The sequence below is a fragment of the Bubalus kerabau genome, unplaced genomic scaffold (genome assembly GCF_029407905.1).
Source record: "Bubalus kerabau isolate K-KA32 ecotype Philippines breed swamp buffalo unplaced genomic scaffold, PCC_UOA_SB_1v2 scaffold_26, whole genome shotgun sequence".
NCBI lineage: Eukaryota > Metazoa > Chordata > Mammalia > Artiodactyla > Bovidae > Bubalus > Bubalus kerabau.
The window spans coordinates 10138266-10209609 of NW_026577880.1; the positions used below are offsets into that span (position 1 = coordinate 10138266).

General features: G+C 52.7%; 1 long non-coding RNA gene across 1 annotated transcript; it reads right to left on the reverse strand.

Moving 5' to 3' along the window:
• Positions 1 to 15445: 15445 nt before the first annotated feature.
• Positions 15446 to 32906, reverse strand: LOC129640700 (uncharacterized). The gene is made up of 3 exons (XR_008708913.1): positions 32715 to 32906; positions 20364 to 20447; positions 15446 to 15900 (listed from the first exon to the last, which is right to left on the reverse strand). It is a non-coding gene; the product is annotated as an uncharacterized LOC129640700 (long non-coding RNA).
• Positions 32907 to 71344: the final 38438 nt, after the last annotated feature.

Consider the following 71344-nt stretch of genomic DNA (forward strand, 5'->3'; position numbering starts at 1 on the left):
CTTCCCTGGGCCAACACAAGAGGAAACCTGTATTCCCCGTCGTAACTCAAGAATCCGGCCGCAACTCGAGAAAAAACACGTGGGTCCCCCGTCAGCGCTAGATGAGTCCCTTGCCCACTACTGTGTCTCAAGAGAAGTCCCAGGTTCCGTCTTGAAGTGCGAAACGGTACTTGGCACCCTTGATGCAACCCGAAAAGTTACCCGACTTACCAGTTTCACTCAAGGGGAGCACCGAGGTTCCCGGCACTACTTCATCTGAGCCCTTTCTCTCCTCCTGATCCCGAAAGGAGGGTCGATTCCCCTGCTTTGTCTGGAAAGGGTTCCCAGACTTTCCTGCGCACCTCAGGATGAGGCCGATCTCACGAGGAAATTCGAGACGTAGCCTCGTGGGTGGTGCAACATGCTGAAAGACCCCGATTTCCCGGTCCGCACTTGAGGAGAACCCGATGCCCAGACACCTCTTCGAAGGCAACCCTGTGGATGAAGGCACAACAGGAAGGAGCACTGACGCCCCCGTGCATCTCCGAAAAACCCGCAGGTTCCACACACATCACGAAAAGTGGTGTCATCCTTGAACAACTTGAGATGTAAGCGGAGTTCCATTCCTCTGCAGAACACGAGACCTGACTCCTGAGCAAACTCAGCAGGGACCCTGCTATCTGAGTCAGATCCGGCTCCAGGAAGTCAGGAGCAGAACCCTGAGGTTCCTGCCTCAACTCGAGATGAGGCCCTCTTCCATTGCACCAAACCCAGAGGAGTCCCGAGAGGCCTCTCCCAAATCCACAGTATCCCTGACTTCTCAGAGGCACCCTGAGAAGCTCCCTGAGGTCACCTGCACAAGTCAAGGGAACCCAGGGTTTCCTGCCGCAACCCTAGAAAGACATCGAGAGTCCTTTTTCAACCCGTCATGAGGCCCGATTCCCCTACCCTGACTGGAGAGCAATGACGCCCTCCCCCTTGCCCCGCCCATGGAGACCTGACTTCCCTGGCGCCACACGAGAGGCTAACTGAACTCCCCGTCATACCTCGTGAGAAATCCCACACTGGCTCCCCAGCTCGAAAAAACCCACGATACGCCTCCGTCATCGCGAGATGAAGGCCTTCTTTTCCTGCATGGCCTGGAGAGCAATCCTGAGTCCTCTCTCCAAACTCCACAGGGGGCTTGACTCCCTTTAGGCCACTCAGTGGGCTCCAAGAGACACCTGTGGCGACTCAACAGGAGAGCGGGGTCCTTTGCTTCCCCTCGAGTCGAGCTCTGACTCCCAGGATGCGTCTGGAATGCAACCCCGAGATCGCTGTCGGCCCTGGAGAGGAATATTAGGTCCTGGACACAAGCCTAGATGAGGTCTCTTTTGCCCTGCAGTGACTCAAGAGCAAACCCCAGCTCTCCCTCGAAACTCGAATGGAAGATTGGACTTCCCTGGGCCAACACAAGAGGAAGCCTGAATTCCCCGTCGTAACTCGAGAATCCCTCCGCACCTTGAGAAAAACCACGTGATTCCCCCGTCATCCCAAGATGAGGCCCTTGCCCTCTACAGCATGTCAAGTGAAGCCCCAAGTCCGTATTGAAGTGCAAAACGGTACTTGGCACCCTTGAAGTGACCCCAAAAGTTTCCCGACACACCGGTCCCACTCGAGGGGAACACCGAGGTTCCCGGCACAACTTCAACTGAGCCCTTTCACTCCTTCTGGTCGCGACAAGATGGTCGATTCCCCTGCTTTGTCTGGAAGGGGTTCCCGATCTTCATGGCGCACCTTAGGAAGACACCAGTCTAACGAAGAAATTCGAGACGTAGCCTCATGGATGGTGTCACGTTCTGAAAGACCCCGATTTCCTGCTCTGCTATTGATAAGAACCCAATATCCGGACACCTCTTTGAAGGCAACCCTGTGGATGAAGGCACAACACGAAGGGGCACTGACCCCCTCATGCATCTTACGGAAAAAACCGAAGGTTCCACTCACAGCTCGACAAATGGTCTGTTATCCTGTGAACAACTCGAGAGGCAAGCGGAGTTCAATTCCTCCACACAAGACGAGGCCTGACTCTCCTGTCCCAACTCTTCAGGGACCCTGTGGTCGGAGTTTGAAATGGAGAGGAACCCTTAGGTTCCTGCCTCAACTCGAGATGAGAACCTTTGCCATTGCACCAAACCCAGTGGAGTTCCGAGAGCCCCTCCCAAGTCCACAGTATGCCTGACTTCTCAGAGGCACCCTGAGAAGCTCCCTGAGGTCACCGGTTCAAGTCGAGGGAACCCAGGGTTTCCTGCCGCAACCTGAGAAAGACCTCGAGACTCCTTCTTCAACGCGTCTTGAGTCCCGATTTCCCTACCATGACTCGAGAGCATTTATGGGCTCCCCCTCATCACACGCATAGACACCTGACTTTCCTGGCGCCACACGAGAGGCTCCCTGAGCTCCCCGTCGTACCTCGTGAGAAAACTCATACTTGCGCCCCAACTCGAGAAAACCCACAAGACGCCCCCGTCATTGCGAGCTGAGGGCCTTCTCTTCCTGTATGGCCTGGAGAGCAATCCCGAGTCCTCTCTCCAACTCCACAGGAGGCTTGACTCCCTGGAGGCCACTCAGTGGGCTCCAAGAGATACCTATCGCGACCCAGGAGGATATCAGAATCCTTTGCTTCCCCTCGAGCCGAGGCCTGACTCACTGGGTGAGTCTGGAATGCGTCCCCGTGATCCCTATCGCCCCTGGAGAGGAACATTAGGTCCTGGACACAAGCCTAGATGAGGTCTATTTTGACCTGCCGTGACTCGAGAGCAATTCCCACCCAGCTCTCCCTGGCAACTCGAATGGAAGAATGGACTTCCCTGGGCCAACACAAGAGGAAGCCTGAATTCCCCGTCGTAAGTCAACAATCCCATCGCAACTCGAAAAAAACCACGTGGTTTCCCCTTCATCACAAGACGAGGCCCTTGCCCGCCACAGAGTCTCAAGAGAAGTCCCACGTTTCGTCTTGAAGTTTGAAACAGTATTTGGCAAGCTTCATGTGACCCCAAAAGTTCCCTGACATACTGGTCTCACTCGAGGGGAACACCGAGGTTCCCGGCACCACTTCATCTGAGCCCCTTCTCCCCTCCTGATCACGACAGGAGGGTCGATTAACCTGCTTTGTCTGGAAGGCTTTCCCCACCTTCCAGGGGCACCTCAGCATGAGGCCCGTCTCACGAGGAAATTCGAGACGTAGCCTCGTGTGTGGTGCCGCATTCCAAAAGACCCCGATTTCCCGGTCCGCTCTTGATAAGAACCCGATGCCCGCACACCACTTCGAAGACAACCCTGTGGATGAAAGCACATCACGTAGGGGCACTGACACCCCCATGCATTGTCTGGAAAAAACCGCAGGTTCCACACACAGCTCGCCAAGTGGCCTGTCACTCCTTGAACAACTCGAGAGGCAAGCGGAGTTCCATTCCTCCACACAAGACGAGGCCTGACTCTCCTGTCCCAACTCTGCAGGGACCCTGCGATCTGAGTCAGAAATGGAGAGGAACCCTGAGGTTCCTTCCTGATCTCGAGATTAGGCCCTCTTCCATTGCAGCAAACCCAGTGGAGTCCCGAGAGGCCTCTCCCAGCTCCATAGTATCCCTGACTTCTCAGAGGCACCCTGAGAAGCTACCTGAGGTCACAGGCACAAGCCGAGGGAACCCAGGGTTTCCTGCTGCAACCCGAGAAAGACCTCGAGCGTCCTTTTTCATTGTGTTGAGCCCTGATTCCACTACCATGACTCGAGAGCAATGACGTGCGCCCCCTCGCCACTTGTATGGAGACTTGACTTCCCTGACACCACACGAGAGGCTCCCTGAGCTCCCGGTCGTACCTTGTGAGAAACCCCACACTGGCACCGCAGCTCCAGAAAAACCACGAGACTCCCCCGACATCGCGAGATGAGGGCCTTCTTTTCCTGCATGGCCTGGAGAGCAATCCCGCGTGCTCTCTCCAAACTCCACAAGAGAGGAGCCAAGATTGCTGAGGAGTAGGACGGGGAGAACTCTTTCCCCCCCAAACAATTTCATCAAAAGAGCATTTAAACGTCGAGTATATTCCACAATACAACTTATGAATGCTGCCAGAGGACATCAGGCACCCAGAAAAGCAACCCAACTCTTGGAAAGTAGGTAGGAAAAAGTATAAAAGACAAAAAAAAGAGACAAAAGAGGGAGGGAGGGATTTCCGTCCCGGGAAGATAGTCTTAAAAAGAGAAAAGTTTCCAAACACCAGGAAAGCTTTTCACTGCCAAATCTTTGCCAAGCTTTGGAAGCACAAAGGGCAACATAAGGGGGATAAAAATAAATAAACAATTAAAACTAGCAGATTGCAAGCCATATGGTAACTCCCCCAGCCGCGAAGCAGTGCAGACGCCTGCTCACACCATTAGCAAGCAGGGGCTGGGCAGGGAGGCGCGGCGCGGGCTGCATCGCTTAGAGTAAGAATCTGGCCTGAATACCCTGAGCGCTATCTGAACGAAATAACTTGGGCTAGCAAACCAGACTCTGGGATATCTACCACGCAAAAAGCCAGCCCTAACCTAAGACACCGCCAGGCCTGCGCACGGAACAAAGGACTGAACAGAGATAGCCGGCTGCGGACCTTCCCCCTCCAGTGACAGGCAGCCAGAGCCGGAAGGGGGCAATCGCAGCCCCAGAGAGACATTATCTATAAAACTGTAAGCAGGCTTCTTTGCTAACTAAAACTTCTTGGGGATCTGGACGGTCAACATCTGCCTGAGAAGGTGCGCCTGTTTTACACCCAGATAACCGAGTGGCAGGGAGGCGATAAGTCACAACATTGGCGCTCGCCAAACATCTCATCACCTGAGCTGCTCGGACCTGGGAAGAGCACAAAACGCAAGCCGAACCGAGTCTGTGCCTCTGAGGACTACCCGAGTGCCTGAACCTGAGCGGCTTGGACCTGGGAGGTGCATGCAGCCCAGGGCCAGCCTCGGATTGTTCCCGGTGGAACAACCTAGAGCCCGAGCAGTGTGGGCAGGGAGGCTACACGCGCCGTGAGCGGGGGCAGACCCAGTGTGGCTGAGGCACTGCGAGCGCACGCCAGTGTTATTTGTTTGCAGCATCCCTCCCTCCCTCCCCACAGCGCAATTGAACAAGTGAGCCTAAAAAAAAAAAGTGTCCTCCACCGTCCCCTTTGTGTCAGGGCGTAAACCAGACACTGAAGAGACCAGCAAACAAAAGAAGCTATAACAGAGGGAATCGCCTTGGAAGCTACAGGCAATAGATTAAAACCCTGTGGTTACTAGGACTACATAGGAAGGCGCCTATAGATCTTGAGAAATATAAGTCGGACCAAGGAACTAGCCAAAAATGAACTGAACCCACGATACTCACAACAAAACCAGAGAAAGTCCTAGATACATTTTTATGATCATTCATTCTTTTTTTTAATTTTTTTTAATTTTAAGTCCTCTATTGTTCCTTTAATTTTCACTTTTATAACCTATTACTTTTCAAAAAAAAGACCCTATTTTTTTCTTCTTCAGCAAACTTCATATATATATATATAAAATAATTTTTTGACCTTGTTTTTTTGTTTTGTTTTTTTTTTCTTCTTTTCTTTATCATTGTATTTTTGAAATTCCAAACTGTACTCTAGATTTTTAATTTATGCTTTTTGGTATTTGATATCAATTTTGTACCTGTAGTTTCTTTATAATTTTTGCGACACTGCTTGTTTTTGTTTGTTTGTTTTCTCTTTAGTTTTCTTCTTCCGTTTTTTTAACATTGTATTTTTGAAATTCCAAACTCTACTCTAGATTTTTAATTTTTGCTTTTTGGTATTAGTTATCAATTTTGTACCTGTATTTTCTTGATAATTTTTGCGACCTTGTTTGTTTTTCTTTGTTCGTTTTTTCTCTCTTTCTTTTCCTTCTTCTTTTCTTTAACATCGTATTTTTGAAAGTCCAAACTCTACTCTAGATTTTTAATTTTTGCTTTTATGTATTTGTTACCAATTTTGTACCTTTAAGAACCCAATCTTCAGTACCCATTTTTCACTAGGGAGCGAGATTACTGGCTTGACTGCTCTCTCTCCCTTTGGACTCTCCTTTTTCTCCACCAGGTCGCCTGTGTCTCATCCCTAACCCCTCTCTACTCTACCCAACTCTGTGAATTTCTGTGTATTCCAGACGGTGGAGAACACTTAGGGAACTGATTACTGGCTGGATCTGTCTCCCTCCTTTTCATTCCCCCCTTTTATCCTTCTGGCCACCTCTGTCTCCTTCCTCCTTCTTCTCGTCTCTGTATAACTCTGTGAACATCTCTGAGCGGTCCAGTTGTGGAGTGCACATAAGGAAGTGACTACTGGCCAGCCCACTCTCTCCACTATTGATTCCACCTCATCTCATTTGGGTCACCTCTAACTCCCTCCTCCCTCTTCTCTTCTCCATGTAACGCTGTGAACCTTTCTGAGTGACCCTCACAGTAGAGAAACTTTTCTTCTTTAACGTAGATGTTTTATCAATGGTGCTGTATAGAAGGAGAAGTTTTGAAACTACTGTAAAAGTAAGACAGATAACTGGAAGCAGGAGGCTTAAGTCCAAACCCTGACTCCAGGGAACTCCTGACTCCAAGGAACATTAATTGACAGGAGCTCATCAAATGCCTCCATACCGACACTGAAATCAAGCACCACACAAGGGCCAAGAAGTTCCAGGGCAAGACATACCCAGCAAATTCTCCAGCAACAAAGGAACGCAGCCCTGAGCTTCAAGATACAGGCTGCCCAAAGTCACCCCAAAACCACAGACATCTCATAACTCATTACTGGACACTTCATTGCACTCCAGAGAGAAGAAATACAGCTCCACCCACCAGAACACGGACACAAGCTTCCCTAACCAGGAAACCTTGACAAGACACCTGTACAAACCCACACACAGCGAGGAAATGCCACAGTAAAGAACTCCACAAACTGCCAGAATACAGAAAGGACACCCCAAACTCAGCAATTTAAACAAGATGAGACAGAGGAATACCCAGCAGATAAAGGAACAGGATAAATGCCCACCAAACCAAACAAAAGAGGAAGAGATAGGGAATCTACCTGATAAAGAATTCCGAATAAGGAGAGTGAAATGGATCTAAAATCTTGAAATTAAAATGGAATCACAGATAAATAGCCTGGAGAAAAGGATTGAGAAGATGCAAGAAAGGTTTAACAAGGACCTAGAAGAAATAAAAAAAGAGTCAATATATAATGAATAATGCAATAAATGAAATTAAAAACACTCTGGAGGCAACAAATAGTAGAATAACAGAGGCAGAAGATAGGATTAGTGAATTCGAAGATAGAATGGTAGAAATAAATGAATCAGAGAGGATAAATGAAAAAAGAATTAAAAGAAATGAGCACAATCTCAGAGACCTCCAGGACAATATTAAACGCTACAACATTCGAATCATAGGGGTCCCAGAAGAAGAAGACAAAAAGAAAGACCGTGAGAAAATACTTGAGGAGATAATAGTTGAAAACTTCCCTAAAATGGGGAAGGAAATACTCACTCAAGTCCAAGAAACCCAGAGAGTCCCAAACAGGATAAAGCCAAGGCGAAACCCCCCAAGACACATATTAATCACATTAACAAAAATCAAACACAAAGAACAAATATGAAAAGCAGCAAGGGAAAAACAACAAATAACACACAAGGGAATTGCCATAAGGATAACAGCTGATCTTTCAATAGAAACTCTTCAAGCAAGGAGGGAATGGCAAGACATACTTAAAATGATGAAAGAAAATAACCTACAGCCCAGATTATTGTACCCAGCAAGGATCTCATTCAAGTATGAATGAGAAATCAAAAGCTTTTCAGACAAGCAAAAGCTGAGAGAATTCTGCACCACCAAACCAGCTCTCCAACAAATACTAAACAGGAAACACAAAAACGGTGTATAAATTCGAACCCCAAACAATAAAGTAAATGGCAATGGGATCATACTTATCAGTAATTACCTTAAACGTAAATGGGTTGAATGCTCCAACCAAAAGACAAAGACTGGCTGAATGGATACAAAAACAAGACCCCTACATATGTTGTCTACAAGAGACCCACCTCAAAACAGGGGATACATACAGACTGAAAGTGAAGGGCTGGAAAAAGATTTTCCATGCAAATAGGGACCAAAAGAAAGCAGGAGTAGCGATACTCATATCAGATAAAATAGACTTTAAAACAAAGGCTGTGAAAAGAGACAAAGAAGGTCACTACATAATCATCAAAGGATCAATCCAAGAAGAAGATATAACAATTATAAATATATATGCACCCAACGCGGGAGCACCACAGTATGTAAGACAAATGCTAACAAGTATGAAAGGAGAAATTAACACTAACACAATAATAGTTGGAGATTTTAATACCTCACTCACACCTATGGATAGATCAACTAAACAGAAATTTAACAAGGAAACACAAACTTTAAATGATACAATAGACCAGTTAGACCTAATTGATATCTATAGGACATTTCATCCCAAAACAATGAATTTCACCTTTTTCTAAAGTGCACATGGAACCTTCTCCAGGATAGATCACATCCTGGGCCATAAAGCTAGCCTTGGTAAATTCAAAAAAATAGAAATCATTCCAAGCATCTTTTCTGACCACAATGCAGTAAGATTAGATCTCAATTACAGGAGAAAAACTATTAAAAATTCCAACATATGGAGGCTAAACAACACGCTGCTGAATAACCAACAAATCACAGAAGAAATCAAAAAAGAAATCAAAATTTGCATAGAAACGGATGAAAATGAAAACACAACAACCCAAAACCTGTGGACACGGTAAAAGCAGTCCTAAGGGGAAAGTTCATAGCAATACAGGCACACCTCAAGAAACAAGAAAAAAGTCAAATAAGTAACCTAACTCTACACCTAAAGCAACTAGAAAAGGAAGAAATGAAGAACCCCAGGGTTAGTAGAAGGAAAGAAATCTTAAAAATTAGAGCAGAAATAAATGCAAAAGAAACAAAAGAGACCATAGCAAAAATCAACAAAACCAAAAGCTGGTTCTTTGAAACAATAAATAAAATTGACAAACCATTAGCCAGACTCATCAAGAAACAAAGGGAGAAAAATCAAATCAATACAATTAGAAATGAAAATGGAGAGATCACAACAGAAAACACAGAAATACAAAGGATCATAAGAGACTACTATCAACAGCTATATGCCAATAAAATGGACAACGTGGAAGAAATGGACAAATTCTTAGAAAAGTACAACTTTCCAAAACTGGACCAGGGAAGAAATAGAAAATCTTAACAGACCCATCACAAGCACGGAAATTGAAACTGTAATCAAAAATCTTCCAGCCAACAAAAGCCCAGGTCCAGACGGCTTCACAGCTGAATTCTACGAAAAATTTAGAGAAGAGCTAACACCTATCCTGCTCAAACTCTTCCAGAAAATTGCAGAGGAAGGTAAACTTCCAAACTCATTCTATGAGGCCACCATCAGCCTAATACCAAAACCTGACAAAGATCCCACAAAAAAAGAAAACTACAGGCCAATATCACTGATGAACATAGATGCAAAAATCCTTAACAAAATTCTAGCAATCAGAATCCAACAACACATTAAAAAGATCATACACCATGACCAAGTGGGCTTTATCCCAGGGATGCAAGGATTCTTCAATATCCACAAATCAATCAATGTAATACACCACCTTAACAAATTGAAAAATAAAAACCATATGATTTTCTCAATAGATCAAGAGAAAGCCTTTGACAAAATTCAACATCCATTTATGATAAAAACTCTCCAGAAAGCAGGAATAGAAGGAACATACCTCAACATAATAAAAGCTATATATGACAAACCCACAGCAAACATTATCCTCAATGGTGAAAAATTGGAAGCATTTCCTCTAAAGTCAGGAACAAGACAAGGGTGCCCACTTTCACCATTACTATTCAACATAGCTTTGGAAGTTTTGGCCACAGCAATCAGAGCAGAAAAAGAAACAAAAGGAATCCAAATTGGAAAAGAAGAAGTAAAACTCTCACTGTTTGCAGATGACATGATCCTCTACATAGAAAACCCTAAAGACTCCACCAGAAAATTACTAGAACTAGTCAATGACTATAGTAAAGTTGCAGGATATAAAATCAACACACAGAAATCCCTTGAATTCCTATACACTAATAATGAGAAAACAGAAAGTGAAATTAAGGAAACAATTTCATTCACCATTGAAATGGAAAGAATAAAATACTTAGGAATATACCTACCTAAAGAAACTAAAGACCTATACATAGAAAACTATAAAACACTGGTGAAAGAAATCAAAGAGGACACTAATAGATGGAGAAATATACCATGTTCATGGATTGGAAGAATCAATATAGTGAAAATGAGTATACGACCCAAGGCAATTTATAGATTCAATGCAATCCCTATCAAGCTACCAACAGTATTCTTCACAGAGCTAGAACAAATAATTTCACAATTTGTATGGAAATACAAAAAACCTCGAATAGCCAAAGCAAACTTGAGAAAGAAGAATGGAACTGGAGGAATCAACCTACCTGATTTCAGGCTCCACTACAAAGCCACAGTTATCAAGACAGTATGGTACTGGCACAAAGACAGAAATATAGATTAGTGGAACAAAATAGAAAGCCCAGAGATAAATCCACACACATATGGACACCTTATCTTTGACAAAGGAGGCAAAAATATACAATGGATTAAAGACAATCTCTTTAACAAGTGGTGCTGGGAAATCTGGTCAACCACTTGTAAAAGAATGAAACTAGAACACTTTCTAACACAATACACAAAAATAAACTCAAAATGGATTAAAGATCTAAACGTAAGACCAGAAACTATAAAACTCCTAGAGGAGAAGATAGGCAAAACACTCTCTGAAATACATCACAGCAGGATCCTCTATGACCCACCTCCCAGAATATTGGAAATAAAAACAAAAATAAACAAATGGGACCTAATTAACCTTAAAAGCTTCTGCACATCAAAGCAAACTATTAGCAAGGTGAAAAGACAGCCTTCAGAATGAGAGAAAATAATAGGAAATGAAGCAACTGACAAACAACTAATCTCAAAAATATACAAGCAACACCTACAGCTCAACTCCAGAAAAATAAATGACCCAATCAAAAAATGGGCCAAAGAACTAAATAGACGTTTCTCCAAAGAAGACATACAGATGGCTAACAAACACATGAAAAGATGCTCAAAATCACTCATTATCATAGAAATGCAAATCAAAACCACTATGAGGTACCATTTCACGCCAGTCAGAATGGCTGCAATCCAAAAGTCTACAAATAATAAATGCTGGAGAGGGTGTGGAGAAAAGGGAACCCTCTTACACTGTTGGTGGGAATGCAAACTAGTACAGCCACTATGGAGAACAGTGTGGAGATTCCTTAAAAAACTGGAAATAGAACTGCCTTATGATCCAGCAATCCCACTGCTGGGCATACACACTGAGGAAACCAGAAGGGAAAGAGACACGTGTACCCCAATGTTCATCGCAGCACTGTTTCTAATAGCCAGGACATGGAAGCAACCTAGATGTCCATCAGCAGATGAATGGATAAGAAAGCTGTGGTACATATACACAATGGAGTATTACTCCGCCATTAAAAAGAATAGAATGAATCAGTTCTAATGAGGTGGATGAAACTGGAGCCTATTATACAGAGTGAAGTAAGCCAGAAAGAAAAACACCAATACAGTATACTAACGCATATATATGGAACTTTGAAAGACGGTAACAATAACCCTGAGTACGAGACAGCAAAAGAGACACTGATGTATAGAAGAGTCTTATGGACTCTGTGGGAGAGGGAGAAGGTGGGAAGATGTGGGAGAATGGCATTGAAACATGTAAAATATCATGTATGAAAAGAGTTGCCAGTCCAGGTTTGATGCATGATACTGGATGCTTGGGGCTAGTGCACTGGGACGACCCAGAGGGATGCTGTGGGGGGGAGGAGGGAGGAGGGTTCAGGATGGGGAGCACATGTATACCTGAGGCGGATTCATTTTGATATTTGGAAAAACTAATACAATTATGTAAAGTTTAAAAATAAAATAAAATTAAAAAAAAATCCACAGGAGGCTTGACTCCCTTTAGGCCACTCAGTGGTCTCCAAGAAATACCCGTCGGGACTCGAGAGCAGAGCAGAGTCCTTTCCTTCCTCTCGAGATGAGGCCTGACTCCTCAGGTGCGTCTAAAATGCAACCCCGAGATTTCTGTCGCCCCTGGAGAGGAACATTAGGTCCTGGACACAAGCTTAGATGAGGTCTCTTTTGCCCTGAAGTGACTCGAGAGCAATCCCTAGCTCTCTCTCGCAACTCCAATGGAAGATTGGACTTCCCTGGGCCAACACAAGAGGAAGCCTGAATTCCCCATCGTAACTCGAGAATCCCGCCGAAACTCGAGAAAAACCACATGGTTACCCTGTCATCGCAAGATGAGGCCCTTGCCCGCTACAGCGTCTAAAGAGAAGTCCCACGTTTCTTCTTGAAGTGTTTTCACACTTCAAGTGTGAAAACTCGGCACCCTTGATGCGATTCCAAAAGTTCCCCGACACCCTGGTCTCTCTCGAGGGGAACACCGAGGTTCCCGGTATGACTTCATCTGAGTCACTTCTCCCCTCCTGATTGCGACTGGAGGGTCGACTCCCGTGCTTTGTCTGGAAGGGGTTCCCAACCTTCCCGGCGCACCTCAGGATGAGGCCGGTCTAACGAGAATATTTGAGACGTAGCTTCATGGGTGGTAACACATGCTGAAAGACCCCGATTCCCCGGTCCGCTCTTGATAAGAACCCGATGCCCGGACACCTCTTCAAAGGCAACCCTGTGGAAGAAGGCACAACATGAAGGGGCACTGACACCCTCGTGCATCGTCCGGAAAAACCCGCAGATTCCAAACACAGTTCGACAAGTTGCCTGTCACCGCGTGAATAACTCGAGAGGCAAGCGTAGTTCCATTCCTCCTTACAAGACGAGGCATGACTCTCCTGTCCCAACTCTGCAGGGACCCTGCGATCAGAGTCAGAAATGGAGACGAATCCTGAGGTTCCTGCCTCCACTCGAGATGAGGCCCTCTTCTATTGCACCAAACCCAGTGGAGTCCCGAGAGGGCCCTCCCAACTCCAGGGTATCCCTGACTTCTCAGAGGCACACTGAGAAGCTCCCTGAGGCCACCGGCACTAGTCGAGGGAACCCAGGGTTTACTGCCGTGACCCAAGAAACACCTTGAAAGTCCTTCTTTAACGGTTCTTGAGGCCCGATACACCTACCATGACTCTAGAGCAATGACGCGCTCCCCCTCACAATGCGCATGGAGACCTGACTTCCCAAGCGCCACATGAGAGGCTCCTTGAGCTCCCCGTAGTACCTCATGAGAAACCCCACACTGGCACTGCAGCTCGAGAAAACCCACGAGATGCCCCCTTCATCGCGAGATGATGGCCTTCTTTTCCTGCATGGCCTGGAGAGCAATCCCGAGTCCTCTCTCCAAACTCCACAGGAGGCTTGACTCCCTTTAGGCCACTCAGTGGGCTCCAAGAGATACCTGTCGCAACTCGAGAGGAGAGCCGAGTCCTTTGCTTCCCCTCGAGACAAGGACTGACTCCCCGGGTGCATCAGGAAAGCAACCCCGAGATCCCTGTCCCCCCTGGAGACGAACATTATGTCCTGGACACAAGCCTGGATAAGGTCTCTTTTGCCCTGCAGTGACTCAAGCGCAATCCCTAGCTCTCCCTCGCAACTCGAATGGAAGACTGGACTTCCCTGGGCCAACACAAGAGGAAGCCTGAATTTCCTGACCTAACTCGAGAATCCCGCCACAACTCGAGAAAAACGACGTGGTTAACCCGTCACCACAAGATGAGGCCCTTGCCAGCTACAGCGTCTCAAGAGAAGTCTCACGTTCCGTCTTGAAGTTTGAAACGGTACTTAGAACCTTTGATGTGACTCCAAAAGTTCCCCGACATCCCAGTTTTACTCGAGGGGAACATCGAGGTTCCCGGCACCACTTCATCTGAGCCCCTTCTCCCCTCCTGATTGGGACAAGAGGGTCGATTCACTTGCTTTGTCTGAAAGGGTTACCGACCTTCCTGGTGCACCTCAGGTTGAGGTCCGTCTCAAGAAGAAATTCGAGACGTAGGCTTGTGGGTGGTGCCACATGCCGAAAGACCCTGATTTCCTGGTCTGCTCTTGATAAGAACCTGAAGGCTGGATACCTCTTCGAAGGCAACCCTGTGTATGAAGGCAAAAAACAAAGGGGAACTGACACCCCCATGCATCGTCCGGATAAAACCGCAGGTTCCACACACAGCTCGACAAGTGGCCTGTTATCTGGTGAACAACTCGAGAGTCCAGTGGAGTTCCATTCCTCCACACAAGACGAGGCCTGACTCTCCTGTCCTAACTCTGTAGGGACTCTGTGTTCAGAGTCAGAAATGGAGAGCAACCCTGAGGTTCCTGCTTCAAATCGAGATGAGGCCCTCTTCTGACAAGGTCCAGCCTCGGCTGGTCCAGGGTTTTCGAAGGGGAGACAGAGTAGGCGACCTATTGATTTATTTATCAAAGATATAAAGAGTAATAGAATGAGGATAGCTCAGTAGGAAAATTTAGTGGAGAAAAGAAGCTGAGTAGCTTGGTTTATGCGGAAAATCAGTATAACCCGTGACACCAGGTTAGCTCTTACCACGGAGGCCGCAGTCTCCCTCTTGAATAGCGAAAAGTGCCCCACCTTAGACACCTTCTCAAGTGGTCTTCGAAGCCCAGGCAAATAAATGGTCGCAGAGGATATCCGCGCTCCAGATGGACACTCATCTGAAAATTGAGGGGAAGAATGACATTAGGAGACTAAGCGTTGGCAATCAAGGCCCGTAGCTTTAGTTTCAACAGGGGTTTTTATACCCTAAGTTACACATAGAGGATAATGGGGATGCAAAGTCAGCAGCCTTTGATCCTTATCAAAAACCAGGGTTTCTTTCCTGCAAATGTATCATATACAAATGGTTTAGGTGATTTACATCATCTTCTAGCCAGAAGACCTATTAACATTTTATGACTCTTGACAAAGACTTATCAACCGTAAGACTTATTTTCTCTAAGAGTAATTATTTTAAGGTTTGGCCCCATCTTTCGAAGATAAAATTGCATTCCTATAGGGCAGATATGTAATGGGTTTACAACAAAGGAAAGAATTTATTACCTTAAGGGTCTAAAGTTAGTAACACCAAGGCCACTACTTATTTCTTCTACATACCAACTATATTAATTAATACACATTCAATTATACAATTCAGGGGATGTGGAAACTTGGCAACAAGCATTGGTTCATCAATGAAATCTTTTACTAGTTTTATTCTGACAGTTTCTAACTCTCTGAGAGGCTCTAAGCTATTTGAATATCTTAAACTTCCCGTGCCTCTCGAGGCTTGGAGACTGTAAACAATTGTATGCATTGCTGTAGGAGTCCGGGTAAACTTGTCAGGCGAGTTAGAGAGCCATCTGACGTGTTTGGATTTAAACACTCCTAATTGCCCAGGAACTTTATTAATTGGAGCTGTAAGTTAGCTCTTTGACAGAAAGAATGAGATGGTGGTGGGGGACAGCCCCCAGTAAAGTCAGAGGTGAGAGCACAAAGCAATAAAATAGGCAGACACTGGTTTTGGGGGGTAGATGCTCAAGAATATCCGGGAGGACTCCCGAGGCTCGATCCCGCCTTTGTGTATGCCCAGCCTCCTTCCTCATGACCTTTGTCACGAGTGGAATGTCTCTCGCTGGCTCCCGGCATCTCCCCGTTTTGTATTTCTTAAAACAGCCAGATGTAGCTCAGTCGCGAGCCTCTGAATACTCTGCCGAAGAATCCTGACAATACAAGGAAGAATGATTATGAGAAGCACAATTAAAGCAGCCACCGCAGCATAGCTAAAGACATTAGACAGAATATTCTTTCCTGAGATGTAGTTAGGGAAAGTATGGAAGAAATCATTTGCTGTTCCAGCAGCAGTAAAATCTAATCGGGAGTGCTCCATGGTTGCTATTTGATAGTGAAGTTTCCCTACGTCTCAACCAATGTCAGAACTGTTCCAGATACCTGAAATATGGTTTTTAATCTTTTCCCATTCAAAATCTGTCTCATTTACTTTCAGGGGTGTTCCACATATCCACCGATAGTCAGCATGACAAGACAATGCCATTTTCACCTTTAAAGCCTGCAATTCAGTCCCAATATGTATTACTGCTTCCTCTAGGGCGTCTACCCTCATTTCTAATTTTCTCTCTATAGCTTCCTGTGTTGCCAATGTTAAAGAAACATTTTTGGACATAGAATCAACATATTGAGCAGTATGTACTTGTTGAGTCAATGATATTTCTGCCACAGTAACAGAAGTGATTGCACTTATCAAAGCTGCTGTTCCCAAGATAAGTAAGCCCACAAACCGTCGTGTTTGCATTAAATCCTGTAGTTGTTGTAATACAGCAAGACCATAATTCAATAAGTGGTTACATCATAAGATAAGGTGGATGTTGTAGTATTACAAAGGAGCAAACATTATATTGAGGGTTTAAACAAGATGAACCAGGGAGCAGCTGTAGGTGTCAGCCCGGGGGAGCAGTGTCCCCAGCATCAGGAGGCAGAACGTGAGCGGCAGGCTGTGGGCCAAGGCGCCTATGGTGGGCGGAGGGGCAGGGTTCGTGGTTTAGGGCTAGCCGCCACCGCTTGGGCTCAGGGCGGTCCCCTCTCGCCGGTGGGGCCACGCTGGTCTGGACAGCACTCCGCGGGTGCGCTTTCCTCTCTGGCCCTCACTCGCTGCACAGACTTCTTTGCTCTAGGTCACGGGGTGCAGCGAGGTGGGTGCGAGGCACTGCTGGTGGCACGGAGGCGAGAGCTGGCTGGGGGAGGGGGAGCGAGCGAGTGCGCGCGCCGCGAACCTGGTCTTTGGGGAATGTGACATGACGAATTTGTCTGAGATCCAAACCGGAGAATCTGCATTCTGTAGAAATATACAAGCATACCCTCTCCCACAAGTTAGCAACACATCTGGCCTTTTTCACTCTCCCATAAGGAGGCCTTTTTACTTGACCAGGGGCCGAGTCGTAGCCTGTAATTCAGGCATCTAGTGTCTCATCATTGTAGTCTGCCCCTGTGTGTTTACGTTTAAGTGATTAATTACAATTGGAACATAACTTCACTATTTGTCTAGCTGTTTCCCTATGGATATGTTAATTTAGGTCTAATGTTTAGTTTAGGTCTCTGTATAAATTTAAGTAATAAATGTATAACCTCCTTATCTCATTTTGGTATACAGGTATACAGATATACCTAAATGCAAAATGCATTTATATATGTATTTATATATGGCAACAAGTATAAAGTTATTGACATATAATATATATAAATCAATATACTTGAATTAATCTTTATAATTAATATATTAATTAATATATATTACAACAATACAACACATACACAGCTAATACCTACCAACACAAACCAATATACTGTAATAATACATGTCACACATTTATAATTATACAGTATATAGAACATTTATCATCACAGCACATCAATCCATACCAATTAATATCAGCCACACACACATTATATTCTGCCATATATATTTAATTATACAGTATATATATATGTGTGTGTATATAGTATACATATTAATTTATATACAAATTAATTAAGTATAGATCTATAAATAGAATTAGGTATACCTTTATTATATTTTATTTATACCCATACCTAATTAGGCAAACTGTAATTAGGCAAATACATTTATATTATGTATTTATAACAATATATAAAGTATTGTTAAATGTACCACCTGTACAGCATCTCCACCCCACATACCACTTTCTCTAATCCCACCAACTCATTTTCAGTATTATGTGTTGGCCAGGAGCTGGGCCAGTCTTTCCCAGCAATGTTAAGAGACGTCTGTTCCTGTGTCTAATAGCCCTGGCGTTTTATTCTCTTGAATTAAAAGATCTTTTAAAGGCCTTGGAACTGTAATTTCCTGCACCCAAAAGGCTAGATCACTAGATCCAAATGTTTTGTGGCTCTTAGCTTGAGAAGTCAAGTTTTTCCTTGTCTGATAGTAAGGTAAAAGTAAAAGCTGTGTTACTCTTTGACCTTTATTAATTTGTACAGTTTTGATAGGCAGTGAGATCAAGACTTTAATTTCTCAATATCATCAGAATCTACTACACCATGCACCAGCGAAATTTCTTTTCTTTCTTTTTTTTTTTTTAACTTTTTTTTTAAAAGAAAGCGAGCTACGCCCCAGGACAAATCTTACAATGTCCTCAGATAGGGGGCCAGCCACTCCGGTTGGAATTGGAGTAAGCGGCACATCAGGGGTTAATATTGTTATTAAATCTCCTTGCCTTTTCGCTTTTCTCCTAGCCTGGGTGAGACCCCCCTGAGGGAGTTTTCTCCAAGGAGCACGCTCTGAATATTGTGTACTAAAAGCTCCTTTGTTTAAAAAACTTTTTATCTTCCTCAGTCTTAGGCAACACTTTGGGAGGCTTTGGGGGCAAAGTGGGGAACTCCTGGGTCCTGGGAGGCACAATCGAAGGCGGTGGTGGTCTCCTTAAATCAGAAAGTGGTGGATAAGTTTTTTAAAGGTTTGTGCAGAGGGGGAGGGAGCTCGCCAGGGCTCTCGGCCGCAGCGTCCTGTAAGCCCTCTCCTTCCTCGGGAGGTAGACCACTTTCTCCCTCCTTTTTTTTTTTCAATGGCAGAAAATATGATCTGTGCAGTAAATGGAGACTCACCACCATCCACCTCTATAGCCTCCCCCATAGGCTATTTAACAGCCTCGTGACGGAGGTCCAGGACATTTCTAATCATATTCCACAGTCAATAAATATTTGTCTATTCTTAGATGCAGAGAAATCCATTTTTAATTTTTTTTTAATTTTAGAGAATATTTTTATTTATTTTGTAACCTCTTTACCCTGGCTAAACTGCAGAGGGGACTAGAAAAGAAGCCTCAAGGTGAGGATCGAGTTCATCCTTGGGACTAGAGAAAATCCTTCTCCGGGAAACTCCTAGCGGTGGCCCTTTACCCCGACATGGAGGAGGAGGCATAGGGGGATGGGAGCGTCCCGAAGTTTTCCTCTTCTGTTCCGGAGATCCTTTAACTGTTTGGTAACTAAATCTTACGAACTGTCTGATCGGGGATGTTTCCCTCAACCTCCTAGGAGCGGATGGTCTGATTAGGGATGTTTTCTTAAACTTTTAGGAGCATCTTTAGCTAAAAAAAAAAAAAAAAACAATCCTCATCAGAATGGCATCGAGCTGCTGTTTCCTCTAAACCTTTTTCAAATTGAGGGGAGAGCTGATCTTTCTTTTCATCCCTATCTTTTACATGCTCATTGGCAGTCATAGCGGCTAGCCATTCATTTAGCTGTCGATAGCTAGGTATAGCCTCTTCATTTTCACTTTTCTTTATAACAGGTACCTTTTCAGATTTGCTTTTTTGTTTAACAGGTACTTTTCCAACTTTACTTTCCACTTTAACAGGTACCTTTTCAAATTCATGAGCTGGATCTAAAACATCTCTAGTCATATTCCACAGAGGTAAGGTGTAAGTAGGGATTTTTTCCAAACCTTGCTGAGCACAATAAGCTCTTAGCTGTTTTCCTAGTTTTTTCAAGATATCTAGGTTAACAGTGCCTTGTTGTAGAAACCAAGGGCAGTGGTCTTGTACAAATGTAAAAAATGATTGAATGGAAGATGTTTTAACCTTGATTCTTCTTTTACTTAATAACTGTAAAATTACTCCTATAAAGAGCTGTCTTTCATTTGATTCAGTGTTGCCCATGTCAGAAAATTAAGGATAGTAAAAGATTTTGCTTTTAGCTATCTAAAGATTAGGCCCTTTTTGTCAGCCTTTTTAGAAACCGTTTTTTCTCTCTAACTCTTCAACACTTCCCACTCCTCTCGCCCTGTCTATTCTACAGGGGGATCTGCAGCCCCCTAAGTGGGATCCTATCTGTCCCCAAAACTGAACACTGGGGGAATGGGGTTGGGGATTTACCTTCGAAATGCCTGTCTCGGGCGCCACCTGCAGAGGTCCAGCCCCAGCTGATCCAGGGTATTCGAAGGGAAGATGGAGTAGGCGACCTATTTATATATTTATTTATTCATCAAAGATATACAGAGTAATAGAATGAGGATAGCTCAGTAGGAAAATTCAGTGGAGAAAAGCAGCTGAGTAGCTTGGTTTATGCGGAAAATCAATATAACCCCTGACACCAGGTTAGCTCTGACCACGGAGGCTGCAAGTGCCCTCTAGAATAGAGGAAGTTGCCCCACCTTAGACACCTTATCGAGTAGGTCTTCGAAGCCCAGGCAAATAAATGGTCGCAGAGGATATCCGCGCTCCAGATGGACACTCATCTGAAAATTGAGGGGAATAATGACATGGGGAGACCAAGCGTTGGTGAGCAAGGCCCGTAACTTTATTTTCAACACAGGTTTTAATACCCTAAGTTACACATAGAGGATAATAGGGGATGCAAAGTCAGCAGTCTTTAATCCTTATCAAAAATCAGGGTTTCTTTTCTGCAGATTTATCGTATTAAAATGGTTTAGATGATTTACATCATCTTCTGGCCAGAAGACCTATTAACATTTTATGACTCTTGACAAAGACTTATCAACCATAAGTGTTATTTTCTCTAAGAGTAATTGTTTAAGGTTTGGCGCAATCTTTCGAAGATAAAATTGCATTCCTATAGGGAGGATGTGTAATGGGTTTACAACAAAGAAAATAATTTATTACCTTAAGGGTCTAAAGTTACTAACATCAAGGCCAGTACTTATTTTTTCTACATACCAACTATATTAATTAACACACATTCAAGGATACAATTCAGGGGATGTGGAAACTTGGCAAAAAGGATTGGTTCATCAATGAAATCTTTTACTAGTTTTATTCTGACAGTTTCTAACTCTCTGAGAGGCTCTAAGCTATTTGAATATCTTAAACTTCCCGTGCGTCTCGAGGCTGGGAGACTGTACACAATCGTATGCATAGCTGTAGGAGACCGGGTAAACTTGTCAGGCGAGTTAGAAAACCATCTGAGGGGTTTGGATTTAAACACTACTAATTGCCCAGGAACATTATTAGTTGGAGCTGTAAGTTAGCTCTTTGACAGAGAGAGTGAGATGGTGGTAGGGGACATCCCCAGTAATGTCAGAGGTGAGAGAACAAAGTCATAAAAAAGGCAGACTTTGGTTTTTGGGGGTAGATGCTCAAGAATATACGGGGGAACTCCCGGAGGCTCGATCCCACCTTTGCGTATGCCGAGACTCTTTCCTCATGACATTTGTCACGAGTGGAATGTCTCTCGCTGGCTCCCGGCAATCTTCCATTGCACCAAACGCAGTGGAGTCCCGAGAGGCCCCTCCCAACACCACAGTATCAGTGTCTTCTCAGAGGCACCCTGAGCAACTCCCTGAGGTCACCGGCACAAGTCGAGGGAACACAGGGTCTCCTGCCGCAACCCGAGAAAGACCTCAAGAGTCCGTCTTCAACGCGTCTTGAGGCCGGATTCCCCTACCATGACTCGAGAGCAATGACACGCTCCCCCTCGCCATGCACATGGACACCTGACTTCACTGGCGCCACATGAGAGGCTCCCTGAGCTCCCCGTCATACCTCGTGAGAAACCCCACACTGGCGCCGCAGCTCGGGAAAACCCACGAGACGCCACCGTCATCGCGAGATTGGAGACTTCTTTTCCTGCCTGACCTGGAGAGCAATCCCTGGTCCTTTCTCCAAACTTCACAGGAGGCTTTACTCCCTTTAGGCCACTCAATGGGCTCCAAGAGATACCTGTCGCGACTTGAGAGGAGAGCAGAGTACTTTGTTTCCCCTCGAGATGAGGCCTTACCTCGGGTGAGTCTGGAATGCAACCCCGAGATCCCTGTTGCCCCTGGAGAGGAACATTATGTCCTGGACAAAAGCCTAGATGAGGTCTATTTTGCCCTACAGTGACTCGAGAGCAACACCCATCTCTCCCTCGCAATTCGAATGGAAGATTGGTCTTCACTGGGCCAACACAAGAGGAAGTCTGAATTTCCCGTTGTAACTCGAGAATCCCGCCGCAACTCTTAAAAACCACGTGGTTCCCCATTCATCGCAATATGAGGCCTTTGCCCGCTACAGAGTCTCAAGAGAAGTCCCATGTTTCGTCATAAAGTTCGAAATGCTACTTGGCACCCTTGATGCGACCCCAAAAGTTCCCCAATATACCGGTCTCACTCCAAGGGAACACCGAAGTTCCTGGCACCACTTCATTTGAGCCCCTTCTCCGCTCCTGATCACGGCAGGAAGGTCGATCCCCCTGCTTTGTCTAGAAGGGGTTCCCGACCTTCATGGCGCACCTCAGGATGAGGCCAGTCTCACGAAGAAATTCGAGACGTAGCCTCGTGTTGGTGCCACGTGCCAAAAGACCCCGATTTCTCGGTCTTGCTCTTGATAAGAACCCGATGCCCGGACACCTCTTCTAAGGCAACCCTGTGGATGAAGGCACTACACGAGGGGGCACTGGCAACCCTGTTCATCGTCCGGAAAACCCCGCAGGATCCACATACAGCTCCACAACTGGCCTGTCACCCCTTAAACAATGAGAGAGGAAAGCGGAGTCCCCTTCCTCAGACAAGACGAGGCCTGAGTATCCAATCCCAACTCTGCAGGCACGCTTCGATCTGAGTCAGAAATGGAGAGGAAACCTGAGGTTCCTGCCTCAACCCGAGATGAGGCCCTCTTCCATTAAAACAAACCCAGTGGAGTCCCAAGAGGCCACTCCCATCTCCACAGTATCCCTGACTTCTCAAGGGATTCTGATAAGCTCCTTGAGGCCACCGGCAAACGTCGAGGGAAATAAGGGTTTCCTGCCACAATCGAAGAAAGAACTCGAGAGTCCTTCTTCAATGCGTCTTGAGGTCAGATTCCCCTACCATGGCTCGAGAGCAATAACGCGCTCCCCCTCGCCACGCACATGGAGACCTGACTTCCCTGGCGCCACATGAGAGGCTCCCTGAGCTCCCTGACGTACCTCGTGTGAAACCCCACACTGGCGCCGCAGCTCGAGAAAACCCACAAGACCCCTCCATCATCGCGAGATGAGGGCCATCTTTTCCTGCATGGCCTGGAGAGCAGTCCCAAGTCCTCTCTCCAAACTTCACAGGAGGCTTGACTCCCTTTAGGCCACAAAGTGGGCTCCAAGAGGTGCCCGTCGCGACTCGAAAGGAGAGCGGAGTCCTTTGCTTCCCTTCGACACGAGGCCTGACTCCCTGGGTGAGTCTGGAATGCAAACCTGAGATCCCTGTGGCCCTTGGAGAGGAACATTAGGTCCTGGACACAAGCCTAGATGAGGTCTCCTTTGCCCTGCAGTGACTCGAGCGCAACCCCCAGCTCTCCATCGCAACTCGAATGGATGATTGGACTTCCCTGGCCCAACACAAGAGGAAGCCTGAAATCCCCGTCGTAACTCGAGAATCCCACCGCAACTCGAGAAAAACCACGTGGCTCCCCCGTCATCGCAAGATGAGGCCCTTGGCCGCTACAGCGTATCAAGAGAAGTCCCACGTTCCATCCTGAAGTACAAAACGGTACTTGACACCCTTGATGCGACCCCCAAAGTTCCCTGACATACCGGTCTCACTCGAGGGAAACACCAAAGTTCACGGCACCACTTCCTGTGAGCCCCTTCACCCCTCCTGATCGCAACAGGAGGGTCGACTCCCATGCTTTGTCTGCAAGGGGTTCCCGACGTTCCCCGCGAACCTCTGGATGAGGCCGGTCTCATGAGGAAATTCGAAAAGTAGCCTCATGGTTGGTGCCACATGCTGAAAGATCCCGAATTCCCGGTCCACTCTAGATAAGAACCTGACACCCGGACATCTCTTCGAAGGCAACCCTGTGGATGAAGGCACAACACGAAGGGACACTGACATCCCCATGCATCGTCTGGAAAAACCCGCCGATTCCACTCACAGCTCCAAATGTGGACTGTCACCCCGTGAACAACTCGAGAGGCAAGCGAAGTTGCATTCCTTCACACAAGACGAGGCCTTACCCTCCTGTCCCAACTCTTCAGGGACCCTGCGATCGGAGTCAGAAATGGAGAGGAACCCTGAGGTTCCTGCCTCAACTAGAGAAGAGGCCCTCTTCCATTGAACCAAACTCAGTGGTGTCCCGAGAGGCCCCTCCCAACACCACAGTATCCCTGAATTCTCAGAGGCTCCCTGAGAAGCTACCTGAGGTCACTGGCACAAGTCGAGGGAACCCAGAGTTTCCTGAAGTAACCCGAGAAAGACTTGGAGTGTCCTTTTTCAACGTCTCTTGATGCCCGATTCCCCTACCATGACTCCAGAGCAAGGACGCGCTCCCCTTGCCACAAGCAGGAAAACTGACTTCCCTAGTACCACACAAGAGGCTCCCTGAGTACCCCATCGTACCTCGTGAGAAAACCCACACTGGCGCCGCAGTTCGAGAAAAACCACAAGATGCCCCCGTCAAGGAGAGATGGGGGCCTTCTTTTCCTGCCTGACCTGGAGAGCAATCCCTGGTCCTCTCTCCAAACTTCACAGGAGGATTGACTCCCTTTAGGCCACTCAGTTGGGTCCAAGAAATACCCGGTGCGACTCGAGAGGAGAGCGGAGTCCTTTGCTTCCCTCGAGACGAGGCCTGACTCCCCGGGTGAGTTTGGAATGCAACCCCGAGATCCCTGTCGCCCCTGGAGTGGAACATTATGTCCTAGACACAAGCCTAGATGAGGTCTATTTTGCCCTACAGTGACTCGAGAGCAACCTCCATCTCTCCCTCACAATTTGAATGGAAGATTGGTCTTCCCACGGTCAACACAAGAGGAAGTCTGAATTTCCCATCGTAATTCGAGAATTCAGCCTCAAGTCTTAAAAACCATGTGGTTCCCCCTTCATTGCAATATGAGGACCTTGCCAGCTAGAGTCTCAAGAGAAGTCCCACGTTCCATCTTAAAGTTCGAAATGCTACTTGGCACCCTTGATGCGACCCCAAAGTTCCCCAACATACCGGTCTCACTCCAGGGGAAGACCGAAATTCCCGGCGTCTCCAGGGAAGTCCCATGTTCCGTCCTTAAGTGTGAAACGGTACTTGACACCCTTGATGAGACCGCAAAAGTTCGCCGACACGCTGGGTGCCTCGAGGGGAACACCGAGGGTCCCGGCACCACTTCATCTGAGCCCCTTCTCCCCTCCTGATCGCGACAGGAGAGTCGATTCCCCTGCTTTCTCTGGAAGGGGTTCCCGGCCTTCCTGGTGCACCTCAGGATGAGGCCGGTCTCAGGAGGAAATTCGAGACTAGCCATGTGTGAGGTGCCACGTGCCGAACGACCCCGATTATCCGGTCCGCTCTTGATAAGAACCCGATGCCCGGACACCTCTTCGAAGGCAACCCTGTGAGTGAAGGCACAACACGAAGGGGCACTGACACCCCCGTGCATCATCCGGAAAAACCCGCAGGGTCTACACACAGCTCGACAAGGGGCCTGAGACTCCCGGAACAACTCGAGAGGCAACCAGAATTCCATTCCTCAGACAAGACGAGGCATGACTCTCCTGTCCCAACACTGCAGGGACTGTGCAGTCGGAGTCAGAATCGGAGAGGAAGCCTGAGGTTCCTGCCTCCCCTCGAGATGAGGCCCTCTTCCATTGCGCCGAACCCAGCAGAGTCCCGAGAGGCCCTGCCAACTCCACAGCATCCCTCACCTCTCAGAGTCACCATGGGAAGTTCCCTATAGTCCCCTGCAGAAGTCGAGGGAAACGAGGGTTTCCCGCCGCCACCCGAGAAAGACCTCGAGAGTCCTTCTTCAACGCGTCTTGAGGCCCTAGTCACTTCCCATGACTCGAGAGTGATGACCAGCTCCCCCTCGCCATGCGCATGGAGACATGAGTTCCCTGGCACCGCACGAGAGGCTCCCTGAGGTCCTCGTCGTGCCTCGTGAGAAAACCCCCATGGGCGCCGCAGCCTGAGGAAACACATGAGACGCCCCCGTCATCGCTAGATGAGGGCCTTCTTTTCCTGCCTGGCCTGGAGAGCAATCCCGAGTCCTCTCTCCAAACTGAAGAGGAGGCTCGACACCCTTGAGTCCACTCAGTGGGCTCCAAGAGATTCGTGTCGCAACTTGAGAGGAAAGCGGAGTCCTCTGCTTCCCCTCGAGGCGAGGCCTGACTCCCTGGGGGAGTCTGGAATGGAAACCCGAGATCCCTGTCTTCCCTTGAGAGGAATATTAGGTCCTGGACACACGCCTCGATGAGGTCTCTTTGGCCCTGTAGTGACTCGAGCAGAACCCCCAGCTTTCCCTCGCAACTCCAGGGTAAGATTGGGCTTCCCAGGGCCAACCCAAGAGGAAGCCTGAAATCCCCGTCGTTTTCGAGAATCCAGACTCAACTCGAGAAAAACGACGTGGTTCCAACGTCTTCACAGAATGAGGCCCTTGCCCGCTACAGCGTCCCCAGGGAAGTCACATGTTCCGTCCTGAAGTGGGAAACAGTACTTGGCTCCCTTGTTGCGACCCCTAAAGTTCCCTGAAATGCCGGGTTCCCTCGAGTGGAACACCTAGAATCCCGGCCCCACTTCATCTGAGCCCCATCTCCCCACCTGATCACGACAGGAGAGTCGATTCCCCTTCTTTGTGTGGAAGGTGTTCCCAGCCTTCCCGGCGCACCTCAGGATGATGCTGGTCTCACGAGGAAATTCGAGATGAGCCACGTGGGTGCTGCCACATGCCGAACGACCCCGATTTCCTGGTCCGCTCTTGAAATGAACCCGATGCCCGGACACCTCTTTGAAGGCAACCCTGTGGGGGAAGGCACAAAATGAAGGGGCAATGACACCCCTGTGCATCTTCTGGAAACACCCGCAGGTTCCACACACAGCTCGACAAGGGGCCTGAAACCCACTGAACGAGTCAAGAGGCAAGCAGAGTTCCATTACTCAGACAAGACGAGGCCTGACTCTCCTGTCCCAACCCTGCAGGGACCCGGCGGTCGGAGTCAGAAATGGAGAGGAAGCCTGAGGTTCCTGCCTCCAATCGAGATGAGGCCCTCTTTCATTTCGTCAAACCTAGTCGAGTCCCGAGAGGCCCCTCTAACTCCTCAGTATCCCTCACCTCTCAGAGGCACCTGGGAAGTTCCCTAAGGTCCCCGGTAGAGGTCGAGGGAAATAAGTGTTTCCCGCCCCTACCCAAGAAAGACCTCGAGAGTCCTTCTTAAATGCGTCTTGAGGCCCTAGTCCCTCCCATGACTCCAGAGCAATGACGCGATCTGCCTGGCCACACGCATGGAGGACTGACTTCTCTGGCGCCACACGAGAGGCTCCCTGAGCTCCCCATCATATCTCGTGAGAAACCCCACACTGATGCCGCAGCTCGAGAAAACCCATGAGATGCTCCCGTCATCAAGAGAGGAGGGCCATCTTTAACTGAATGGTATGCAGATCAAGCGTGAACCTTCTGTCCAAGCTACACAGGACGCTTGACTCCCGTTAGGCCACTCATTGGGCTCCAAGAGTTACACGTCGTGACTCGAGAGGATAGTGGAGTCCTTTGCTTCCACTCGAGACGAGGCGTGACCCACCAGGTGAGACTGGAATGCGACCCCGATATCCCTGTTGCCCCTGGAGAGGAACACTACGTCCTGGACCCAAGCCTAGATGAGGACTCTTTGCCCTGAAGTGACTCGAGAGCAACCCACAGCTCTCTCTGACAAGTTGAATGGAAGATTGGACTTCCTGGGCCAACACAAGAGGAAGCCTGAATTCCCCGTCGTAACTCGAGAATCCCGCCGCATGTCGAGAAAAACCACGTGTTTCCCTCGTCATCGCAATATGAGGCCCTTGCCCGCTAGAGCATCTCCAGAGAATTCCCACGTTCCGTCTTGAAGTGCGAAACTGTACTTGGCACCCTTGATGCGACCTCAAAAGTGCCGTGACATACCGGTCTCACTCGAGGGGACCACCGAGGTTCCCGGCACCACTTCATCTGAGCCCCTTCTCCCCTTCTGATCGTGACCGGTGGATCGATTCCCCTGCTTTGTCTGCAAGGGGTTCCCTACATTCCCGGCGAACCTCAGGATGAGGCCGGTCTCCCGAGGAAATTCGAGACGTAGCCTCGTGGGTGGTACCACATGCTGAAAGACCCCAATTTTCTGGTACGCTCTTGAAAAGAACCCGATGCCCGGACACCTCTTTGAAGGCAACCCTTTGGATGAAGGCACAACACGAAGGGGCACTGACACCCCTGTGCATCGTCTGGAAAAACCCGCAGGTTCCACACACAGCGCAACAAGTGGCCTGTCACTCCGTGAACAACTCGAAAGGCAAGCGGAGATCCATTCCTCCACAGAAGACGAGGCGTGACTCTCTTGTCCATACTCAGCAGATACTCTGCGACCCGAGTCAGAAATGGAGAGGACCCCTGAGGTTCTTGCCTCCATTCGAGATGAGGCCCTCTTCGATTGCACCAAACCCAGTTGAGTAACGAAAGGCCCCTCCCAAATCCACAGTGTCCCTGACTTCTCAGAGGCACCCTGAGAAGTTGCCTGAGGTCACCGACACAAGTCGAGGGAACCCAGGGTTCCCTGCCGCAACCCGAGAAAGACCTCGAGAGTCCTTCTTCAATGCGTCTTGAGGCCCAATCGCCTACTATGACTCGAGAGCAATCACGCACTCCCCTTCACCACATGCACGGAGACCTGACGTCCCTAGCACCACACGAGAGGCTCTCTGAGTTCCCCGTCGTACCTCGTGAGAAATCTGATACTGGCGCCGCAGCTGGAGAAAACCCACGAGACGCCCCCGTCATCGCGAGATGAGGGCCTTTTTTCCTGCATGGCCAGGAAAACAATCCTGAGTCATCTCTCCAAACTCCATAGGAGGCTTCACTCCCTTTACGCCACGCAGTGGGCTCCAAGAGATACCCGTCGCGAATCGACAGGAGAGTGGAGTCCTTTTTTTCCCCTCAAGACAAGGCCTGACTCTCCGGGTGAGTCGAGAATGCAACCCTGAGATCCCTGTCGGCGCAGTAGTGGAACACTAGGTCCTGGACACAAGCGTAGATGATGTCTATTTTGCCCTGCAGTGACTGGAGAGCAATCCCCAGTTCTAACTCGCAACTCGAAAGGAATACTGGATTTTCCTGGCGCCACACAAGAGGCTCCCTGAGATCCCCGTGGTACTTCATGAGACACCCCACACTGGCGCCGCAGCTCAAGAAAACCCACGAGACACCACCGTCATCTCGAGATGAGGGCCTCCTTTTCCTGCATGGCCTGGAGTCCAATCCCGAGTCCTCTCTCCAAACTCCACAGGAGGCTTGACTCCCTTTAGGGCACACAGTGGGCTCCAAGAGATACCCATCGCGACTCAAAAGGACAGCGGAGTTCTTTGCTTCCCCTCGAGACGAGGCCTGATTCCCCGGGTGAGTTTGGTATGCAACCCCCAGATCCCTGTCGCCCCTAGGGACGAACATTAAGTCCTGGACACAAGCCTAGATGAGGTCTATTTTGCCCTGCAGTGACTCGTGGACAATCCCCAGCTCTCCCTTGAAACTCGAATGGAAGATAGGACTTCCCTGGGCCAACACATGAGGAAGACTGTATTCCCCGTCGAAACTCGAGAATCCCGCCACAACTCGAGAAACGCCACGTGGTTCCCCCGTCATCCCAAGATGAGGCCCTTGCCCCCTACAGCGTCTCAAGAGAAGTCCCACGTTCCGTCTTGAAGTGCGAAACGGTATTGGCACCCTTGATGCGACCTCAAAAGTTCCTCGACACACCGGTCTGACTCGAGGAGAACACCGAGGTTCCCGGCACCACTACATCTGGGCCCCTTCTCCCCTCCGGATCGTGACAGGAGGGTTGATTCCCCTGTTTTGTCTTGAAGGGGTTCCCGCCTTTCCCGGTGCATCTCAGGATGAGGCCGGTCTCACGAGGATATTCGAGACATAGCCTCGTGGATGGTGACACATGCCGAAAGACCCCGATTTCCCGGTTCACTCTTGATAAGATCCCAATGCCCGGACATCTCTTTGAAGATAACCCTTTTGATGAAGGCACAACACGAAGGGGCAATGACACCCCCAGGTATCATCCGGAGAAACCCGCAGGTACCACACACAGCTCGAGAAGTGACCTGTCACCCCGTGAACAACTGGAGAGGCAAGCAGAGTTCCATTCCTCCACACAAGACGAGGCCTGACTCTCCTGTTCGAACTCTGCAGCGAAACTGCGATCCGAGTCAGATCTGGCCCAGGGGAAGTCAGGAGAGGAAACATGAGTTTCCTGCCTCCACTTGAGATGAGGCCCTCTTCCATTGCACCGAACCCAGTGGAGTCCCGAGAGGCCCCTCCCAACTGCACAGTATCCCTGACTTCTCAGAGGCACCCTTAGACCTTCCTGAGATCACCGGCACAAGTCGAGGGAACCAAGGGTTTCCTGCCCCAACCCGTAAAAGACCTCGAGAGTCCTTCTTCAACGCGTCTTGAGGTGCCATTCCCCTACCATGACTCGAGAGCAATGACGCGCTCCCCCTAGCCACGCGCGTAGAAACCTGACTTCCCTGGCGCCACAGGAGAGGCTCCCTGAGCTCCCCATTATACCTCGTGAGCAACAGCACACTGGAGCCGCAGCTCGAGAATACCCACGAGACGCCCCAGTCCTCACGAGATGAGGGCCTTCTTTTGCTGTATGGCCTGGAGAGCAATCCTGAGTCCTCTCTCCAAACTCCACAGGAGGCTTGACTCATTTTAGGCCACACAGTGAGCTCCAAGTTATACCCGTCGCGACTCGAGAGGAGAGCGGTGTCCTTGGCTTCCCCTCGAGACGAGGCCTGATTCCCAGGGTGAGTCGAGAATGCAATGCCGAGATCGCTGTCGCCCCAGCAGAGGAACATTAGGTCCTGGACACAAGCCTAGATGAGGTCTATTTGGCCCTGCAGTGTCTCGAGAGCAATCCCCAGTTCTAACTCGCAATTCGAATGAAAACTGGACTTCCCTGGGCCAGTTGAAGAGGAAGCCTGAATTCCCCGTCGTAACTCCAGAAACCCGCCACAACTCAAGAAAAACCACGTGGTTCCCCCGTCATCGAAAGATGAGGCCCTTGCCCGCTACAGCGTCTCAAGAGAAGTCCCACGTTCCGTATTGAAGAGCGAAAAGTTACTTGGAACCCTTGATGCGACCCCAAAAGTTCCCCGACATACCAGTCTCACTTGAGGAGAACACCGAGGTTCCCGGCACCACTTCATCTGAGACTCTTCTCCCCTCTTGATCGCGACAGGAGGTTCGATTCCCCTGCTTTGTCTGGAAGGCGTTCCCGACCTTCCTGGCGCACATCAAGATGAGGCCAGTCTCACGACGAAATTCGAGACATAGCCTCATGGGTGGTGCGACATGCCAAAAGACCCCGATTCCCTGGTCCGCTCTTGATAAGAACCCGATGGCAGAACCCAACTCGAAGGCAATCCTGTGGATCAAGGCACAACACGAAGGGGCAGTGACACCCCGGTGCATCGTCCAGAAAAACCCGCAAGTTCCACATACAAATCGACAAGTGGCCTGTCACCCCATGAACAACGCGAGAGTCCAGCGGAGTTCCATTCCTCCACACAAGACGAGGCCTGACTCTCCTGTCCCAACTCTGCAGGGACTCTGGGATCCGAGTCAGATCCGGCGCATTCGAAGCCAGGAGAGGAACCCTGAGGTTCCTGCCTCAACTTGTCATGAGGCCCTCTTCCATTGCACCAAACCCAGTGGAGTTCCGAGAGGCCCCTCCCAACTCCACAGTGACCCTGACTTCTCAGAGGCACGCTGAGAAGCTTCCTGAGGTCACTGGCACAAGTCGATGGAACCCAGGGTTTCCTGCTGCAACCCAAGAAAGACCTTGAGAGTCCTTCTTTAACACGTCTTCAGGCCCAATTCCACTACCATGACTCGAGAACAATGACGGGCTCCCTCTCACCACGTGCATAGAGACCTGACTGCCCTGGCACCACGTGAGAGGCTCACTGAGCTCCCAGTCTTACTTCGTGAGAAACCCCACACTAGCGCCACAGCTCGAGAAAACCTACGAGACGCCCCAGTCATTGGGAGATGAGGGCCTTCATTTCATGCATTGCCTGGAGAGCAATCCCGTGTCCTCCCTCCAAACACCAGAGGAGGTTTGACTCCCTTTAAGCCACTCAGTGGGCTCCAAGACATACCCGTCCGACTCGAGAGGAGAGCAGAGTCCTTTGCTTCCCCTCGAGACGAGGCCTGCCTCCAAGGTGAGTCTGGAATGCAACCCCGAGATTCCTGTCGCCCCTTGACATGAACATTAGGTCCTGCACACAAGCCTTGGTGGGGTCTCTTTTGCCTTCAGTGACTAGAGCGCACCTCCAGCTCTTCCTCGAATCTCGAATGGAAGATAAGACTTTTGTGGGCCAACACAAGAGGAAGCATGAATTCCCTGTGGTAACTCAAATATCCCACCGCAACTCGAGAAAAACCAAGTGGTTCCGCAGTCATTCCAAGATGAGGCCCTTGCCCGCTGGAGCACCCCAAGAGAAGTCCAACGTTCCATTTTGAAGAGTGAAATGGTACTTGGAACGCTTTATGCAACCCCAAAAGTTACCCGACATACCTGTCTCACTTGAGGGAAACACCGAGGTTCCCAGCAGCACTTCATCTGAGCCACTTCTCCCCTCCTGATCGCCAAAGGAGGGTCGATTCCTCTGCTTTGTCTGGAAGAGTTTCATGACCTTCGCGGCACACCTCAGGATGAGGCCGGTTTCATGAGGAAATTCGAGACAACCCACGTGGGTGCTGCCAAATGCTGAACGACCCCGATTTCCCAGTCCGCTCTTCATAAGAACCCGATGCCCGGACACCTCTTCGAAGGCAACCCTGTGGATGAAGGCACAAATCGAAGGATCACTGACACCCCCGTGCATCGTCTGGAAAAACCTGCAGATTCCACACACAGTTTGACAAGGGGCCTGAAACCCGATGAACAACTCGAGAGGCAAGCGGAGTTCCATTCCTCAGAAAAGACGTAGCCTGACTCTCCTGTCCCAACTCTGCAGGGACCCTGCGGTCTGAGTCCGAAACAGAGAGGAAGTCTGAGGTTCCTGCCTCCCCTCGAGATGAGGCCCTCTTCCATTGCGACAAACCCAGCGGAGTCCCGAGAGGCCCCGCCAACTCCACAGTATCCATCAACTCTCAGAGACACCCTGGGAAGTTCCCTAAGGTCCCCGGCAGAAGTCGAGGGAAATGACTTTTCCCGACACAACCCGAGAAAGACCTCGATAGTCCCTCTTCAACGCGTCTCGAGGCCCTAGTCCCCTCCCGTGACTCGAGAGCCATGACGCGCTCCCCCTCGCCACCCGCACAGAGACCTGACTTCCCTGGCACCGCACGAGAGGCTCCCTGAGATCCTCGTCTTGCCTCGTGAAAAACCCCCACGGGCGCCGCAGCTCGAGGAAACCCCTGAGAAGCCCCCATCCTCGCGAGGTGAGGGCCTTCTTTTCCTGCCTGACCCAGACCGCAATCCTGAGTCCTCTCTCCAAACTGAAGAGAAGGCCTGACACCCTTGAGGCCACTCAGTGGGCTCCAAGAGATCTGCGTCGCGACTTGAGAGGAGAGCGGCATCCTTTGCTTGCCCTCGAGGCTAGGCCTGACTCCCCGGGGGAGTCTGGAATGCCACCCTGAGATCCCTGTCTTCCCTTGAGAGGAACGTTAAGTCCGGGACACAGGCCTAGATGAGGTCTCTTTGGCCCTGCAGTGACTCGAGTGCAACCCCAAGCTTTCCCTCGCAACTCGAATGGAAGATTAGGCTTCCCGGGGCCAACACAAGAGGAAGCCTGAAATCCCCGTCGTAACTCTAGAATCCCGCCGCAACTCGAGAAAATCCACATGGTTCCAACGTCTTCGCAAGATGAGGCCCTTGCCCACTACGGCGTCTCAAGGGAAGTCCCAGGTTCTGTCCTGAAGTGCGAAATGGTACCTGACTCCTTTCATGCAACCCCCAAAAGTCCCCCACACGCCGGTTTCCCTCGAGGGTAACACCGAGGGTTCCGGCCCCACTTCATCTGAGCCCCTTCTCCCCTCCTGATGGCGACAGGAGAGTCGATCCCCCTGCGTTGTCTGGAAGGGTCCCCGGCCTTCCTGGCACACGTCAGGATGAAGCCGGCCTCACTAGGAAATTTGAGACTAGCCCCGTGGGTGGTCCCACATGCCGAAAGACCCCGATTTCCCGGTCCGCTCTTAAAAAGAACCCGAGGCCCAGACACCTCTTCGAAGGCAACCCAGTGGGTGAAGGCACAACACGAAGGGGCACTGTCACCGTCGTGCATTTCCGGAAATACCCGCAGGTTCCACACACAGCTCAACAAGGGGCCTGAGACCCCCTGAGCACCTCGAGAGGCAAGCGGAGTTCCCTTCCTCAGACAAGACGATTCCTGACTCTCCTGTCCCAACTCTGCAGGGACCCTGCGGTCGGAGTCCGAAACGGAGAGGAAGCCTGAGGTTCCTGCCTTCCCTGGAGATGAGGCCCTCTTCCATTGCGCCAAACCCAGCAGAGTCCTGAGAGGCCCCGCCAACTCCACAGCATCCCTCATCTGTCAGAAGCACACTGGGAAGTTCCCTAAGTTCACCGGTAAACTTTTATTGCACAAGGTCCCCATGAAAAGGCCCACGCAGCAGGACAGCCACAGATTCTGTCTGCCATTAAAGGGCAGTAAGGTGCCCTCCCCTCTTCTTTGCTGCCTCGGCGGCCACCAGGGTGCAATTCGCATACCCTTCCCTTTCCCATCCTAGCAGGTGCTCCAGGGCCCGCTGGCCTACAAAGTGCCAGAAGCAGGGCTGGGCCAGCCGGCCAGAATTCAGGGTTCTGTCCCTTGGACTTCCAGCAGACACTAGGCTGCTTGGGAAAACCGCGCAGACTATGAGGTTTTTCAGCAGAGGGGTGGAGTGGTAAAGGCCTTGACCCCAAAGACGAGGCCTTCCTGCGACCGCCAGGTTGGGGAGCTCTGAGACTGTGCCAACACAGGGCGGAATACATGGTTCCCTGCTCCACGCAGTCCCCGTTCCCTTACCTGTGTTCCGCACCCCTCCGCTGTGGCCGATGGATGCCGATCCTTGGGGATCCAGGAGTTCACGAAATGGGCATTCCCAGCCGCAATGGCGACCCCCAACAGCACATCTGGAAAGCCCTCCCCCACCCCCGCCAGGAGCCGACCCCCGCTGCGAACGGACCCCCACCCCGCCCCGCGCCGCCAGGTTTTGTCCCGGCCCTGCCGGGCTCCCGGCGGGTTCCCAGCCATATTGGCGACCCCCGGGAGCACAACAGGGACCGACCCCCCACCCACAGCGAGCGGAATCTCGACCTGTGCAGCCCAGGTTTACCCCACCCTGGCTGCGCTCCCGGCGCGTTTCCAGCCGCAGTGGCCATCTCCGAGAGCACAACTGGGAAGCCCTCCCCTACCACCGCCAGGAGCCGACACCCGCCCTGCGCCGCCCGGGGCGCCCCACCCCTGCCGCGCTCCAGAGGCGCTGCCCACCTTCACCAGCGGCTCTCGGTGAGCCCCGTCCCCACGCCCGGTTCCAGGAGAGGCTCTTGGACCTCGCTGCTGCCGCCAGGTCAAACATGAGGACAATACATACACCCCACAGAGACAATCCAAGCTGTCTATGATTTAGGGATAAAACGAGGACTACAGAAAGGCAAGATGACCTGACCTAGGAGGGCCATGATATTCTATAGAACCAGACAAAGTTGGTTACCAAGGAAACTTTTTTCCTTGGAACCCAGAAAGCTGGTTCTTTGCATATGCAATGACCAACAATTAGCTTGTTACCCAAGCCTGCCTTACTGCCACCCCCATCCCCCCACTCCCCAGAAGACTGGCTCAAAGAAATATTTTAAATCTCAGGCGGAAACCTGGAAGATGTCTTGTCTGTCTGTTTGGATTAAGGTATGTGTCAGTGTGAGCCTTGTGTTTTTTGATAATATTGCTCAAGTTCTGTGTTCTGATTTCAATGGTCTCAAGACAAGGCAGCCCTTCCAAATCAAACTGCTGGAAATACAAGAAAACATTGACCTAAATGAATGTCAGAGTCCCGTGAACTGGGAACTAGTCAATATTAAATATCTAGTATTTTTGGTTTTGCTCCTCCATTATAGACATGTCTAAGAGTCAACAACATTAAGCACAACATGTTCATAGTGCCTAGGTTTCTTTTGAGGTAAAAATTGCTCTATTGTTATATCTGTCACAAGCTTGTCAGCAAGAAACTACCTGGAAACGACAACAACAAAAGTAAAAAATGTAAATGTGATATGAGCTTTTAGACAAACTCTTTACAATAATTATACTCTAAAATATCTGCCTCTCATAGTCTTGATTGAAGGCAGAGGAGAAGGGGATGACAAGGGTACGATGGTTGGATGGCATCACTGACTCGATGGACATGAGTTTGAGCAAGCCCCTGGAGCTGGTGACAGACACGGAAGCCTGGCGTCCTTCAGGCCACGGGGTCCCAAAGAGTCAGACACGACTGAGCAACTGAACTGAACTGAACTAACAAACGTTTCTCCAGGTGTTTTGGTTACCCGAGTTTCTATCCTTGTGACGACAGTGTATTGAATAGCTAGGTCATTTCCAAATAAATGAAAGTTCTGAAACATTCACGACTTGAAAGGACCTCCCTTTTACACAGAAACAAAAGAGATTTTTGACTCTCCATGAATAGTGTCTGGCACCATCCTGACATGTTAAATGTAAGAAAGCAATTGTTTTGTTTTGTTTTGTTCTGTTCTTGGGGGTGGGGGGAGGGGGGCGGGCTATAGCCAATGCCAATATAAAAGTCAGTTCTTGGTTGCTGAAGGGAAATGTATGACTTGTTATATCAAGAAAGTATGTGGAATGCAATGGCACTTGAGGAAGGAAAACGAAGTAGTTCTGTCTTGCAGGTGGCAGTTTCAGGATGGGAGAAGCAAAGGAATGGGTACAGAATGGGATAAGGAGGTTGTAGGGAAAGTGGACCCCCAGAAAAGAGTTCTGTGCCTAGCACAAGTTTTCTTGAGATGTCGAACTGCCTTTGCTAATGGAGTTTAAGTTTCTTTACCTCTTAAGTGATCTCTTCTAGGTTGACCTAGAACAGAAATCTTTGGTTAGCTTTGGCTAAGTGGAGAAGTAGTGTTTCACGGTGACATATGTGATCCTTCCTGACTGTTTGCAGCCCTTTTGATATCGATGCCTTGCTTCTGCTGCTGCTGCCGCCGCCGCTGCTGCTAAGTCGTTTCAGTCGTGTCCGACTCTGTGCGACCCCATAGACGGCAGCCCACCAGGCCCCGCAGTCCCTGGGGTTCTCTAGGCAAGAACACTGGAGTGGGTTGCCATTTCCTCCTCCCATGCATGAAAGTGAAAAGTGAACGTGAAGTCGCTCAGTGGTGTCCGACTCTTAACCACCCCATGGACTGCAGCCTACCAGGCTCCTCCATCCATGGGATTTTCCACGCAAGAGTACTGGAGTGGGGTGCCATTGCCTTCTCCCATATCTATGCACAAGCCTGCCTAAATCATTGACTTCTAGCTAGCTTTGGGATGCCAATGACCATCCACCCTTACAAGGCAACAGAGAAGAGAAAAACACTTACCACAGGAGGTCCTGGTAAGGAACGAGGAACTAACAAGCTCCCGCCAACCAGGATTCTGCAGAGGTCAACAAGAGGTCAGTAAGAGATGGAAGACTGCAGTCCAGAGGTCCTAGCAACTTCCATCTTGCAGCAGAGACCCAGCATAGTCAAAACGAATTCAATGTTGCAAAAAATAAGTAAACAAATAAAGGACAGAAGTCCTTTGAACACATGACTGAGATTAGGGGTGAGGCAGTACATGTACGGTGCCCGGAAAATCTTAAAGTATGAGAAAGGAAAGAATTTAAAGACAACTATCAAGCTGTCCGAACTGATAAAAACGAAAGATTACACAGTTTTTTCTGTATATATTAGCAGATAATAATCTGAAAAGGAATTTAAAAAAAATCCCTTTCAATAATGTCAACATGAATACAACACTTTGCCATGGATGTAACGAGGATGACAAGACTGGTACACTGGAAATTATACACCCTGGCTGAAAACTATCCTGAATACATGGACAGATATTCCATAACAATGGAAAGACTTAAGATGGCAATACCATAGAATGCATCTTCAATCTGAAATGAAGATTTGATATGATTTGATCGCTCAGAGCTTTTGTGTCATCAATTGTTATTAAAGTATAAATGAGATAGAGAAAGCTGCTGACTTAGACTTGAGGCGGGGTGTACGCCCTGCTGGTCTCTAGCCAGATATTCTACAGGCACTAGCAGTCAGCTAAGGAAAGAAAGGCACTGTCTCAGGGAATGGCACCAGGCCCCTCCCCCACGACATGCCTTGAGGTCACATTGGCAGCAGGTGAGTCATCCTGGGCCAAAAACTGATTAACATGAATCTTGAAGAAAGGCAGTATTCCAGGCAAATATATCATTTCCTTAACATAGATTAGGAGAACAAGGTACGAGGAAAACATACTGTTTTGTTCAAGTCGCTTCTGAGCCTATTGGGGGAACCGACCTGAAGCCAGAGTCCAGCAGATATACATAGGATATTTACATCGCTTAAGACAAACATTTCCTCAGGAACAAATGCATTGCTTAGCTCAAGGTTTGTCTGCGAAATTCTTACACATCAGTAGATGGCTCCGAGCTGGGTTTCTACACACAAGAACATGAATGCAAAGGACAAGCCTGCACAGCCCATCTGACCCCTCCCCCACAGCTAGCAGCATTTCCAAGTGACCTCCTAAGGCCTTCCCCAAAATACAGGGGCACCTCTGGGTTTCCTGTTTCAAGCTCTTCGAACACTTTTCTTAAAAAAAAAAAATCCTGCACACTTCTTGATAGAATGCCACAGTGCAAGGAAAACAGGCCTTCAATACTTAAACCTCCCTGTGCCAAACACTTGGGGCTTGGTTTTGTTTTGTTTTGTTTTTTAATTACACCACCACATAATTTAAACTTTTTACAATTTCTAATTATTCAGTACCAAAACACCAAACTTTTATTGCACAAGGTCCCCATGAAAAGGCCCACGCATCAGGACAGCCACAGATTCTGCCATGAAAGGGCAGCAAGGTGCCCTCCCCACTTCTTTGCTGCCTGGGCGGCCACCAGGGTTTGAAATCCATGCACCCTACTAACTTTCTAGGGTGCAATTCGCGGACCCTTCCCTTTCTCATCCTAGCAGGTGCTCCAGGGCCCGCTGGCCTACAAAGTGCCAGAAGCAGGGCTGGGCCAGCCGGCCAGAGTTCAGGGTTCTGTCCCTTGGACTTCCAGGGGACACTAGGCTGCTTGGGAAAACCGTGCAGACTGAGATTTTTCAGCAAAGGGGTGGATCGGTAAAGGCCTTGACACCAAGGGCGAGGCCTTTCTGCAACCGCCAGGTTGGGGAGCTCCGAGAATGTGCCAACAGAGGGCAGAATACGTGGTTCCCTGCTCCAAGCAGTCCCAGTTCTCTGACCTGTGGCCCGCAGCCCTCCGCTGCACCCACTAGATGTGGATCCTTGGGGACACATTAGCATAGGAAATGGGCGTTCCTAGCCGCAGTGGCGACCCCGGAGAGCACAACTGGGACCAAACCCCCACCCACAGCCATCTAAATCTCGACCCGCGCAGCCCAGGTTTACCCCGCCCCTGCCGCACTCCCAGCGCGTTTCCAGCTGCAGTGGGGACCCCCGAGAGCACAACTGTTACCACCCCCCACCCCCTCCCGACCGGAACCCCGACCCGCGCCGCCTGGGATCGCCCCGCCCCTGGCGCGCTCCCGGCGCATTGCCCACTTCCACCAGGGGCTCCCGGTGAGCCCTGTCCCCACGCCCGGTTCCAGGAGAGGCTCTCGGACCTCGCTACTGCCGCCAGGTCAAACACGAGGACAATACATCCACCCCACAGAGACAATCCAAGCTGTCTATGATTTAGGGTTCAAACGAGGACTACAGAAAGGAAAGATGTCCTGACCTAGGAGGGCCATGAGAGTCTATAGATCCAAACAAAATTGGGTACCAAGGAAGCTTTTTTCCTTGGAACCCGGAAAGCTGGTTCTTTGCATATGCAATGACCAACAATTAGCTTGTTACCCAAGCCTGCCTCGCTGCCACCCCCACTCCCTCCCCCCCCACTTCCCAGGAAAACGGCTCAAAGAAATATTTTAAATCTCAGGCGGAAAACTGGAAGATGTCTTGTCTGTCTGTCTGGATTAAGGTATATGTCAGTGTGAGCCTTGTGTTTTTTGATAATATTGCTCAAGTTCTGAGTTCTGATTTCAATGGTCTCAAGACAAGGCAGCCCTTCCAAATCAAACTGCTGGAAATACAAGAAAACATTGACCTAAATGAATGTCAGAGTCCCGTGAACTGGGAACTAGTCAATATTAAATATCTAGTATTTTTGGTTTTGTTTCTCCACTATAGACATGTCTAAGAGTCAACAACATTAAGCACAACATGTACATAGTGCCTAGGTTTCTTTTGAGGTAAAAATTGCTCTATTGTTATATGTGTCACAAGCTTGTCAGCAAGAAAGTACCTGGAAACAGCAACAACCAATGTAAAATATGTAAATGTGATATGAGCTTTTAGATAAACTCTTAACAATAATTATACTCTAAAATATCTGCCTCTCATAGTCTTGATTGAAGGCAGAGGAGAAGGGGATGACAGAGGATAAGATGGTTGGATGGCATCACTGACTCGATGGACATGAGTTTGAGCAAGCCCCTGGAGTTGGTGATGGACACGGAAGCCTGGCGTCCTGCAGGCCACGGGGTCACAAAGAGTCAGACTCGACTGAGCAACTGAACTGAACTGAACTTACAATCGTTCCTCCAGGTGTTTTGGTTACCTGAGTTTCTATCCTGGTGCTAAACTAAGTGACGACAGTGTATTGAATAGCTAGGTCACTTCCAAATAAATGAAACTTCTTAAACATTCACGACTTGAAAGGACCTCCCTTTTACACAGAAACAAAAGAGATTTTTGACTCTGCATGAATAGTGACTGGCACCATCCGAACATATTAAATGTAAGAAAGCAATTTTTTTGTTTTGTTTTGTTTTGTTCTGTTCTTGCAGGAAGCGGGGTGGGCGCTATTATCACTGATAGGTATGCTCACCAATCTATCAAATGCCAATATAAGAGTCAGTTCTTGGTTGCTGAAGGGAAATGTATGACTTGTTATTACAAGAATGTATGGAATGCAATCACACTTTAAGAAGGAAAACGAAGTAGTTCTGTCTTACAGGTGGCATTTTCAGGACGGGAGAAGCAAAGGAATGGGTACAGAATGGGATAAGGAGGTTGTAGGGAAAGTAGGCCCCCAGAAAAGAGTTTTGTGCCTAGCACAAGTTTTCTTGAGATGTTGAACTGCCTTTGCTAATGGAGTTTAAGTTTCTTTACCTCTTAAGTGATCTCTTCTAGGTTGACCTAGAACAGAAATCTTTCGTTAGCTTTGGCTAAGAGGAGAAGTATTGTTTCACGATGACATATGTGATCCTACCTGACTGTTCTCATCCCCTTTGATATCTATGCACTGCTGCTGCTGCTGCTGCAGCTGCTAAGTGGTTCAGTTGAGGCCGACCCTGTGCCACGCCATAGATGGCAGCCCACCAGGCCCCGCAGTCTCTGGGGTTCTCTAGGCAAGAACACTGGAGTGGGTTGCCATTTCCTCCTCCTATGCATGAAAGTGAAAAGTGAAAACGAAGTCACTCAGTGGTGTCTGACTCTTAGCCACCCCATGGACTGCAGCCTACCAGGCTCCTCCATCCTTGGGATTTTCCAGGAGTGGGGTGCCATTGCCTTCTCCCATATCTGTGCACAAGCCTGCCTAAATAATTGACTTCTAGCCAACTTTGGGATGCCCATGACCACCCACCCTTACCAGGCAACAGAGAAGAGAAAAACACTTACCACAGGAGGTTCTGATAAGGAACAAGGAACTAACAAGCTCCCACCTACCAGGAATCTGCAGAGGTCAACAAGAGGTCAGCAAGAGATGAGAGACTGCAGTCCAGAGGTCCTAGCTACTTCCATCTAGCAACAAACACCCAGCATAGTCAAAACGATTTCAATGTTAAAGAATAAATAAATAAATAAAAGGACAGAAGTTCTTTGAACACATGTCTGAATTTAGGGGTGAGGCATTACATATGTGTCCCAGGATAATCTTAAAGTGTCAGAAAGTAAAGAAATTAAAGACAACTCTCAAGCTGTCCAAACTGATAAAAATGAATGATTACACAGTTTTATCTGTATACATTAGCAGATAATAATCTGAAAAGGAATTTTAAAAAATTCCCTTTCAATAATATCAACATGAATAAAACACTTTGCCATGGATGTAACGAGGATGACAAGACTGGCACACTGGAAATTATACACCCTGGCTGAAAACTATCCTGAATACATGGACAGATATTCCATAACGATGGAAAGACTTAAGATGGCAATACCATGGAATGCATCTTCAATCTGAAATGAAGATTTGATATGATTTGATCGCTCAGAGCTTTTGTGTCATCAAGTGTTATTAAAGTATTAAAGAGATAGAGAAAGCTGCTGACTTAGACTCGAGGCGGGGTGGGGGGGGGTAGTAAGAGTACCCCCTGCTGGTCTTTAGCCAGATATTCTACAGGCACTAGCAGTCAGCTAAGGAAAGAAAGGAACTGTTTCAGGGAATGGCACCAGGCCCCTCCCCCACGACATGCATTGAGATAATATTGGCAGCAGGTGAGTCATCCCGGGCCAAAACTTGATTGACATGAATCTTGAAGAAAGGCAGTATTGCAGGCAAATATATCATTTCCTTAACATATATAAGGAGAACAAGCTAGGAGGAAAACATGCTGTTTTGTTCAAATCGCTTCTGAGCCTTTTGGGGGAACCGACCTGAAGCCAGAGTCTAGCGGAAATACATAGGATATTTACATCGCTTAAGACAAACATTTTCTTAGGAAAAAATGCATTGCTTAGCTCAAGGTTTGTCTGCGAAATTCTTACACATCAGGAGATGGCTCCGAGCTGGGTTTCCACACACAAGAACATCCATGCAAAGGACAAGCCTGCACAGCCCATCTGCCCCCCTCCCGCACAGCCAGCAGCATTTCCAAGTGACCTCCTAAGGCCTTCCCCAAAATACAGGGGCACCTCTGGGTTTCCTGTTTCCCTCACTTCGAACACTTTTCTTAAAAAAAAAATCCTGCACACTTCTTGATAGAATGCCACAGTGCAAGGAATACAGTCCTTCAATATTTAAACCTCCATTTGCAAAACACTTGGAGCTTGGTTTTGTTTTGTTTTGTTTTTTAATTACACCACCACATAATTTAAAGCTTTTACACGTTCTAATTATTCAGTTCCAAAACACCAAACTTTTATTGCACAGGGTCCTCATGAAAAGGCCCATGCAGCTGGACAACCACAGATTCTGCCATGAAAGGGCAGCAAGGTGCCCTCCCCACTTCTTTGCTGCCTGGGCGGCCACCAGGGTTTGAAATCCATGCACCCTACTAAGTTTCTAGGGTGCAATCCATGGACCCTTCCCTTTCCCATCCCAGCAGGTGCTCAAGGGCCCGCTGGCTTACAAAGTGCCAGAAGAGGGCTGGGCCAGCCGGCCAGAGTTCAGTGTTCTGTCCCTTGGACTTCCAGCGGACACTAGGCTGCTTGGAAAAACCGCGCAGACTCTGAGATTTTTCAGCAGAGGGGTGGAGCGGTAAAGGCCTTGACCCCAAAGGCAAGGCCTTTCTGCGACCGCCAGGTTGGGGAGCTCCGAGAATGTGTCAACAGACGGCGGAATACTTGGTTCCCTGCTCCACGCAGTCCCAGTTCCCTTACCTGTGGTCTGCAGCCCTCCGCTGCACCCACGGGATGGCGATCCTTGGGGACCCAGGAGCGGACGAAATGGGCGTTCCCAGCCGCAGTTGCAACCCCCGAGAGCGCAACTGGGAACCCCTCCCCATCCCCCCCGTGAGCCGACCCCGCCCCGCTCCGCCAGGTTTAGCCCCGCCCCTGCTGCGCTCCCTGCGCGTTCCCAGCCGCAGTGGCGACCCCGGGAGCACAACTGGGCCCGACCCCCACCCAAAGCCATCTGAATCTCGACCCCCGCAGCCCGGGTTTACCTGTCCCGGGTGCGCTCCCGGCGAGTTTTCAGCCTCAGTGTCCACCTCTGAGAGCACAACTGGGAAGCCCGCCCCCACCCCCGCCAGAAGCCGACCCCCGCCCCACGCCGCCCGCGTTCGCCCCGCCCCTGCACGGTCCAGGTACCTTCCCAGCTTCTAGCGTTCACGCCCGGGTAGGAGCAGGATGTAGGAGTATGGGAGATGTGTCTGGAGCCTGACAGCCTCAGCTCCGCTCTGGCCTGCCCTTTGGACCTAGGAGCCAGGCCAACTTGCAGAGGGCTTAGGGCCCCATTGTATGCAAACTACCAAGGCCTACCGCAAGGAGAGCTCTGTCCGAGGGAAGGGAAGTGCCCCAGGCTGCGTTCCCAAGCTGTTGCTTGGCAATGCAGACTCAGCGGTAAACGGAGGGAATCAGGCTCTCTGTAGCCGCAGCTTCACACACAGGTGTGTCTCCGTAGGAATCAAGAAAGATCCTGACAGGGTGAGGTTCATTAGAGCTATACTAAAGAGCAAAGGCTTGTCCATGTGGTCTTGCCTTCCCCTGTGCCTTTGGGTCTCCAGGCTCGGCCCCAGCTCCGTGGAAACAACCCCTGAGAAAATATCTTCAAGATCCACTTTTCCCAGTGTCTGGGAACCGGGGTTCGTAGGAGGAGAGAAAAGCACGCCTCCATCGGGAACAAAAATGCAGCCCACCTGCCTGTGTTTTGAAGCCTCTATTTGGAAGGAATGGGTTAGCTTCTCCTAAAGGAGACCTCCAGATCTGCTCAGAAGTTGTTAATTCCAGAGGCAGGGTACTGGTTCCTGACTGCCCTTTGCTAGCCTTGCAAAGATATTCCTAGATTCTAGAGTTATTTTCCATGAAGAAGCAGGCTTCGGGAATGTGTCAGACGGGACTGGCTCCTTATTGACCTCAGCTCAGCTATTGCCTTTCCATTCAAACTAGGGCAAGGCCCTACTTTATGAAGGGTAAGGGTCTTCTTCTTTGCAAACTGCCAAGGGCTACAGCAATGAGACCTCTGTCAAGGTGAGGGAAGCCTAAGAGGATGGATTCTCAAGCAGGTGCTTTGCCACAAAGCATCAGCACCCCACGGAGAGAATCAAGCTCCCTGTGCACCAATGTTGGGAGTGTAGCTTCACACACAGAGTTGTCTCTATAGGAGCCAAGAATGTTCCTGAGAGATTAGGTTCACTAAACCTCTCCTACAGAGCATAGACCTGTCAATGTGGTTTTGCCTTCCCCTGTGAGTTGGGTCCTCGAGGTCCGCCACACCTCCGGGGAAACTGTCCCTGAGAAAAGATCTCCAGGAACCGCTTCGCCGAGGCTGGGAAATGCTGTTCACAGGAAGTAAGGCAAGCGAATCTCCTGCAGAGTAAAAGAGGCCTTACAGTCCCTGGAGGAGCAGGCTGCCAGAGTGTGTGAAACCTGACTGTTGCCTTACTGGCCTCAGCTCCGCCATTGCCTGTTCATCCGAGCTAGCACCCAGGCCTACTTGGAAAAGCATTTGGGTGCAGATTTCTACAAAGTGCCAAGGGCTACAGCAGTGAGAATTCTCTCAGTGGTAAGGGAGAGCATTTTATGGATTCTCAAGCTGTTTTCTGAATGACAGCGTCAAAATGAACAGAGAGAATCAGGCTCTCTGTGCCCCTATGTTAGGTACGCAGCTTCACACACAGAGGTGTCTCTATAGGAGCCAAGAATGCTCCTGAGAGATGAGGTTCACAAGAGGTCTGCTACAGAGCATAGACCTGTCCATGTGGTCTTGCCTTCCCCTGTGCCTTTGGGCCCCGGGCTCGGCCCCAGCTCCGTGGAAACAAGCCCTGAGAAAATATCTTCAAGATACGCTTTTCCCAGAGGCTGGGAACTGGAGTTCATAGGAGGAGAGAAAAGCAAGCCTCCTTCGGGCACGAAATGCAGCCAACCTGCCTGTGTTTTGAAGCCTCTATTTGGAAGGAATGGGTTAGCTTCTCCTAAAGGAGACCTCCAGATCTGCTCAGAAGTCGGTAATTCCAGAGGCAGGGTGCTGGTTCCTGACTGCCCTTTGCCAGCCTTGCAAAGACATTCCAAGATTCTAGAGTTATATTCCATGAAGGAGCAGGCTTCGGGAATGTGTCAGAGGGGACTGGCTCCTTATTGGCCTCAGCTCAGCTATTGCCTTTCCATTCAAACTAGGACAAGGGCCTAGTTTATGAAGTGTAAGGGTCTTCTTCTTTGAAACTGCCAAGGGCTACAGCAATGAGACTTCTGTCAAGGCGAGGGAAGCCTAAGAGGACGGATTCTCAAGCAGGTGCTTTGCTACAAAGCATCAGCACCCCACGGAGAGAACCAAGATCCCTGTTCCCCAATGTTGGGAGTGTAGCTTCACACACAGAGTTGTCTCTATAGGAGCCAAGAATGTTCCTGAGAGATTAGGTTCACTAAACCTCTCCTACAGAGCATAGACCTGTCCATGTGGTTTTTCCTTCCCCTGTGAGTTGGGTCCTCGAGGTCCACCACACCTCCGGGGAAACTGTCCCTGAGAAAAGATCTCCAGGAACGGCTTCGCTGAGGCTGGGAAACGCTGTTCACAGGAAGTAAGGCAAGCGAATCTCCTGCAGAGAAAAAGAGGCCTTACTGTCCCTGGAGGAGCAGGCTGCCAGAGTGTGTGAAACCTGACTGTTGCCTTGCTGGCCTCAGTTCCACCATTGCCTGTTCCTCCGAACTAGGACCCAGGCCTATTTGGAGAAGCGTTTGGCTGTGGATTTCTACAAAGTGCCAAGGGCTACAGCAGTGAGAATTCTCTCAGCGGTCAGGGAGAGCATTTTATGGATTCTCAAGCTGTTTTCTGAACGACAGGGTCAAAATGAACTGAGAGAATCAGGCTCTCTGTGCCCCTATGTTAGGTACGCAGCTTCACACACAGAAGTGTCTCTATAGGAGCCAAGAATGTTCCTGAGAGATGAGGTTCACTAGAAGTCTGCTACAGAGCATAGACCTGTCCATATGGTTTTGCCTTGCCCTGTGAGTTGGGACCCTGAGGTCCGCCCCAGCTCAGGGGAAGGAGCCCCTGAGAAAAGATCTCCAGGGACCGCTATTCCCCCAGGCTGGCAAACGCAGTTCACAGGAGGTAACGCAAGCGAGCCTCCTGCAAGGCACAACAGGCCTTAGTGTCCCTGGACGATCAGGCTGCAAGAGTGTGTGAGACCTGACTGGTGCCTTACTGGCCTCAGCTCCGCCATTGCATGTTCCTCTGAACTAGGACCCAGGCCTACTAGGAGAAGGGTTTGGGTATGGATTTCTAAATACTGCCAAGGGGTATAGCAATGAGAACTGTGTCACGGGTAAGGAAGAGCATTGTATGGATTTTCAAGCTGCTGTTTGAACGACAGCTTCAAAGATGCACAGAGAGGATCAGACTCTGTGTCTCCATGTTCGGTACACAGCTTCACAGACAGGGGTGTCTCCATAGGAAACAAGAACGTTCCTGACAGAGTGAGGTTCACTAGAGCTCTCCTAGAGAGCAAAGACTTGTCCATGTGGTTTTCTTCCCCTGTGCGTTTGGGGCTCCAGGCTCGGCCCCAGCTCCGTGGAAACAACCTCTGAGAAAAGATCTTCAAGATCCGCTTTTCCCAGAGGCTGGGATGTGGGGTTCATAGGAGGCGGGAAAAGCAGGCCTCCTTCAGAGAGCAAGAGGCAGCCAAGCGGCCTGCGTTTGGAAGCCTCTATTTGGAAGAATGGGTTAGCTTCCCCTAAGGGAGACCTCCAGATCTGTTCAGAAGTCGGTAATTCCAGAGGCAGTGTGCAGGGTCCTGACTGCCCTTTGCCAGCCTTGCAAAGACATTCCTAGATTCTACAGTTATCTTCCTGAAGAAGCAGGCTTTGGGAATATGTCAGACTTGACTGGCGCCTTATTGGCCTCAGCTCAGCTATTGCCTTTCCATTCAAAGTAGGACAAGGCCCTACTTTATGAAGGGTAAGGGTCTTCTTCTTTCCAAACTGCCGAGGGCTACAGCAATGAGACCTCCGTAAATGCGAGGGAAGCATAAGCGGATGGATTATCAGGAAGGTTCTTTGCCACCAAGCATCAGCACCCCACGGAGAGAATCAGGCTCCCTTTGCCCCTATGTGGGGTGTGTAGATTCACACACAGTGGGGTCTCTACAGGAGCCAAGAATGTTCCTGAGAGATGAGGCTCACAAGAGCTCTCCTACAGAGTGCTCACCTGTACATGTGGTTTCGCCTTCCCCTGTGAGTTGGGTGCCCGAGGTCCACCCCAGCTCCGAGAAAACAGCCTCTGAGAAAAGATCTCCAGGAACCGCTTTTCGCCCAGGCTGGGAAAAGCTGTTCACAGGAAGTAAGGCAAGTGAGCCTCCTGCAGAGAAAAAGAAGCCTTACTGTCCCTGGAGGAGCAGGCTGCCAGAGTGTGTGAAAACTGTCTGGTGCCATACTGGTCTTAGCTCCGCCATTGCTTGTTCCTCCGAACTGGGACTCAGGCCTACTTGGAGAAGGGTTTAGGTGCAGATTTCTACAAACTTCCAAGGGCTACTGCAATGAGAACTCTCTCAGAGGTAAGGGCGAGAATTGTATGGATTCTCAAGCTGTTTTCTGAACGACAGCATTAAACCTGCACAGAGAGAATCAGGCTCTTTGCCGCCATGTTGGGTACGCAGTTTCACACACAGAGGTGTCCGCATAGGAGCCAAGAACGTTCGTCAAAAACTGAGGTTCACTAGAGCTCTCTTAGAGAGCAAAGACTTGTTCATGTGGTTTTGCCTTCCCCTGTATGTGTGGGTCTCTGGGCACAACCCCAGCTCCGTGGAAACAACCCCTGAGCAAAGATCTCCAAGATCTGCTTTTCCCCCATGCTGGAAACCAGGGATCATAGGAGGCAGGAAAAGCAAGCCTCCTTCAGGCAAGAAGAGGCAGCCAACTAGCCTGTGTTTGGAAGCCTCTATTTGCAAGGAATGGGTTAGCTTCTCCAGAAGGAGACCTCCAGATCTGCTCAGAAGATAGATATTCCAGAGGCAGGGTCGAGGTTCCTGACTGCCCTTTGCCAGCCTTGCAAAGACATTCCTAGATTCTAGCAATATTTTCCATGAAGGAGCAGGCATCGGGAATATGTCAGAGTTGACGGGTGCCTTACTGGCCTCAGCTCAGCTATTGCCTTTCCTTTCAAACTAGGATCAGGGCCTACTTGGTGAAGGGTAAGGGTCTACTTCTTTCCCAACTGCCAAGAGACACAGCAATGAGACCTCTGTCAAGGCGAGGGAAGCGTAAGCAGATGGATTCTCAAACAGGTGCTTTGCCACAAAGCATCAGCACCCCACGGAGAGAATCAGGCTCCCTGTGCCCCTATGTTCGGTGTGTAGCTTTACACACAGAGGTGTCTCTGTACGAGCCAAGAATGTTCCTAAGAGATGAAACACACTGACGTCTCCTACAGAGCATAGACCTGTCCATGTGGTTTTTCCTTCCCCTGTGAGATGGGTCCCCGAGGTCCACCCCAGCTCTGGGGATAGAGCCCCTGAGAAAAGATCTCCAGGAACCGCTTTTTGCCCAGGCTGGGAAACGCAGTTCACAGGAGGCAAGGCAAGCGAGCCTCCTGCAGGGAAAAATAGGCCTTACTGTCCCTGGAGGAGCAGGCTGCCAGAGTGTGTGACACCTGACTGGTGCCTTACTGACCTCAGCTCCGCCATTGCATGGCCATCCAAACCAGGACCCAGGCCTACTTGGAGAAGGGTTTGGGTGCGGATTTCTAAAAACTGCCAAGGGCTACAGCAATGAGAAATCTCTCAGATGTAAGGGAGAGCATTGTATGGATTCTCAAGCTGTTGTTTGAACGACAGCTTCAAAGCTGCAAAGAGAGAATCAGGCCCTGTGTGCCCCCTTGTTGGGTACACAGCTTCACACACAGGGGTGTCTCCATAGGAGTCAAGAACGTTCCTGACACAGTAAGTTTCACTTAGAGGTCTCCTGGAGAGCAAAGACTTGTCCATGTGGTTTTCCTTCCCCTGTGCGATTGGGTCTCTGGTCTCGGCCCCAGCTCCATGGAAACAACCCCTGAGAAAATATCTTCAAGATCCGCTTTTCCCAGAGGCTGGGAACAGGGCTTCATAGGATGCGAGAAAAGCAGGCCTCCTTCGGGCGCGAAAAGGCAGCCAACTGGCCTGTTTGGAAGCCTCTATTTGGAAAGAATGGGTTAGCTTCTCCTAAAGGAGACCTCCAGATCTGCTCAGAAGTCGGTAATTCCAGAGGCAGGGTGCTGGTTCCTGACTGCCCTTTGCCAGCCTTGCAAAGACATTCCCAGATTCTAGAGTTATTTTCCATGAAGGTGAAGGCTACGGGAGTATGTCAGACTTGGCAGGCACCTTATTGGCCTCAGCTCAGCTATTACCTTTCCATTCAAACTAGGACAAAGGCCTACTTTATGAAGGGTAAGGGTCTTCTTCTTTCCAAACTGCCAAGGGCTACAGCAATGGGACCTCTGTCAAGGCGAGGGAAGCCTAAGTGGATGGATCATCAAGCAGGTGCTTTGCCACAAAGCATCAGCACCCCACGGGGAGAATCAGGCTCCATTTGCCCCTATGTTGGGTGTGTAGCTTCACATACAGAGGTGTCTCTATAGGAGGCCAGAATGTTCCTGAGAGATGAGGTTCACTAGAGCTCTCCTACAGAGCATAGACCTGTCCATATGCTTTTGCCTTCCCCTGTGAGTTGGGTCCTCGAGGTCCTCCCCAGCTCCGGTTAAGGAGCCCCTGAGAAAAGATCTCCAGGGACCTCTTTTCCCCCAGGCTGGGAAATGCAGCTCACAGGAGGGAAGTCAAGTGAGCCTCCTGCAGGGAAAAAGAGGGCTTACTGTCCCTGGACGATCAGGCTGCAGAGTGTGTGAGACCTGACTGGTGCCTTACTGGCCTCAGCTCCGCCATTGCATGTTCCTCCGAACTAGGACCCAGGACTACTTGGAGAAGGGTTTGGGTGCGGATTTCTAAAAACTGCCAAGGGCTACAGCAATGAGAACTCTGTCACGGGTAAGGAAGAGCATTGTATGGATTTTCAAGGTGTTTTTTGAACGACATCTTTAAAGCTACACAGAGAGAATCAGGCTCTCTGTGCCCCCATGTTGGGTACGCAGCTTCGCACACAGGGGTGTCTCCATATGAATCAAGAATGTTCGTGACAGAGTGAAGTTCACTAGAGCTCTCCTAGAGAGCAAAGACTTGTACATGTGGTTTTTCTTCCCCTGTTAGTTTGGGTCTCCAGGCTTAGCCCCAGCTCCGTGGAAACAACCCCTGAGAAAAGATCTTCAAGATCCGCTTTTCCCAGAGGCTGGGATGTGGGATTCATAGGAGGCGGGAAAAGCAGGCCTCCTTCAGAGAGCAAGAGGCAGCCAAGCGGCCTGCATTTGGAAGCCTCTATTTGGAAGAATGGGTTAGCTTCCCCTAAGGGAGACCTCCAGATCTGTTCAGAAGTCGGTAATTCCAGAGGCAGGGTGCAGGCTCCTGACTGCCCTTTGCCAGCCTTGCAGAGACATTCCTAGATTCCAGCGTTATTTTCCATGAAGGAGCAGGCTTCGGGAATATGTCAGACTTGACTGGCGCCTTATTGGCCTCAGCTCAGCTCTTGCCTTTCCTTTCAAACTAGGACAAGGGCCCACTTTATGAGAGGTAAGGGTCCTCTTCTTTCCAAACTGCCAAGGGCTACAGCAATGAGACCTCTGTCAAGGCGAGGGAAGCGTAAGCTGATGGATTTTCAAGCAGGTGCTTTGCCACAAAGCATCAGCACCCCACGGAAAGAATCTGGCTCCCTTTGCCCCTACGTTGCGTGTGTAGCTACACACAGAGGTGTCTCGATAGGAGTCAAGAATGTTCCTGAGAGAGGAGGTTCACTGTTGGGGGCCAGAGTGAGGCACTCCGCCCATGGCAAAGGTCATGAGGAAGGAGGCTCGACATACGCAAAGGCGGGATCGAGCCTCAGGAGTCCCCCTGGAAATCCTCGAGCATCTACCCCCATAACCAGAGCCTGCCTACCTTACTACTTTGTGCTCTCACCTACACCTCTGACTTTATGGGGGGCTGTCCCCCACCACCTCTTTCGGAGAAGGAGTTAACCTAGAGCTCCAGTTGATAAAAACCCCTGGGTGTGACAAGAGTGTTTTAACCTACAAACTCCTCTGAAGGTTCTCTAGCCTGCCTGACAGGCTTGTCCGGCCACATGTGATTGCTCACAGCCTCCCAACCATGAGAGGCACGAGATGCTTTAAACCTTCTAAAAACAGGTTCCTTAGAAAAGTTAGAAAATTATTAGTATAATGGGCTGATTAGAAATCATATTGGTGAAGGGTTTTTCATTTGTTGAGCTGATGTTTACTGCTAAGTCTCCACATCCCCTGCCCTTATACACATTAATGAATATATAGAAGAAATAAGTATTAACCTTTGATATAAATCACGTTAGACCTTAGGCTAAGTAAATTCTTTCCTTAACTAAAACCCACTACACCCTCACCCTATAGGAATGTAACTTTATTTGGGTGGCGTCTGTTTTAAGAATAATCACCCCTGGAGAAATAAGTGTCCTGGTTGACTGACCGCTGTCACAAGGAGAGGGTCGTAAATTGTCAGCAGGCCCCCCGGCCAGAAGATGATGTAACACCCCTAAGACCTCTGTATACTTTTGTATGAAGCACCTGACTTTGATAAAAGTCAGGACTGCTGACCCCACGTGACTTTTGCATAACATCACAGTGTATAAAAGTAGACCATGGAAAATAAAGAATTGGGATCAGTTTCTCGAAATACTGGTCTCCCCATGTCTCTCTCTCTCTCTCTCACTCTGGTTGAGTCTCCATCTGGAGCGCGGAACCCACCAAGCTTACTAATTTTGCCTGGGCTTCTAAGATCCGACCGGGGAGGCCTCAGTGTCTCCTCTTCTTCGGGAGAATGGAAGGACGCCTGCGGCCTACGTAAGTGGTGCAAGCTTCTTGTCTTGAAGTTTTATTGGTCCCCCGCGTAAACCAAGCTACTCAGCCTCTTTTCTCCAATGAATTTTCCTACTGAGCTATCCTCATTTTATTACTCTTTATATCCTTAATTAACGTTTAATTAAGCAGTTGTTCCCTGACCCTCGCCTACGCCGTCTCTGCTTCGAATACCCTGGATCAGCTGGGGCTGGACCCCGGCAGTTCACTAGAGATCTCCTACAGAGCATAGACCTGTCCATTTGGTTTTGCCTTCCCCTGTGAGTTGGGTCCCCGAGGTCCGCCCCAACTCCGGGGAAACAGCCCCTGAGAAAAGATCTCCAGGAACTGCTTTCCGCCCAGGCTGGGAAACGCTGTTCACAGGAAGTAAGGCAAGCGAGCCTCCTGAAGGGAAATAGAGGCCTTACTGTCCCTGGAGGAGCAGGCTGCCAGAGTGTGTGACACCTGACTGGTGCCTTACTGGCCTCAGCTCCGCTATTGCATGTTCATCTGAACTTGAACCCAGGCCTACTTGGAGAAGTGTTTGTGTGCCGATTTCCAGAAACTGCGAAGGGCTACAGCAATGATAACTCTCTCAGTGGTAAGGGAGAGCATTGTGTGGATTCTCAATTTGTTGTTTGAACGACAGCGTCAAAGCTGCACAGAGAGAGTCAGGTCTCTGTGTCTCTATGTTGGCTATGCAGCTTCCCACACAGAGATGTCCCCGTTGGAGCCAAGAACATTCCGCATAGACTGAGGTTCACTAGAGCACTCCTAGAGAGCAAAGACTTATCCATGCGGTTTTCCCTTCCCCTGTGCGTGTGGGCTCTGGGATCAGCCCCTGCTCCGTGGAAACAGCCTCTGAGAAAAGATCTCCAAGAACCTCTTATCCCCCAGGCTGGGAAGCGGAGTTCGCAGGAGGTGGGATAAGCAAGCTTCCTTCGGCAAGAAGAGACAGCCAACCGGCCTGTGTTTGGAAGCCTATATTTGCAAGGAATGGGTTAGTTTCTCCTGACCGAGACCTCCGGATGTGCTGAGAAGATAGAAATTCCAGAGGCAGGGTCGAGGTTCCTGACTGCCCTTTGCCAGCCTTGCAAAGACATTCCCAGATTCTAACGTTATTTTCCATGAAGGAGCAGGCATCGGGAATATGTCAGACTTGACTGGCGCCTTATTGGCCTCAGCTCAGCTACTGCCTTTCCATTCAAACAAGGACAAGGGCCTACTTGGTGAAGGGTAAGGGTCTGCTTCTTTCCAAACTGCCAAGGACTACAGCAATGAGACCTCTGTCAAGGTGAGGGAAGCCTATGCGGATGGATTCTTAGCAGGTGCTTTGCCACAAAGCATCAGCACCCACGGAGAGAATCAGACTCCCTTTGCCACTATGTTGGGTGTGTAGCTTCATGCACAGAGGTGTCTCTGTAGAAGCCAAGAATGTTCCTGAGAGATGAGGTTCACTAGAGCTCTCCTACAGAGCATAGACCTGTCCATGTGGTTTTGTCTTCCCCTGTGAGTTGGACCCCCGAGGTCCGACCCAGCTCCAGGGAAACAGCCCCTGAGAAAAAATCTCCAGGAACAGCTTTGCGCCCAGGCTGGGAAATGCAGTTCACAGGAGGCAAGGCAAGCGAGCCTCCTGCAGGGAAAAAGAGGCCTTACTGCTCCTGGACGATCAGGCTGCAAGAGTGTGTGAGACCTCACTTGTGCCTTACTGGCCTCAGCTCCGCCGTTGCCTGTTGTTCCGAGCTAGGACCCAGGCCTACTTGGAGAAGGGTTAGGGTGCGGATTTCTACAAACTGTCAAGGACGACAGCAATGAGAATTCTCTTAGCAGTAAGGGAGAGCATTGTATGGATTCTCAAGCTGTTGTTTGAATGACAGCTTCAAAGCTACACAGAGAGAATCAGGCTCTCTGTTCCCCTATTTTGGCTGTGCAGCTTCACACACAGAATTTGACTCTGTTGGAGCCAGAAATATTCCTGAAAGACTTAGGCTCACCAAAGCTGTCCTCCAGAGCAAAGACATTGGATGTGGTTTTGCCTTCCCTTGCCAGTATGGGTCCCCTAGCTTGGCCCCAGCTCCGGGGATACAGCCTCTGAAAAAAATCTTCCAAGAAGCGATTTTTCCTCCAGGCTGTTAAGCGGAATTCGCAGTTTGCAAGTTAAGGAAGCCTGCTTCGTGGAAGAGCAAGCAGCCAACTGGCCCTGTCTTAGGAAGCCTGTATTTGAAAGGAATGGGTTAGCTTCTACAGCGGGAGAACCTCAGATCTGCTCAGGGGGCTGAAATACTAGAGTCAGGGTCGAGGTTCTCCCTTGTCCTTTGCGCACCTTGCAAAGACATTCCTAGCTTCTAGCGTTAGTGTCCCTGTAGTAGCAGGCTGCAGGAGCATGTGATAAATGACTGCCGCGTTCCTGTCCTCAGCTCCGCTATTGACTTTCTATTCGAACTAGAACCCAGGCCTACTTTGAGAGGGGTTAGGGTCCAGTGTTTCCAAACTGCCAAGGGCTACGGCAATGCGAGCTCTGTCAGAGGTAAGAAAAGAGCAATTGGTTGGATTCTTCAGCTGCTGCGTGGCTGCACAGCTTCCGCGCTGCATGGAGAGCATGAGGCTCCTTGTGGCCCTATTTTGGGTACGCAGCAACATGCACACAGAATGTCTGTGTTCACTTGTGTACAGGCTTATGTACACTAGAGCTCTCCTACAGAGCAAAGACCACTCAGTGGGCTCCAAGAGATACCTGTCGCGGCTCGAGAAGAGAGTGGAGTCCTTTGCTTCCCCTCGAGATGAGGCCTGACTCCCCGGGTGAGTATGGAATGCAACCCCAAATCCCTGTCGCCTATGGAGAGGAACATTAAGTCCTGGATACAAGCCTAGATGAGGTCTAGTTTGCCCTTCAGTGAATGGAGCCCAATCCCCAGCTCTCCCTGGCAACTCGAATGGAAGATTAGACTTCCTGGGCCAACACAAGAGGAAGCCTGAATTCCCCGTCGTAACTCGAGAATCCCACCGAAACTCGAGAAAATCCACGTGCTTCCCTCGTCATCGCAAGATGAGGCCCTTTGTCCGCTACAGCATCTCAAGAGAAGTCCCATGTTCCATCCTGAAGTGCGAAACGGTACTTGGCACCCTTGATGCGACCCCAAAAGTTCCGCGACATACCAGACTCACTCAAGGGGAACACCGAGGTTCCCGGCACCACTTCATCTGACCCCTTCTCCTCTCCTGATTGCGACAGGAGGGTCGACTCCCCTTCTCTGTCTGCAAGGGGTTCCCGACCTTCCGGGCGCACCTCAGGATGAGGCCGGTCTCATGAGGAAGTTCGAGACGTAGCCTCGTGGGTGGTGCCACATGCCGAAAGACCCCAATTTCACGGTCCACTCTTGAAAAGAACCCGATGCCAGCACACCTCTTTGAAGGAAAACCTGTGGATGAAGGCACAACACGAAGGGGCACTGACACCCGCGTGCATCATCCAGAAAAACCCGCAGGTCCCACAGACATTTCGACAAGTGGCCTGTCACCCTGTAAACAACTCGAAAGGCAAACGAAGGTCCATTCCTCAACAGAAGACTAGGTGTGACTCTCTTGTCCCTACTCTGCAGGGACCATGGGATCCGAGTCAGAAACGGAGAGGAAGCCTGAGGTTCCTGCGTCCACTCGAGATGAGGCCCTCTTCCATTGCACCACACCCAGTGGAGTCCCGAGAGGCCCCTACCAACTCCACAGTATCCCTGAGTTCTCAGAGGCACAATGAGAAGCTCCCTGAGGTCACAGGCACAAGTCGAGGGAACCCTGGGTTTTCTGCCATGACTCGAGAAAGACCTCGAGAGTGCTTCAAAATGTGTTGAGTCGCGATTCCCCTACCATGACTCGAGAGCCATGACACGCGCCCCCTCTTCACGCGCATGGAGACCTGACTAACCTGGCACTGCACGAGAGGCTCCCTGAGATCCTCATCGTACCTCGTGAGGAAACCCACACTGCCGTGGCAGCTCGAGGAAACACATGAGACACCCCGGTCATCGCGAGATGAGGGCCTTATATTCCTGCATGGCCTGGAGAGCAATCCCGGGTCCTCTCTCCAAACGGAAGAGGAGGCTGGACTCCCTTGAGGCCGCTCAGGGGGCTCCAAGAGACCCGCGTCGCGACTCGAGAGGAGAGCGGAGTCCTTGGCTTCCCCTCGAGACGAGGCCTGACTCCCCGGGGGAGCCTGGAATGCAACCCCGAGATCCCTGCCTTCCCTGGAGAGGAAAATTAGGTCCCGGACACACGCTTAGGTGAGGTCTCTTAGGCCCTGCAGTGACTCGAGAGCCACCCCCAGCTTTCCCTCGCAACCCGAGGGGAAGATTGGGCTTCCCAGGGCCAACCCAAGGGGAAGGCTGAGATCCCCGTCGTAACTCGAGAATGCTGACGCAACTCGAGAAAAACCACGTGGTTCCCACCGCTTGGCAAGATGAGGCCCTTGCCCGCCACGGCGTCTCAAGGGAAGTCCCCTGTTCCGCCCTGAAGGGCGAGACGGTCCCTGACAGCCTTCCTGCGACCCCCAAAAGTCCCCCGACACGCCGGGTTCCCTCGAGGGGAGCACCGAGGGTCCCGGCACCGCTTCCTCTGAGCCCCTTCTCCCCTCCTGATCGCGACAGGAGAGGCGATTCCCCTGCGTGGTCTGGAAGGGGTTCCCGGCCTTCCCGGCGCACCTCAGGAGGAGGCCGGTCTCACGAGGAAATTCGAGACGAGCCACGTGGGTGGGGCCACATGCCGAACGCCCCCGATTCCCCGGTCCGCCCTTGAGAAGGACCCGAGGCCCGGACCCCTCTTCGAAGGCAACCCTGTGGGTGAAGGCACAACACGAAGGGGCACTGCCACCCCCGTGCATCGTCCGCAAAGACCCGCGGGTGCCACACACAGCTTGACGAGGGGCCTGAGAGCCCCTGAGTAACTCGAGAGGCCAGCGGGGTTCCCTTCCTCAGGCAAGACGAGGCCTGACTCTCTTGTCCCAACTCTGCAGGGACCCTGCGGTCGGAGTCCGAAACGGAGAGGAAGCCTGAGGTTCCTGCCTCCCCTCGAGGTGAGGCCCTCTTCCGTTGCGCCAGACCCAGCGGAGTCCCGAGGGGCCCCGCCACCTCCACAGGATCCCTCGCCTCTCAGAAGCACCCTGGGAAGTTCCCTAAGGTCCCCGGCAGAAGGCGAGGGACACGAGGGTTTCCCGCCGCCCCCCGAGAAAGACCTCGAGAGTCCTTCTTCAATGCGTCTCGAGGCCCTAGTCCCCTCCCGTGACTCGAGAGCCAGGACGCGCTCCCCCTCGCCACGCGCATGGAGACCTGACTTCCCTGGCGCCGCACGAGAGGCTCCCTGAGATCCTCGTCGTGCCTCGGGAGAAAACCCCCACGGGCGCCGCAGCTCGAGGAAAGCCTTGAGACGCCCCCGTCCTCGCGAGCTGAGGGCCTTCTTTTCCTGCATGGCCTGGAGAGCAATCCCGGGTCCTCTCTCCAAACGGAAGAGGAGGCTGGACTCCCTTGAGGCCGCTCAGGGGGCTCCAAGAGCCCCGCGTCGCGACTCGAGAGGAGAGCGGAGTCCTTGGCTTCCCCTCGAGACGAGGCCTGACTCCCCAGGGGAGCCTGGAATGCAACCCCGAGATCCCTGCCTTCCCTGGAGAGGAATATGAGGTCCCGGACACACGCCTAGGTGAGGTCTCTTCGGCCCTGCAGTGACTCGAGCGCAACCCCCAGCTTTCCCTCGCAACCCGAGGGGAAGATTGGGCTTCCCAGGGCCAACCCAAGGGGAAGGCTGAGATCCTCGTCGTAACTCGAGAATCCCGCCACAACTCGAGAAAAACCACGTGGTTCCCACCTCTTGGCAAGATGAGGCCCTTGCCCGCCACGGCGTCTCAAGGGAAGTCGAATGTTCCGCCCTGAAGGGCGAAACGGTCCCTGACACCCTTCCTGCGACCCCCAAAAGTCCCCCGACACGCCGGGTTCCCTCGAGGGGAACACCGAGGGTCCCGGCACCGCTTCCTCTGAGCCCCTTCTCCCCTCCTGATCGCGACAGGAGAGGCGATTCCCCTGCGTGGTCTGGAAGGGGTTCCCGGCCTTCCCGGCGCACCTCAGGATGAGGCCGGTCTCACGAGGAAATTCGAGACGAGCCACGTGGGTGGGGCCACATGCCGAACGCCCCCGATTCCCCGGTCCGCCCTTGAGAAGGACCCGAGGCCCGGACCCCTCTTCGAAGGAAACCCTGTGGGTGAAGGCACAACACGAAGGGGCACTGCCACCCCCGTGCATCGTCCGCAAAGACCCGCGGGTTCCACACACAGCTCGACGAGGGGCCTGAGAGCCCCTGAGTAACTCGAGAGGCCAGCGGGGTTCCCTTCCTCAGACAAGACGAGGCCTGACTCTCCTGTCCCAACTCTGCAGGGACCCTGCGGTCGGAGTCCGAAACGGAGAGGAAGCCTGAGGTTCCTGCCTCCCCTCGAGGTGAGGCCCTCTTCCGTTGCGCCAGACCCAGCGGAGTGCCGAGGGGCCCCGCCACCTCCACAGGATCCCTCGCCTCTCAGAGGCACCATGGCAAGTTCCCTAAGGTCCCCGGCAGAAGGCGAGGGACACGAGGGTTTCCCGCCGCCCCCCGAGAAAGACCTCGAGAGTCCTTCTTCAACGCGTCTCGAGGCCCTAGTCCCCTCCCGTGACTCGAGAGCCAGGACGCGCTCCCCCTCGCCACGCGCATGCAGACCTGACTTCCCTGGCGCCGCACGAGAGGCTCCCTGAGATCCTCGTCGTGCCTCGGGAGAAAACCCCCACGGGCGCCGCAGCTCGAGGAAAGCCCTGAGACGCCCCCGTCCTCGCGAGCTGAGGGCCTTCTTTTCCTGCATGGCCTGGAGAGCAATCCCAGGTCCTCTCTCCAAACGGAAGAGGAGGCTGGACTCCCTTGAGGCCGCTCAGGGGGCTTGAAGTGACCCGCGTCGCGACTCGAGAGGAGAGCGGAGTCCTTGGCTTCCCCTCGAGACGAGGCCTGACTCCCCGGGGGAGCCTGGAATGCAACCCCGAGATCCCTGCCTTCCCTGGAGAGGAATATTAGGTCCCGGACACACGCCTAGGTGAGGTCTCTTCGGCCCTGCAGTGACTCGAGCGCAAGCCCCAGCTTTCCCTCGCAACCCGAGGGGAAGATTGGGCTTCCCAGTGCCAACCCAAGGGGAAGGCTGAGATCCCCGTCGTAACTCGAGAATCCCGCCGCAACTCGAGAAAAACCACGTGGTTCCCACCTCTTGGCAAGATGAGGCCCTTGCCCGCCACGGCGTCTCAAGGGAAGTCCCCTGTTCCGCCCTGAAAGGCGAAACGGTCCCTGACAGCCTTCCTGCGACCCTCAAAAGTCCCCCGACACGCCGGGTTCCCTCGAGGGGAACACCGAGTGTCCCGGCACCGCTTCCTCTGAGCCCCTTCTCCCCTCCTGATCGCGACAGGAGAGGCGATTCCCCTGCGTGGTCTGGAAGGGGTTCCCGGGCTTCCCGGCGCACCTCAGGAGGAGGCCGGTCTCACGAGAAAATTCGAGACGAGCCACGTGGGTGGGGCCACATGCCGAACGCCCCCGATTCCCCGGTCCGCCCTTGAGAAGGACCCGAGGCCCGGACCCCTCTTCGAAGGCAACCCTGTGGGTGAAGGCACAACACGAAGGGGCACTGCCAACCCCGTGCATCGTCCGCAAAGACCCGCGGGTGCCACACACAGCTCGACGAGGGGCCTGAGACCCCCTGAGCAACTCGAGAGGCCAGCGGGGTTCCCTTCCTCAGGCAAGACGAGGCCTGACTCTCCTGTCCCAACTCTACAGGCAACCTGCGGTCGGAGTCCGAAACGGAGAGGAAGCCTGAGGTTCCTGCCTCCCCTCGAGATGAGGCCCTCTTCCGTTGGGCCAGACCCAGCGGAGTCCCGAGGGGCCCCGCCACCTCCACAGGATCCCTCGCCTCTCAGAGGCACCCTGGGAAGTTCCCTAAGGTCCCCGGCAGAAGGCGAGGGACACGAGGGTTTCCCGCCGCCCCCTGAGAAAGACCTCGAGAGTCCTTCTTCAACGCGTCTCGAGGCCGTAGTCCCCTCCCGTGACTCGAGAGCCAGGACGCGCTCCACCTCGCCACGCGCATGGAGACCTGACTTCCCTGGCGCCGCACGAGAGGCTCCCTGAGATCCTCGTTGTGCCTCGGGAGAAAACCCCCACGGGCGCCGCAGCTCGAGGAAACCCCTGAGACGCCCCCGTCCTCGCGAGCTCAGGGCCTTCTTTTCCTGCATGGCCTGGAGAGCAATCCCGGGTCCTCTCTCCAAACGGAAGAGGAGGCTGGACTCCCTTGAGGCCGCTCAGGGGGCTCCAAGGGCCCCGCGTCGCGACTCGAGAGGAGAGCGGAGTCCTTGGCTTCCCCTCGAGACGAGGCATGACTCCCCGGGGGAGCCTGGAATGCAAACCCGAGATGCCTGCCTTCCCTGGAGAGGAAGAGTAGGTCCCGGACACACGCCTAGGTGAGGTCTCTTTGGCCCTGCAGTGACTCGAGCGCAACCCCCAGCTTTCCCTCGCAACCCGAGGGGAAGATTGGGCTTCCCAGGGCCAACCCAAGGGGAAGGCTGAGATCCCCGTCGTAACTCGAGAATCCCGCCGCAACTCGAGAAAACCCACGTGGTTCCGACCTCTTGTCAAGATGAGGCCCTTGCCCGCCACGGCGTCTCAAGGAAAGTCCCCTGTTCCGCCCTGAAGGGCGAAACGGTCCCTGACAGCCTTCCTGCGACCCCCAAAATTCCCCCGACACGCCGGGTTCCCTCGAGGGGAGCACCGAGGGTCCCGGCACCGCTTCCTCTGAGCCCCTTCTCCCCTCCTGATCGCGACAGGAGAGGCGATTCCCCTGCGTGGTCTGGAAGGGGTTCCCGGGCTTCCCGGCGCACCTCAGGAGGAGGCCGGTCTCACGAGGAAATTCGAGACGAGCCACGTGGGTGGGGCCACATGCCGAACGCCCCCGATTCCCCGGTCCGCCCTTGAGAAGGACCCGAGGCCCGGACCCCTCTTCGAAGGCAACCCTGTGGGTGAAGGCACAACACGAAGGGGCACTGCCACCCCCGTGCATCGTCCGCAAAGACCCGCGGGTGCCACACACAGCTTGACGAGGGGCCTGAGAGCCCCTGAGTAACTCGAGAGGCCAGCGGGGTTCCCTTCCTCAGGCAAGACGAGGCCTGACTCTCTTGTCCCAACTCTGCAGGGACCCTGCGGTCGGAGTCCGAAACGGAGAGGAAGCCTGAGGTTCCTGCCTCCCCTCGAGGTGAGGCCCTCTTCCGTTGCGCCAGACCCAGCGGAGTGCCGAGGGGCCCCGCCACCTCCACAGGATCCCTCGCCTCTCAGAGGCACCATGGCAAGTTCCCTAAGGTCCCCGGCAGAAGGCGAGGGACACGAGGGTTTCCCGCCGCCCCCCGAGAAAGACCTCGAGAGTCCTTCTTCAACGCGTCTCGAGGCCCTAGTCCCCTCCCGTGACTCGAGAGCCAGGACGCGCTCCCCCTCGCCACGCGCATGCAGACCTGACTTCCCTGGCGCCGCACGAGAGGCTCCCTGAGATCCTCGTCGTGCCTCGGGAGAAAACCCCCACGGGCGCCGCAGCTCGAGGAAACCCCTGAGACGCACCCGTCCTCGCGAGCTGAGGGCCTTCTTTTCCTGCATGGCCTGGAGAGCAATCCCGGGTCCTCTCTCCAAACGGAAGAGGAGGCTGGACTCCCTTGAGGCCGCTCAGGGGGCTCCAAGAGACCCGCGTCGCGACTCGAGAGGAGAGCGGAGTCCTTGGCTTCCCCTCGAGACGAGGCCTGACTCCCCGGGGGAGCCTGGAATGCAACCCCGAGATCCCTGCCTTCCCTGGAGAGGAATATTAGGTCCCGGACACACACCTAGGTGAGGTCTCTTCGGCCCTGCAGTGACTCGAGCGCAACCCCCAGCTTTCCCTCGCAACGCGAGGGGAAGATTGGGCTTCCCAGTGCCAACCCAAGGGGAAGGCTGAGATCCCCGTCGTAACTCGAGAATCCCGCCGCAACTCGAGAAAAACCACGTGGTTCCCACCTCTTGGCAAGATGAGGCCCTTGCCCGCCACGGCGTCTCAAGGGAAGTCCCCTGTTCCGCCCTGAAAGGCGAAACGGTACCTGACAGCCTTCCTGCGACCCTCAAAAGTCCCCCGACACGCCGGGTTCCCTCGAGGGGAACACCGAGTGTCCCGGCACCGCTTCCTCTGAGCCCCTTCTCCCCTCCTGATCGCGACAGGAGAGGCGATTCCCCTGCGTGGTCTGGAAGGGGTTCCCGGCCTTCCCGGCGCACCTCAGGAGGAGGCCGGTCTCACGAGGAAATTCGAGACGAGCCACGTGGGTGGGGCCACATGCCGAACGCCCCCGATTCCCCGGTCCGCCCTTGAGAAGGACCCGAGGCCCGGACCCCTCTTCGAAGGCAACCCTGTGGGTGAAGGCACAACACGAAGGGGCACTGCCACCCCCATGCATCGTCCGCAAAGACCCGCGGGTGCCACACACAGCTCTACGAGGGGCCTGAGACCCCCTGAGCAACTCGAGAGGCCAGCGGGGTTCCCTTCCTCAGGCAAGACGAGGCCTGACTCTCCTGTCCCAACTCTACAGGCAACCTGCGGTCGGAGTCCGAAACGGAGAGGAAGCCTGAGGTTCCTGCCTCCCCTCGAGATGAGGCCCTCTTCCGTTGGGCCAGACCCAGCGGAGTCCCGAGGGGCCCCGCCACCTCCACAGGATCCCTCGCCTCTCAGAGGCACCCTGGGAAGTTCCCTAAGGTCCCCGGCAGAAGGCGAGGGACACGAGGGTTTCCCGCCGCCCCCCGAGAAAGACCTCGAGAGTCCTTCATCAACGCGTCTTGAGGCCCTAGTCCCATCCCGTGACTCGAGAGCCAGGACGCGCTCCCCCTCGCCACGCGCATGGAGACCTGACTTCCCTGGCGCCGCACGAGAGGCTCCCTGAGATCCTCGTCGTGCCTCCGGAGAAAACCCCCACGGGCGCCGCAGCTCGAGGAAACCCCTGAGACGCCCCCGTCCTCGCGAGCTCAGGGCCTTCTTTTCCTGCATGGCCTGGAGAGCAATCCCGGGTCCTCTCTCCAAACGGAAGAGGAGGCTGGACTCCCTTGAGGCCGCTCAGGGGGCTCCAAGGGCCCCGCGTCGCGACTCGAGAGGAGAGCGGAGTCTTTGGCTTCCCCTCGAGACGAGGCCTGACTCCCCGGGGGAGCCTGGAATGCAACCCCGAGATCCCTGCCTTCCCTGGAGAGGAAGAGTAGGTCCCGGACACACGCCTAGGTGAGGTCTCTTTGGCCCTGCAGTGACTCGAGCGCAACCCCCAGCTTTCCCTCACAACCCGAGGGGAAGATTGGGCTTCCCAGTGCCAACCCAAGGGGAAGGCTGAGATCCCCGTCGTAACTCGAGAATCCCGCCGCAACTCGAGAAAACCCACGTGGTTCCCACCTCTTGGCAAGATGAGGCCCTTGCCCGCCACGGCGTCTCAAGGGAAGTCCCCTGTTCCGCCCTGAAGGGCGAAACGGTCCCTGACAGCCTTCCTGCGACCCCAAAATTCCCCCGACACGCCGGGTTCCCTCGAGGGGAGCACCGAGGGTCCCGGCACCGCTTCCTCTGAGCCCCTACTCCCCTCCTGATCGCGACAGGAGAGGCGATTCCCCTGCGTGTTCTGGAAGGGGTTCCCGGGCTTCCCGGCGCACCTCAGGAGGAGGCCGGTCTCACGAGGAAATTCGAGACGAGCCACGTGGGTGGGGCCACATGCCGAACGCCCCCGATTCCCCGGTCCGCCCTTGAGAAGGACCCGAGGCCCGGACCCCTCTTCGAAGGCAACCCTGTGGGTGAAGGCACAACACGAAGGGGCACTGCCACCCCCGTGCATCGTCCGCAAAGACCCGCGGGTGCCACACACAGCTTGACGAGGGGCCTGAGAGCCCCTGAGTAACTCGAGAGGCCAGCGGGGTTCCCTTCCTCAGGCAAGACGAGGCCTGACTCTCCTGTCCCAACTCTGCAGGGACCCTGCGGTCGGAGTCCGAAACGGAGAGGAAGCCTGAGTTTCCTGCCTCCCCTCGAGGTGAGGCCCTCTTCCGTTGCGCCAGACCCAGCGGAGTCCCGAGGGGCCACGCCACCTCCACAGGATCCCTCGCCTCTCAGAAGCACCCTGGGAAGTTCCCTAAGGGCCCCGGCAGAAGGCGAGGGACACGAGGGTTTCCCGCCGCCCCCCGAGAAAGACCTCGAGAGTCCTTCTTCAATGCGTCTCGAGGCCCTAGTCCCCTCCCGTGACTCGAGAGCCAGGACGCGCTCCCCCTCGCCACGCGCATGGAGACCTGACTTCCCTGGCGCCGCACGAGAGGCTCCCTGAGATCCTCGTCGTGCCTCGGGAGAAAACCCCCACGGGCGCCGCAGCTCGAGGAAAGCCCTGAGACGCCCCCGTCCTCGCGAGCTGAGGGCCTTCTTTTCCTGCATGGCCTGGAGAGCAATCCCGGGTCCTCTCTCCAAACGGAAGAGGAGGCTGGACTCCCTTGAGGCCGCTCAGGGGGCTCCAAGAGCCCCGCGTCGCGACTCAAGAGGAGAGCGGAGTCCTTGGCTTCCCCTCGAGACGAGGCCTGACTCCCCGGGGGAGCCTGGAATGCACCCCGAGATCCCTGCCTTCCCTGGAGAGGAATATGAGGTCCCGGACACACGCCTAGGTGAGGTCTCTTCGGCCCTGCAGTGACTCGAGCGCAACCCCCAGCTTTCCCTCGCAACCCGAGGGGAAGATTGGGCTTCCCAGGGCCAACCCAAGGGGAAGGCTGAGATCCCCGTCGTAACTCGAGAATCCCGCCGCAACTCGAGAAAAACCACGTGGTTCCCACCTCTTGGCAAGATGAGGCCCTTGCCCGCCACGGCGTCTCAAGGGAAGTCCCCTGTTCCGCCCTGAAGGGCGAAACGGTCCCTGACAGCCTTCCTGCGACCCCCACAAGTCCCCCGACACGCCGGGTTCCCTCGAGGGGAACACCGAGGGTCCCGGCACCGCTTCCTCTGAGCCCCTTCTCCCCTCCTGATCGCGACAGGAGAGGCGATTCCCCTGCGTGGTCTGGAAGGGGTTCCCGGACTTCCCGGCGCACCTCAGGATGAGGCCGGTCTCACGAGGAAATTCGAGACGAGCCACGTGGGTGGGGCCACATGCCGAACGCCCCCGATTCCCCGGTCCGCCCTTGAGAAGAACCCGAGGCCCGGACCCCTCTTCGAAGGCAACCCTGTGGGTGAAGGCACAACACGAAGGGGCACTGCCACCCCCGTGCATCGTCCGCAAAGACCCGCGGGTTCCACACACAGCTCGACGAGGGGCCTGAGAGCCCCTGAGTAACTCGAGAGGCCAGCGGGGTTCCCTTCCTCAGACAAGACGAGGCCTGACTCTCCTGTCCCAACTCTGCAGGGACCCTGCGGTCGGAGTCCGAAACGGAGAGGAAGCCTGAGGTTCCTGCCTCCCCTCGAGGTGAGGCCCTCTTCCGTTGCGCCAGACCCAGCGGAGTCCCGAGGGGCCCCGCCACCTCCACAGGATCCCTCGCCTCTCAGAGGCACCATGGCAAGTTCCCTAAGGTCCCCGGCAGAAGGCGAGGGACACGAGGGTTTCCCGCCGCCCCCCGAGAAAGACCTCGAGAGTCCTTCTTCAACGCGTCTCGAGGCCCTAGTCCCCTCCCGTGACTCGAGAGCCAGGACGCGCTCCCCCTCGCCACGCGCATGCAGACCTGACTTCCCTGGCGCCGCACGAGAGGCTCCCTGAGATCCTCGTCGTGCCTCGGGAGAAAACCCCCACGGGCGCCGCAGCTCGAGGAAAGCCCTGAGACGCCCCCGTCCTCGCGAGCTGAGGGCCTTCTTTTCCTGCATGGCCTGGAGAGCAATCCCGGGTCCTCTCTCCAAACGGAAGACGAGGCTGGACTCCCTTGAGGCCGCTCAGGGGGCTTGAAGTGACCCGCGTCGCGACTCGAGAGGAGAGCGGAGTCCTTGGCTTCCCCTCGAGACGAGGCCTGACTCCCCGGGGGAGCCTGGAATGCAACCCCGAGATCCCTGCCTTCCCTGGAGAGGAATATGAGGTCCCGGACACACGCCTAGGTGAGGTCTCTTCGGCCCTGCAGTGACTCGAGCGCAAGCCCCAGCTTTCCCTCGCAACCCGAGGGGAAGATTGGGCTTCCCAGGGCCAACCCAAGGGGAAGGCTGAGATCCCCGTCGTAACTCGAGAATCCCGCCGCAACTCGAGAAAAACCACGTGGTTCCCACCTCTTGGCAAGATGAGGCCCTTGCCCGCCACGGCGTCTCAAGGGAAGTCCCCTGTTCCGCCCTGAAGGGCGAAACGGTCCCTGACAGCCTTCCTGCGACCCCCAAAAGTCCCCCGACACGCCGGGTTCCCTCGAGGGGAACACCGAGGGTCCCAGCACCGTTTCCTCTGAGCCCCTTCTCCCCTCCTGATCGCGACAGGAGAGGCGATTCCCCTGCGTGGTCTGGAAGGGGTTCCCGGCCTTCCCGGCGCACCTCAGGATGAGGCCGGTCTCACGAGGAAATTCGAGACGAGCCACGTGGGTGGGGCCACATGCCAAGCGCCCCCGATTCCCCGGTCCGCCCTTGAGAAGGACCCGAGGCCCGGACCCCTCTTCGAAGGCAACCCTGTGGGGGAAGGCACAACACGAAGGGGCACTGCCACCCCCGTGCATCGTCCGCAAAGACCCGTGGGTTCCACACACAGCTCGACGAGGGGCCTGAGACCCCCTGAGCAACTCGAGAGGCCAGCGGGGTTCCCTTCCTCAGACAAGACGAGGCCTGACTCTCCTGTCCCAACTCTGCAGGGACCCTGCGGTCGGAGTCCGAAACGGAGAGGAAGCCTGAGGTTCCTGCCTCCCCTCGAGGTGAGGCCCTCTTCCGTTGCGCCAGACCCAGCGGAGTCCCGAGGGGCCCCGCCACCTCCACAGGATCCCTCGCCTCTCAGAGGCACCCTTGGAAGTTCCCTAACATCCCCGGCAGAAGGCGAGGGACACGAGGGTTTCCCGCCGCCCCCCGAGAAAGACCTCGAGAGTTCTTCTTCAACGCGTCTAGAGGCCCTAGTCCCCTCCCGTGACTCGAGAGCCAGGACGTGCTCCCCCTCGCCACGCGCATGGAGACCTGACTTCCCTGGCGCCGCACGAGAGGCTCCCTGAGATCCTCGTCGTGCCTCGGGAGAAAACCCCCACGGGCGCTGCAGATCGAGGAAACCCCTGAGACGCCCCCGTCCTCGCGAGCTGAGGGCCTTCTTTTCCTGCATGGCCTGGAGAGCAATCCCGGGTCCTCTCTCCAAACGGAAGAGGAGGCTGGACTCCCTTGAGGCCGCTCAGGGGGCTCCAAGAGACCCGCGTCGCGACACGAGAGGAGAGCGGAGTCCTTGGCTTCCCCTCGAGACGAGGCCTGACTGCCCGGGGGAGCCTGGAATGCAACCCCGAGATCCCTGCCTTCCCTGCAGAGGAATATTAGGTCCCGGACACACGCCTAGGTGAGGTCTCTTCGGCCCTGCAGGGACTCGAGCGCAACCCCCAGCTTTCCCTCGCAACCCGAGGGGAAGATTGGGCTTCCCAGGGCGAACCCAAGGGGAAGGCTGAGATCCCCGTCATAACTCGAGAATCCCGCCGCAACTCGAAAAAAACCACGTGGTTCCCACCTCTTGGCAAGATGAGGCCCTTGCCCGCCACGGCGTCTCAAGGGTAGTCCCCTGTTCCGCCCTGAAAGGCGAAACGGTCCCTGACAGCCTTCCTACGACCCCCAAAAGTCCCCCGACACGCCGGGTTCCCTCGAGGGGAACACCGAGGGTCCCGGCACCGCTTCCTCTGAGCCCCTTCTCCCCTCCTGATCGCGACAGGAGAGGCGATTCCCCTGCGTGGTCTGGAAGGGGTTCCCGGCCTTCCCGGCGCACCTCAGGAGGAGGCCGGTCTCACGAGGAAATTCGAGACGAGCCACGTGGGTGGGGCCACATGCCGAACGCCCCCGATTCCCCGGTCCGCCCTTGAGAAGGACCCGAGGCCCGGACCCCTCTTCGAAGGCAACCCTGTGGGTGAAGGCACAACACGAAGGGGCACTGCCACCCCCGTGCATCGTCCGCAAAGACCCGCGGGTTCCACACACAGCTCGACGAGGGGCCTGAGACCCCCTGAGCAACTCGAGAGGCCAGCGGGGTTCCCTTCCTCAGACAAGACGAGGCCTGACTCTCCTGTCCCAACTCTGCCGGGACCCTGCGGTCGGAGTCCGAAACAGAGAGGAAGCCTGAGGTTCCTGCCTCCCCTCGAGGTGAGGCCCTCTTCCGTTGCGCCAGACCCAGCGGTGTCCCGAGGGGCCCCGCCACCTCCAAAGGATCCCTCGCCTCTCAGAGGCACCCTGGCAAGTTCCCTAACGTCCCCGGCAGAAGGTGAGGGACACGAGGGTTTCCCGCCGCCCCCCGAGAAAGACCTCGAGAGTCCTTCTTCAACGCGTCTCGAGGCCCTAGTCCCCTCCCGTGACTCGAGAGCCAGGACGCGCTCCCCCTCGCCACGCGCATGGAGACCTGACTTCCCTGGCGCCGCACGAGAGGCTCCCTGAGATCCTCGTCGTGCCTCGGGAGAAAACCCCCACGGGCGCCGCAGCTCGAGGAAGCCCCTGAGACGCCCCCGTCCTCCCGAGCTGAGGGCCTTCTTTTCCTGCATGGCCTGGAGAGCAATCCCGGGTCCTCTCTCCAAACGGAAGAGGAGGCTGGACTCCCTTGAGGCCGCTCAGGGGGCTCCAAGAGACCCGCATCGCGACTCGAGAGGAGAGCGGAGTCCTTGGCTTCCCCTCGAGACGAGGCCTGACTCCCCGGGGGAGCCTGGAATGCAACCCAGAGACCCCTGCCTTCCCTGGAGAGGAATATTAGGTCCCGGACACACGCCTAGGTGAGGTCTCTTCGGCCCTGCAGTGACTCGAGCGCAACCCACAGCTTTCCCTCGCAACCCGAGGGGAAGATTGGGCTTCCCAGGGCCAAGCCAAGGGGAAGGCTGAGATCCCCTTCGTAACTCGAGAATCCCGCCGCAACTCGAGAAAAACCACGTGGTTCCCACCTCTTGGCAAGATGAGGCCCTTGCCCGCCACGGCGTCTCAAGGGAAGTCCCCTGTTCCGCCCTGAAGGGCGAAACGGTCCCTGACAGCCTTCCTGCGACCCCCAAAAGTCCCCCGACACGCCGGGTTCCCTCGAGGGGAACACCGAGGGTCCCGGCACCGCTTCCTCTGAGCCCCTTCTCCCCTCCTGATCGCGACAGGAGAGGCGATTCCCCTGCGTGGTCTGGAAGGGGTTCCCGGGCTTCCCGGCGCACCTCAGGAGGAGGCCGGTCTCACGAGGAAATTCGAGACGAGCCACGTGGGTGGGGCCACATGCCGAACGCCCCCGATTCCCCGGTCCGCCCTTGAGAAGGACCCGATGCCCGGACCCCTCTTCGAAGGCAACCCTGTGGGTGAAGGCACAACACGAAGCGGCACTGCCACCCCCGTGCATCGTCCGCAAAGACCCGCGGGTTCCACACACAGCTCGACGAGGGGCCTGAGACCCCCTGAGCAACTCGAGAGGCCAGCGGGGTTCCCTTCCTCAGACAAGACGAGGCCTGACTCTCCTGTCCCAACTCTGCAGGGACCCTGCGGTCGGAGTACGAAACGGAGAGGAAGCCTGAGGTTCCTGCCTACCCTCGAGGTGAGGCCCTCTTCCGTTGCGCCAGACCCAGCGGAGTCCCGAGGGGCCCCGCCACCTTCACAGGATCCCTCGCCTCTCAGAGCCACCCTGGGAAGTTCCCTAAGGGCCCCGGCAGAAGGCGAGGGACACGAGGGTTTCCCGCCGCCCCCCGAGAAAGACCTCGAGAGTCCTTCTTCAACGCGTCTCGAGGCCCTAGTCCCCTCCCGTGACTCGAGAGCCAGGACGCGCTCCCCCTCGCCACGCGCATGGAGACCTGACTTCCCTGGCGCCGCACGAGAGGCTCCCTGAGATCCTCGTCGTGCCTCGGGAGAAAACCCCCACGGGCGCCGCAGCTCGAGGAAACCCCTGAGACGCACCCGTCCTCGCGAGCTGAGGGCCTTCTTTTCCTGCATGGCCTGGAGAGCAATCCCGGGTCCTC